Source organism: Lycium ferocissimum, chromosome 6 (assembly GCF_029784015.1).
Source record: "Lycium ferocissimum isolate CSIRO_LF1 chromosome 6, AGI_CSIRO_Lferr_CH_V1, whole genome shotgun sequence".
Taxonomy (NCBI): Eukaryota; Viridiplantae; Streptophyta; class Magnoliopsida; order Solanales; family Solanaceae; genus Lycium; species Lycium ferocissimum.
The window spans coordinates 66,972,861-67,044,949 of record NC_081347.1 but is presented as its reverse complement, the minus strand read 5'-3'; the positions used below and the strand labels follow the sequence as shown (position 1 = coordinate 67,044,949).

Genomic DNA, 72,089 nt, shown 5'->3' with positions numbered 1-72,089 from the left:
AACACAATACGATACATTATGAAACAATACATAACAATCATCCAAACAAAGTGTTAACAAAACAATAATTCATTACCAATCAACTTCTTTCAATTCATAAACAATATTTAACAACTAATTAATTCATAATCAATATTTAACAAATAATCAATTAACAAAATAATAATTCATTAACAATTAACAAATTAACAACTCATAAACATATAACAAATTAACAATTCATAAACATTTAACAAATTAACAATTCACAAACATTTAACAAATAATGAATTAAACAGAAAAAAAAAATCGGAACAGTGGCAAAACCCACTGCCCAGTCCGAACAAGAACAAAAAAAAATGATTTTTTTTTTTTGGAAAATAGCAAGGATTAAATATTAAGCATGCTTAGAATATAATGTCTATAACAAAATAATAACAAAAGTTCATAGTAGAAAACCTTAATCGAAATTTTTTTATAGAGTTATTTTAATCGAGTTGTATGCCGCTTTTTCCCAAAATTCAAACTTAGAATCTTTCTCTTTGACTTGAATATACCGAAAATCTAAACTTTCCCGACGAAATTTAATAGAAAATGACGTTTTTGGATGTGGGGACCACCTCGGTTTCGCCTCCAATGGCATTTTTCAATTTTTTTTTTTTGCCACTGGAGGGACCAGTGGTGGAACCCGACGGGATTTATGTTGGGTCCTATAACGCAGTATTTTACTGCGCTATAGGTGAGAGAAAAATTCCTTTAGCGCAGTAAAATACTGCGCTAAAGCACTTAACGGGGCCGTTACGGTTAAGTGCTTTAGCGCAGTATTTTACTGCGCTAAAGGTAGTTTTGTAACATTTTTTTTTGTTGGGGTATTTTGGTTCAAAATGTTTTTTTTTTGGGTCATTTTGGTTCCGGACTCCCCACCCACCAACCCTTCATCTAAAATCCATTTTCCCCTGCTCTCTGGGCCAGCTGGAGGGGAAAGCAACTAAAGTTGTGGCTTTAGCCCCTCCACCACGCACCCACCCACCCCCCACCCCCTCGCCCGCCCCCAAAAAAAAAAAATGAAGGCCCCAAATTTTTTTATTTTATATACTTATATATTATAAAACTATAAATAAAAGGGACTAGATTTTATACTACTTTTCTTGAAATGTGATATATGTAATTGAAATAAATAATTCTAATTTTATACTTTTTCCGTCCCATTTATATGACATTCTTTCTTTTTTAGTTAGTCCAAAAAACAATGGCATCTCATTTTACCCTTTATGAGATGATTTATAGCCACAAAATTTCTTTGGCGTATTTTAAACCAAAAGTTTCAAAAATCTTTCTTTTTCTCTTATACTTCGTGTCCAATCAAACGCTTTCACATAAATTAGAGAGTAATAAATATTATGCAATATATAAAAGTGAACAAATTGATGACTACTATTTGATACTATTAAAAAGATGAAGTCTCTTGTAGAGTTGATTGTTTTTTATAAATACTTGATTAAGCCATTTTTTTTACTTCAAAATAGACTTGAATTGTTCGAAATGTATGAAATTATTTTGGCATCTACATAGTGTTACGAAATTGAGATTATTAGATTATGAGAAGTAAGAAAATATTATCGTAACCATCTATGTATGTTTCTTAGACAAATGTTTATTTAAACTTTAGTGAATAGAGTTATTAAATATCTCTAACAGTGAAGCTAACATGTAACCGTGAATAAACAAGATATACAAGATGAACTATATATCATCTTCACGAAAAAAGAAAAAAAAAGAATTAGAATAAAATATGTAAAATTTTATTAGATATTTTTAAGGCCTCTTTAGAGGTTTGACTTTAGGCCACCGATTTCGTTGAGCCGCCCCTGCCTGTTCTCTCTACACTTCCTCTCCTTGTTTCTTTATTTCCCCAAATATTCATTCTTGCTTTTTTGGATATAGAGTAAGACTATACTAATGTTTGGGTAAAAATATTTTCATTCACTTATTAGTTTACAATATGTATTACTAATGTAGCGTTTTAGTCCTTAAACCCAGGTTCACCATGGCCCTCGCCGACCTTATAGCTAATTCAATTCTCTCCCTACACTTTCTGCTAATCATCATTTAACCCTACTGCTTCTCCACTAGTGTGCCTTTCTATTTTGCTTCTGTACTTGTTTCAAACAAAACTCCTTTTCTCTTCTCTAATTATCTGATAATTTAAGTTTCTGTGGAGAAACCCACCAAATAACGAATAAATTGACTAGGACATCTCTACTAGAGATCTTCTGAAGCCCTTTACAAATAAAAAAAAAAAATAAAAAAGGAAAAAAACAAGGAGAGGAAGCGTAGAGAGAATAGGGAAAAATGGGTTTTAGGTGAAGGGTTGGTGGGTGGGTGTTGGGATATTAAGATATGGATTTATTTTATTTTATTTTATTTTATTTTATTTGTGGTGTTCATGTCTACATGACATAAAAAAATTAATTAATATTGTCATGTCAAATTTTTTGATTGATTCATCTAGTTGAGTGATTTTATGAGAGTAAATCCAATATTGAGTGATTTTATTAATATATAGCAAAATTTAATAACTTTGTTACATAATTTTTCAAAGGTAAGCGATCGTTTGAGATATTTACTCCGTCTATTGGTCAACTGGCCCGTTGGAAAGAAGTGAACATGTGAACGTTATAAAATATAGCACGCCATCGCAAGTCTAAAAAAATGCTAACCACATGGTCCTCAACTCTCTTTAGATACAAATAATAATCATCAAAAATTTGTCTTCTATAAACCTCAATTGAGCCTTGTGGCAAAAAAAAAAAAAAAAAAAAAACCTGGAAGAAACAGATGGCTGAAGAAATGAAGAACGAGATTCAAGATCTATCAACTAAACCCCTCACTACTCCAAGTGAAGAGCCTGCTAAAGGTAACACTTGAAAACTATCTTGTGTCTATAAATGTTCAACACTACATTAGAGATTTTGTGTTCGAGTCCAAGAGTAAAAAAATTCCTATTAGTAAATAGCATCTCTTCCTTAAATAAACCTTACAAGACGCACATTGAACTAATCGAATCAGTGGATTCTGGATAGTAGAAAATATACGGGCTAACCACTTTCCGGATCGGTTTTGAAATTAGCCGGTGCTTGAAAATTCATTGAAAATATCTACTTTTGATGCAGATCCATGAATTTCAAACTTAAACAAGTAAAAATTCAGAATATTATCTTGTGTCTATAAATATGTTAAACACTAGTACTATTCCTCTGTCCCAAAGTATCTATTGTTTTTTTGCTTCTTGAGATTCAACTGATATGAACTTTTACCAACATTTGGAAGAAATTACAATTTATAATGATTTTCATACAGTTCTTGAATATCTGAATTTTAATTTTACAATATTGAGATGATCTAATTCACTTTAGCTTCAAAGATTAGTCGAATTGACTCTCGAAAACGGAAAAATAACTCCTATTTTTGGACGGAGGGAGTATGTGTCTTGATTTTCATCATATTATTAATGAATCATGTTAGCACTAATGGGTACTGTGGAATGTATATAATCTCCCTATTCTAATTAGTCAGACATCTCATGTTTGAATCCGAGAATGAAAAAAATCACGGTAAATAATACTACTTCTCCCTAAAATGGGCTCTACAAAGCGCGTATTTGAGTAATCAGATTAGCGAATTTCGGATATCAGATGATTACGAAACTTGGTTTTTCGCGAAATAATATGGAAATATATGTTGTCATTTTTTTTTTTTTTGTCAGAATCAGAAAATGCACAAGGAGTAGTAGAGAAAGATGAGGCAGGAAAAGCAGAAGATGAGGGGTTGGTGCACGTAGTTGCAAAAGCAAAAATGCCAACACCTCCTGGCAAACGACCTGGTCCTACCACTGGTTGAAATAAATATAAATATTAATACAATAAGCTTGGGAAATTCCAATATTGTTGTTCATGTCTTGGTTCCTTTTTAGTTTCTTTGTGTGTGTTTGTTGATCTTACTTTTAGTTTGAGTTTACTTTATCACTATGATGGAGGAAAATGTGTGATAATACAATTTGTGTGTTTAAGCATGGCGATTATTACCAAACTAATGAATTTGGCTGCATTTCGCGCGGTCAAAAAAAATATTATTGAAATGATCAATAAGAAAACACTATAATGATTCAAATTATATATAAAAAGAAAACATTTACAGAACAACGTATAATCAAGATGATTAACGAGTTTTAAAATTCTACAACTCTACTTTAATAATATTCGGATTCGCGTCGCGTAGGGTCCATTTGGGGAAAAGTGCTTCCTACCAAGGATTTTTCATACCCAGGGCTAGAATCCGAGACCTCTGGTTAATGGAGGAGCGGCCCCATCCACTGCACCACATCCTTTAGTGGTTGGAGTTAATGATTTAAAAGATGTATAAGAAAAAGCAAAACTCTGGTTTGCGGTGTGCCGGGGGTAGAAATTCAAATATGCTTTGGTCTAATGCAGTAACCTTCATTTTTTATTTTATTTAAAAAAAAAAAAAAACAAAAAAAAAAAAAAGTTAAAGCCACCTTCATGGTGGGGGTTAGGCAAAAAGAGATCCTTTAAAGAATTGGGAATAACGCAATCAAACAATGTATTTGTGTTAAAAGTTCATTTAGTATGTACACATATTAAACTTAAAATCCAATTATTAGCACATGAAGTCGTCGTTCTAAAATTTAAAACTCATATAGTTGATATCCTGACTCCGCCATTTGCACTATCACGCGGATTCTCAACCGTATGATTAATAATACATGGAAAAAGGGTCAAACATATCTTTGAACTTTTCGAAAATGTCTAGATATACCCTCAATTACAGGTTTGGCTCATTTGTGCCTTTGTACACATATATACCCCGAAAGTCGTTAGTTGCATTGCTGGATTTTCCTAATCCTTAAAAAAAAAAAAAAAAATCTGATATCGCCACATGGCATATAAATTTGAAAGATCCTTCCATTATAACCCACCCCCTCCAATACCCGACCCACAAAATCTCAATCCCTTTTTCATTTTTTTCATTTTTCTTCTCCATCCCACCTCCACCTAACCTTGAGCCACCACTACTGCCAACACCCCCCACCCAATGGGCAAGACCACCTTCATCTAGCAAAAGAGACCATTAATACATCATATTCTCTCATCATCAACAACACCAAATTTTCTTTCTAAAAAGTGGGTATTCATTGAAGTATCGATTTGAACCTTTGGATCGCCATTACTAGTAGAAGATTTCTTACTTGCAGTTTTAGCTGAAAAATTGAAACTTTCAATATTTTCTATCCATTTACATAGAAAAAAGATGAATCCGAGTCTCAAACCTATCGAAGTGTAAAAAATCTAGGGCTTCAATACTTGCACTTTCTCGGCCTTTCTCTGTAATTCTTTGCTCTTTGGGACAAGAAGGGGAAAAAAAAAACCTTGGTGGGTTTGTTTTCTTCTTATTTTCTTTTTTCTTTTCTTTTCTTTTCTAGGGTGTTATCAATATGTTTTGTAAATTAATAAAAGAAAGTCAAGAATGGAGATGTGAAAATTATTAATGAAAGGAAAAAGACGTGTATAGTCTTCTTGGAGTGTTAATTGATGCCGTTAAATATGGATTGTGGCCACTTCCATGAAGCTGCTATTGATAATGGGGTGGCCATAAATTCCACCTCAGTCAATTCATCTTCTAATTTTTAATTAATTATCGTAATTGGTATAGTATTTTTATTTTGTAACTAATGGTGCTTCTTTGGATGAAGATGAAAGGTAAATGGATTAGATGTAGGGTTGGACATAAATATCGAAAACTGAAAAACCGAACCGAAACTTCAACAAACCGAACCGAACTAGTTTGGTTCGGTGTTTGGTGTCCATCGTCAAAAAACCGAAACCGAAATAGCCAAACCGAAGTTTGATAAAACCGAACCGAAAAACCGAACGCGCACCGAAATTTAATACATTATCCAAAAAATTAAAATAGTCCAGGCCCATTAAGTTTAAAGCAAAAAAAACTCAATTGTAATAAGTCCTCTTTTGCATTTGTATCCCTAATTTTCCACTTCAATTGAAAAAATCAAATATCCTTAACAAAGAAAGGTAAATAGGATGTCTCTTTAGGATTAATGTATGTCCTTTATGTGTTTTTTTAATTATTTTTACAGTATGTATATAACACCTAGTAATCCTATGTCATGATTATAGTTTTCTCGTTTTGTGTATCTGTTTGTTTGATTTTGATTTCAATTTATCAGTTTTATGTTTTATTGCTTTTGAGAATATGAATTAGTGTCAATGGAATCGCTTCTAATATTATATTAAAAAAATTGAATTGAAAAAACCGAAACCGAACCGAACTGAACTTTAAAAAACCGAAACCGAAAGAACCGAACCGAACTAGTTTGGTTCGGTGTTTGGTGTCCACCTTCAAAAAATCGAACCCGAAATAGCCAAACCGAAGTTTAATAAAACCGAACCGAAAAACCGAACGCCCACCCCTAATTAGATGGGTTAAAAGGGAGGGTGGGTCGGATTATTTCGCGGGTCGAGCTATTGGAGGGGTGGATTAGATGGGAGGGGTACATGTGGCAATTTCTGATATTAAAAAAAAAAATTAATGGCCCCTAAAATTCTAGCAATGCAACTAACGTCCTTAGGGGTATATATGTGCTAAAAGTTGAACGGCAGGGGTACAGATGAGCCAAACTTATAACGGAGGGTATATCTAGACATTTTCGAAAAGTTCAGGGATATATTTGATCCTTTTCCCGACGGAAAAGGGCCAAAATTACCCCTGAACTTTCAAAAATAGTTTATTTATGCCCTTCGTTATATTGTTGGGCCAATTGTTCCCTTACCGTTATACTATAGACCAAATATACCCCTGAACTTTCAAAAATAGTTTATTTATACCCTTCGTTATACTATTAGGTCAATTGTGCCCTTACCGTTATACTATGGGCCAAATATACCCTTAAGTTACACGGTCTGCACGTGTCACAATCACAATGGCCCAACCCACTTCCCCCTATAATTACACCCAGATTAAATTAAGGGTCTTTGACATATATATACATCTTAAGGAGAAATATTTACGAAACGTGACGATAGTTTTATATTTACAAAACATAACATTACAAATCCTATACAAAACATGCTTTATATTTAAAAAAAATATATATATTTTTAAATTATTTTTTATTTTTTAAAAATCATTTTTTTAAAAAATATTTTTTTATTTTTTAAAAAGAAATATATTTTTAAATTTTTTTTTTTTTTTTTTTAAATTAATATTTTTTTTTTTGCTCAAAAACTTATGTATGAAAGTTGTATGAAATGTGTATATCTCGCTCAAGACTTAAAAAGTTTGCTCAAAATTTAGTGTATGAAAAATGTATGAAATGTGTATATCTCGTTCAAGGCTTAAAAATCCGCTCAAAATTGTGTGTATGAAAACAATATGAAATTTGTATCTTGCTCATGTCTTAAAATTTCGCTCACATTTTCATGTATAAAGTTCATGTTAGATTTATAAAATTAATACAACTACAACAACATTGTATATAACTTTGATACAACATTCAAGACTTAAAATAATCGTCAAATTTTTGTGTATGAAATGTGTATATTTTGCTCATCCTTCTTAAAAAGTTTTCAAATTTTATGTATGAAGAACGTATGAAATGTGTATATCTTGATCAAGGCTTAAACATTATGCTTAAAATTTTATGCATGAGAATGGTATGAAATGTGTATATCTTCCTCAAGACTTAGAATTTCATTCACATTGTTTGTATATAAATTTCATTTTAGGTTTTTCGAAAATTAATACAACTACAACAACATTGTAACAATTTTCATACAATATTCAAGGCTTAAAGTTTTCGCTCAAAATTTTGTATATGAAAATTATATTAAAAATTTTGCTCACACATACACATTTCATACAACTTTCATACACAGAAATATGAGGTAATTTTTTAAGCCATTGAGCAAAAAAAAATAAAAAAATTAATATTTAAAAAAATATATATAAAAATTATTTTTTTTAAAAATAAAAATATTTTTTTAAAAAAAATATTTTTTTTATAAAAAATATATATATTTTCTGAAAAAAAATAAAAAAATGAAAAATATATGAAAATCCGTCATGTTTTGTAATATATCGTTATGTTTTGTAAATAAGGAAAACTATCGTATATTTATATAAATATTTCTCCCAATATGTATATATACGTAGTTTATAATAAATTAATCACCGAATCCGACCCCTCACTTTATTTCACCCAACCCGTTTTGTTTATTTCAAACCAAATAAAATACTTTGTATTTTGTTTATTTCATTACGGAGCTATTCACATAAGTATGAAAACTCAAATAAAAAAATTTCACCATTAATAGATCGAAGGTTAAAAATAAATTTATTCTTTCTCCATAGAAATGAAAACAATGCAAAGAAATCATGTAGAAGAGGAAAAAAAACAAAAAAACCATTCTATCCGGAAATCCATTATGGAATAGTTGAGTCTGTTCCTCTGACTAATTCATGAATGGACCACCAACAAGTATTTGAAAATAGAACACATACTAGCCATCATAATCACAAGAATCACAATTTATGTAATAAAACCAAAAAGTCATCGTGTTATCCATAATTTTATGATCCTTCATTTTGGGTTTTCATTTTGTATACCACCATGTTTTATAGAAACGAAACCTGTAATGAAATAAACAAAACGGGTACGGGTACTTTATTTGATTTGAAATAAACAAAACGGATTAGGTGAAATTAAATGACGGGTAAAAAGAATTTAATCTTTGTAATTAAAACAAATGAGTCTAATTGTCATTATATATAGCAACATGTAACAAAATATATTTTATGTAATCAATTTAGTTAATAATTAGAAAATGGATAAATAAACTATTTTTGAAAGTTCAGGGGTATATTTGGCCCATAGTATAACGGTAAGGGCCCAATTGGCCTAATAATATAACGAAGGGTATAAATAAACTATTTCTGAAAGTTCAGGGGTAATTTTGGCCCTTTTCCGTACATTGTATTATAGGAAATCTCAGAGAAATTCGTTGAGTTTCAAGCTATTCACTAAGATGACTATCATATTGAGATCGAAGGTTGGATACCTTTATATTACTGCAATAAAGGCATAAAAAAATATGTGCATAAAAATTTATCCGCATATTTTTTGCTTGTATTATCACAAGTATTTGTATGATTGAATAATCACATGCCATAGTAATAAACTAGCATAAGAACCATTTTTGTATATATTGAATTTTTTTGAAAGCAAAACTAATAAAATATTTTTATTAAATTAATTTAAAAAATATATTATAATTTTTTTCTTAACAATTATAGATAAAAATAATTGTTACAAAGAAATCAAAATTAGAAAGATATATTCTCTCTGTTTCAATTTATGTGAACCTATTTTCTTTTTAGTCCGTGCCAAAATGAATGACCTCTTTCCTAATTTGGAAACAAATTCACTTTATGAAATGATTTACAGCCACACAAATATTCAAGACTTATTTTGAACCATAAGTTTCAAAAGTCTTCACTCTTTCTTAAATGTCGTGCCCTGTCAAATGGGTTCACATAAATTGAAACGGAGGGAGTATGTTATATTGTAAATCACCAAATTACGAAATGAAAATATAAAGGAATACATTTTATAAATGTAAAGAAATAATAATCACAGAATGCAAAGGAGAGTAAAATAAGTAAAGTATTGACAAAGGAGGAAAATGGGGATAAAAATCACTCCCTCCCTTCACTTTTACTCGTCCACGTTGACATATCAGGAGAAAGAAATTTTTCTTCTTCTTATTTTACCCTTCACATTAATTACTCATTTTTAAATCATTTTGTAATGCTATTGAGACTATACGCCAATAAATATGGATATTATGATAAGATATATACTTCATTTATTAATTTTTAAAGAACGTGAAAAGTCAAAAGTGGAAAACTAAAAGTGCACATAGGGAATAAATATATGTAGGAGAATTAAATTTGAAGTGCATATGTGTATACATAAGAAGAGAATAAATACTCAGTACTATGACATATGTCCAAGTGGAATAAAAAAGTAGTTGGTTAAAGTGTACAATGTATATAACTTTTGGTACAAATTTGCATTGCTATTGTTCGTCCTCTCTTCACGTTTAAAGTATTGACAAAGAAGGAAAACGGGGATAAAAGTCACTCACTCCGTTCACTTTTACTTGTCCATATTAACATATCGAGAGAAAGAAATTTTTGTTCTAATTATTAATTTTACCCTTCACGTTAATTACTCATTTTCAAATCATTTTTCAAGGCTATTGAGACTTACACCAATAAATATGAATATTATGATAAAACATATACTTCTTTCGTTCCATATTACTTGCCATTTTCTCTTTTGCACACCCCTTAAGAAATCATAAATAAAAGATGTATTTTACTATTTTACTCCTATCTCTCTCCAATAAATACATTCTAATCAAAATTGACTATTTTCAAGAACATTTATTACTAAGGGTAAGATGGAAAAGATTTAGTTAATTTTATCTTGGTTTTGTAAATGAACAAGTAATTTGGATATATATATTTTTAGTAATGTGGCCAAGTAATATGGGAGACGGAGAGGGTAAGATGAGAAAGATTTAATTAATTTTATCTTGATTTTGTAAGCGAACAAGTAATTTGGACATATATTTTTAGTAACGTGGCCAAGTAATATGGGACGGAGGGAGTACTTCATTTATTAGTTTTTAAAGAACGTGAAAAGTCAAAAGTGAATAAGTAAAAGTGCACGTAGAAAATAAATATGTGTCGGAAAATTAAAATTGAAGTGCATACGTGCATACATGAGAAGAGAATAAATATTCAGTACTATGACATATGTCCACTTGGGATAAAAAAGTAGTTCGAGAATGTGGTCAAGTAATATGGGACGGAGGGAGTACTTCATTTATTAATTCTTAAAGAACTTGAAAAGTCAAAAGTGAACAAGTAAAAGTACACGGAGAAAATAAATGTGTCGGAGAATTAAAATTGAAGTGCATACGTATATACATGAGAAGGGAATAAATATTCAGTACTATAACATATGTTCAGGTGAGATAAAAAATTAGTTGGGTAAAGTGTACAATTTATATAGCTTTTAGTACAAGCATTTATTGCGGTGTTAATCCCTATTAGATACTTATATATAATAGAAAAACGTTTACTACTTCTAATGATTTGATCATTTGATATGACCAGTTGCGTCATTCCAGTTGGGTTGAGTGGGGGTTTGTGGACGCGTTACATATAAAGAATAACATAAATTAGTCAAATTTGTATCAATTGGTGGTCCCTAATATCTACTTTCAAATAAAAAAGTAAAAGAAAAAAAAATTAAGGTGTATATCCTCATTACCAACTTGGCCCATTGGAAAAGAAAAACGAATCAAGTAAACATTTTAAAATAGGCCGCCTGGTATAAAATAATGATTTACGAATGAATGAACGTGCCTGGTTCTATATTTTATTATAAACAGAAAGTAAGTAATGAATCCTTCAACATTTAATCTTCTATAAAGCTCATTTGATCCATGAGAGACAGACAATAGCTAGAACAAAAAAAAAAGATGGCTGAATTCATCACAGAAACGAAGAACAAGATTCAAGGTATGAGTTAAAAGACTGTCTGAAAATTTTCACTCTTTCTTTCCCCTCTTAATTTTCATTATAGAAACACTATTTTGTTGAAATTATCCATCTCATCTAAAAGTTTAAACGGGTAGGAGTACACTTTTATTCCTTAAATATATTTTCAATACGCCCCTTCACGTGGCTCTGATAGCATGTTAAAATGTGTAACCATTTCATCTGTTGTTTGTGTCTTGAATTCTGTGAATCCTAAAATTATATCAAATTTCATAATCGGTTTGGGAAGTTCCTTGTCCGAATAAGATTAGGAATTACTTGAGATCTATATAAAATGGTTGTAATTGAGGATCTTTGTACAATTCTTCTCGTTCATAGTGGAAAACTTTCTCTACTGCTGCTTCGAGCACGTAGGCTTGTCCGATCCTCGTTAATTCCTTATGTTTCTTCTTCTATATTTGATATATGTGTTACTATACGATTTTCTGCAGCATCATTTAAAGGCTTAAACTGTTAAAGATTTATTTGTTTAATTATATTTTTAATATTTAAAAAAAAAAAAATTGGATACATGTGTTCAATTTTGTCAGAACCAGGAAATGACCAAGGATCAAGATCAATAGATGTCCCACCAGAAGAAAACCAAGAACCAGCAAGTGATGTACCAACAGGAAATGCACAAGGCCAAGGACCAATAGTAGTAATAGGACCAGGAGATGATGCAAAAGGCCAAGGACTTGTAATAATTGATGAATCTGTAGGAAATTTAAAAGAACAAGAACCAGAAGAAGAAGAAGAGGAGGAGGACAGTGATTATAACCCTGAAGAGAGAGCAAATTTTTCAAGACCTCCAGGCAAAAGATCAGCTCCTAAACCTAAGACTGGTTGAAATAATCAATACAAACCTTGGGAAATTCCAAATTGTGATTATAATTTCAAGAAATTCAGTTATTTTGTCAGTTGTTTTGTTTGTTCTGTTCATTTTTAATATTGTAGTTCTTAATCTATCCCGAAAAGAATGTTATAGGATATACTCCCTCCGTTTTAATTTATGTGAACCCATTTGATAAAGACGACATTTAAAAAAGAGTGAAAGACTTTTTAAAACTTGTGGTTCAAAATAAGTCTTGAATATTTGTGTAGGCGTAAATCACTTCATAAAGTGAATTTGTTTCTAAATTAGGAAAGGAATCATTCATTTTGGCATGGACTAAAAAGGAAATAGGTTCACATAAATTGAAACAGAGGGAGTATATAATTTCCTCCAATCCAGTTTGACTATGATCAAATACATGTCGATAGTCATAATGTCACGCCCCGAACCTGGACCTGGACGTAACACGGCACCCGGTGCCTGACTGCATGTGACCGAGCGAACCAACTGGCTGGCTGAATCAACATGTGATACCAAAACATAACTGATTTATAAAATAAAACTAACACATGTTGATTATCTGGAAGTCTGACTGAAATATGATAATGCGGAATACTCAGACAATATGAATATATCTGAAAGTAGCCAACATGGCTAAACCAAAACAACTGAGTATAACTGCCAACAAGGCTAAAATAACAAATTTGACCGTCCGGACCGTGTCTGGCGAAGCCTCTAAGAATACCGAATAATATAGTTTCAAAACCGAAATAATGGATCAACGCCCGGGAATGCGGGGCTCACCAATAGCTGATACGTGCACTCCTAAATAGCTGAGTCTTCAACCTGTGTATCGCGGCAGGCCCCAAGCAATAAAAAGAGACATCAGCACATTTGAATTTTATTGGTATGTAAAGCAACTGAAGTAATAAAGTACTGGAACTGAAACTGAAACCCATAACTAATAACTGTAAACTATGATAGCAAATGAAGTAGAGATATGAATACCCATACGCTCCTCCGTATCCGAATCATCCGTTTTATCCGTGTTTGTATATGTGGGGCCTCGCCCAATAATAAATACACGCTATGGCCTCGGCTTAGTAAATACGTACCAATGGCCTTGGCCAAGTATACGTATACATAAGACTGTGCCCTTGGGCAAAATCACATATGTTCAATTATGATTAATTAATAAAGACTGAGACCATAACAAGAATGAACAATACTAAGCTGAAATAGACATGCTGGACTAAACTGAAAACATTGATTGTTTCTGAGCATACTGAATTTCTAGACTGAGACTCATGTGGTAACAATACATAAGTCTATAAAGATTACGTGCTGAGTTCATGATATTCAAATTGACAACCATGAACGAATTCTGTAATTGCAACCCTAGAAGATAACAGTTCTACAACATACCATGAAACTAGGGCTAAAATTCTGAGTCAAATTTTTGAAAAGTATGAAGAATGAGGCATAGGGAAAATCATGAACATTCCCTAACGTAGATAGTTAGCCTCACATACCTGTAATCGCTCCAATCCAACGAATTAAACTGCTTTTCTGACATAGAACATGAAAACTCTAGCTTTGAATCACTTGGGAAGGATTTACCTCAGAAATCCTATGTTTTGGTTGAAGAATCATGTTACTAATCATGAATAATTGTTGGAATTACTTAGGAATCATTAGAGCAATCTTACCTTGACGTGGGAGGATGAGGAGAGGAGGAAAACGGTACGCTTAGGGCTTTAGAACGAAGTTGTAATGTCTAATAACTGAAATTTTGAGTTAAGTGTTGAATTTATAACATGGGTCATTTTGGACCCCCTGGCTCGCCGAGCGCGGTCTATAGCTTGCCCCTGCCTCACTTTGGGCCTCGCTCGGCAAGCTTCCTTGTCCATTTTACACTTGGACAATTTTCTTGACTTTTTCCCACTTTTGGACCCCTACCTCACTGAGCGCGGTCCAAGTCGAGCCCTTGCCTCGCTTTGGGGCGAGCTCGGCGAGCTCCCCTGTCAATTTTACACCAAGTCAATAGCATTTAGTAAAATGGGCATAACTCCTAGCACAGAGCTCCGTTCGGGCTCCACAATATACCGTTGGAAAGCTATTTCAAAGGGCTACAACTTTAATGTTTTACGCTTTCTCAAATTCTTAACATATTTTCACTAAATCTGGATGGAAGGCAGACCTATAGAAAACTTAGCCAATTCTATCGAATCTGAGCACCCCTCTATTAACCATTTTGAGACGATCATAACTCCTTGATCTGGACTCCGATTGGCCTGATCCTTATATGCTTAGAAAGTTATTTCTATGTACTACAACTTTTATTTAGGAACCTTTCCAAATTCCCAACGAATCAAGGTGTTATGGTTGCCCAAAGTAGGCCCCTCAACCACTTTCGCAAAATGTTCAAACCTTCAAATTTCCTCTGAAACTCTAACGATACAAGTCTAACCTTTATTTTAAGATACGGGGCGTTACACATAAGCACCGATGAGGGGAATTGCCGGACTTTATGATATAATACTAGACTAGTTAAATTAACCATTCCAGCCAACAAAAAATGAGCAAGATTCTATATGAAAAGGGACATCCTACTAAGTCAAATGCTTCTCAACTTAAAAAAAAAAGTTAACCATATCATTTCGACTCCTTATATATATACTAGCTCACTAGGTAAGTTGTATCTATTCATTTGGAAAGGACCTTGAGTATTTATAGGAAATTCTTGAAATGAAGTTAAGGTGGATTCTTACATGGAGGCATGTTTGCTAAACAACTTGGTTTTTTTTCCTTAAGCAGTGGGAGATAGTGACATTATATTAATCTCATTCTACTTCTCAAGAGCAGTGTCAATCACTTGATTTAGTTTGTAGTTCTTGTTAGACTTGTTTTGAGGTATCCTAATAATGATTTGTGAGTCTCACTACTAAAAATTACTGTTTTCTCGCTGAATTTTTCACGGAAAAATGTTCAGTGGCTATTTCCATTGAATGTCGATGGAAAAAGCTTAAATAGTAATGTTTTCACATGGAAAAATTATTAAGTTTTCTAGCGTTTCAGTGGGAACTTGTTTCCACCTTGTGTGTTCTCAGTGAGCTGGTTCGATGAGAATGAGATGGAAAAATCATGTTTTACAAAGACAAACAAAACTTCTATTTCTAGTAGTGTCTAGCTCCAACTCCAGGTATGTGACACTAAGGATTATGCATTGGTTCACATTATGTTTGACAGTTAGAGCTTCAGCCATATTGTTACTTTCACACTGTAACAAACTGTCCCATCATTATCATCTCTAACTCACTCTCATTCTTTGTCAGATAGCTCCAATCAGTGTTTACCTTCACTTTTTCATTTGTAGCCTTTTGCCAAGAGGCTAGTTTTTATTTTAAAGTTGGTGTCACTTTGTCAATGGTGTCACAGAACAGGTCCAGGTTACATCTTGGGAAGGTTTTGTGTACCACAGACTTATAGTCCATTCAGTTTGTGTTATCATCTTGAAGGGGATAAAATATTAAATTCTATGATCCACTTTATTTCTCTGCATTCCAGTCTCCAATTGGAGAGACAATCTGCTGCTCTATTGCCTTCCCTGAAACAGTGATCAATCTTCCAGCTTTCAATTTTTTCAAGTAAGTTCTTAATGTTCAACACAATGTCCATAATATTCCATGGTGGATTGCTTTTGTCCATTATCCAATCCACAAGAAGTTTGGAATCACTTTCTAACTCCAGCTTCATGAAGCCTTTCTGTATTCACCACCCAATCCCTATCTCCATAGCTTGAGCTTCTGCCATGTTGTTGGTGTTGATGCCAAAGTTTACTCCAAAAGCAAAGAACCAAATGTCCTTTATTATCTCTATTGAGACCACCTCCTCCACTGTTACCAGGATTACCTTTAGAACACCCATCATTGTTCAATTTCACATAATTTTGAGGTGGAAAGGACCATTTAACTGCAAAGAACTTGAAATAATATCTTGCCTGCTCCATAACTTGTATAAACTAAGACCAATGCATAAAAGGATCAACATGTGGAAATTGTTTATGAATGATCATAACCAGTTGCCATATTCTCAAAGTGATTCTCTGAGTAGACATAGTCCTTTCCTCAAATATAACCTTGCACCTATCTTTCCAAACTTGCCAAATAATGATGCCAGGAAGTATTTGTAAAGCCATATTCGGAATAGGATTTTTCCCTTTAGTAAGCCACCAAGTTATCACTTGATGTCTCAGATTGTTAGTGTTTTGAAAAATCCCAAAAATTTGATTGAAGTGCATCCAAATCTTCTGACTGATCCTGCTCTTGAAAAATAAATGATCCAAATCCTCTTGATCATGAATAACACAGCAAGATCACCTAGAGGGTAAGTGAACATTGAATTTTTTTTAGATTAAGGTCAACAACAACCTTATTTCTGAAAACTTTCCATAAGAAAAAGGAAACTTTAAAAGGAGATTTCTTATGCCACATCATTTTGTTGACTAAAGAAGGATTCCGATTATAGATATTCCACTGTGCCAAATTCCTTAAAGTAGAGTTAATTGTAAAATATGATTCACCACATGGTCCCTTTTGGTTAAGCTTATGAGTATTCCACTTGCCTTCCTTAAAGTACTCAAAAATAGTGCCCCTTCCAGAGGTGTTAGCAATACCATACTTTGCTAACTCTCCCAACCCAGACCAATTATCCCTCCAAAAGCTAGCATTTCCTTTATTCACCCTCCATAAAATAAGATGATCTAATTTTCTTTTGATATTCATCCTCCTCCTCCAATTATAGGATTGATCATAATTCCATTTTCTTGCCACAGGGTGGATTCTTCTAGAATATTTAGCTTTAAAAAAACTTGCCCACAAGGATTCTTTAGTTCTAAACTGCCACCACAACTTGGAAGCAAATGAATCAGAGATTTCATGCAATGCTCTAATGCTAATGCCACCTTCCCCTGTAGGCAAACATAGACTAGGTCATTTTTCCCAGTGATATTTATGCTTGCCCTCATTATTTCCCCACAAGAAATTGGCAAAAATTTGCTCCATTTGCTTCAAAATAGTTTTTGGTGGTTGACATATGGCTAGTAGATGTACTGGCATTGCAAATAACACATCCTTAATCAAGATTACCTTCCCACCAATTGAGAGTCTTCCATAGTTTCAAGAATTCAGCTTCTTGAGAATCTTTGTTGCCATATCAGCAGAATAGCAAATTAATTTCTTGCCTTGAAACAGAGGACATCCCAAGTATGTTATAGGAAACTCTTGTCTTTGAACTTGCAAAATGTTGGCAACTATACTGCTCCTTTTCTCTGAAATCTTCTTGTCCATCAAGAAACAGCTCTTGTTCCTATTTATGATCTGTCCAGAGTTGATTGAATAATCCTCCAACACTTTCATGACCAGCTTCAAAGATTTAGATTTTCCCTATTTAAAATTATTAAGTCATCAGCATAAGCAAGGTGATTAATCCTAGGTCGTTCAGCTTGTATAGTGAAGCTACTGAACCTAGGATTATTATTCAGGTTATTCAACATACATGATAGTGCCTCAAAGAGCTATTATGAACAAAGCAGGGGAGATTGGATCTCCTTGCTTTACTCTTCTTTGAGATTTAAAAAAGCCATGTCTCTTTCCATTAATAACTACTGAGTACCAATTATTAGACAAAACATTCCATATGATAAATATCCAGTTTTCATCAAAACCCATTTTTCTCATTACAAAGACACAAAAAATACCAGGATAATCTATCATATGCTTTGTTCTATCTATTTCAAAAATCACATTACCACCTTTGTTATCTTGTTTAATCTCATGAATGATTCTTGTGTTAGTAGAACATTTTTCCCTATAGATCTACCTTTAACAAAACCACTTTGGTTGACAGAAATTATCTTAGGGATAATGTTAGATAGCCTATCAGACATGACTTTTGAAATAACTTTTTGAGTCACAGTACTGAGACTTATTGGTCTAAATTTAGAAAAAGTTTGAGGAGAATCTACTTTAGGAAGTAGAATTAAACAAGTATTTGTAAAGTATCTTGGGATTTGTTTACCATTAAAAACAGTTCTAACAAAGTTTACGATGTCTGGTCCAACAATATCCCAAAATTCTTGAAAAAACAAACCACTAAACCCATCAGGTCCAGTAGAACTGTTGGGATTTATATTAAAAACATCATTTTTCACCTCCTCTTCAGAAGAGTTTTTTTAAAAGGTTTTCATTATCAACAAATTCAATGCATTTAGGAACATGCTTAAGGATATCAATATCAATGGTGTTGTCTAGTTGTGAGAAAAGATTCTGATAGAATTGAGCAGCAGCATTGCCAATCTCCTCTTCACCCTCTATCCATGCTCCATTTTCATAGATTCTCTTTATGTGCGGAAATTTCCTTCTACCCTTAGCCACTGAATGGAAAAACTTCGTATTCTCATCCCTTTCCAAATTCCATTTCAGGTTAGCTTTTTGCCTCCAAAAATTGTCAACATATTTATGTTGAACTGTCAATTCAGCTTTGGCCTTGTTCATAAACATCCTATCATTCTAATTGTTGGATTTTATCAAAGATGTTCCCAACCTTAGATCTGGACCATTCTCCCAGAGCCTTACTAGTATTCTTGAGCTTTTGTTGAATTTCCCAGAAAACATTTCCTTTAGTGTAAGTTACCCACTTAGCTTTCACCACATCTTGGTATCCTTCAATCTCAGTCCAAAAGTTCAAAAATCTGAAATACTTAACAAATGATTGCTGATTGTTTTTGCATTAAGAGTGGACAATGATCAAAGCTTATTCTTGAAAGATGAATGTTATCAGATGTATCAAAATAATCAGCCCATCTCTCATTACTTATCATTCTGTCTAGCCTTTTCCAGATTACTTCCTCCTCTTTTCTTTCATTGGACCAAGTGTATGGACTCCCTGAATAACCAATGTCTTCCAGCCCATAGTCTTGTAAACACTCTATAAAAGGGATACTTTTATTTAAACTGTGAGGATTATCCCCTTTCTTCTCCTCCATGGACAAAATTCAGTTAAAATCACCACATACTGCCTAAGGATCATCTATAATGGAAGCAAACACCCTCATATATCTCCACAAATCCTCCCTACCTACTGATCTTGACTTTGCATACACTACTGAAATATAGATTTGTTGAGAAGATTGCAAGATAATTCTGCAAGTCACCATCTGGTCTTCTGAGCAATAAACTGTACAATCCAAATTACTTCCCTAAAAAATCCAGATTTTATTGTTTATATTAGCATAGGCACCTTGCATACCAAGATTATATTTGTATGAATCAATCTTTGACTCATTAATAAAAGGTACTTGAAGAGCAACAAAGGAAATTTTATGCTCTTTTATCATATATCGTAGTCTCTCAGTTGTAGTTTGAGACTTCATCCCCCTAATATTCCAAGCCACTTAATCATTAATATGGGGATTGATGGTTTTTTGTGTATTTTTCTTTTGGTTTCTTGTAATAGGTGTGTCTCTAACTTGTCTTTCCACTTTCTCTTTTTTCATTTTCCTGGGGGATTTCACCTCTTGAGAATTTATGTCTGTTACGATCCTTTTTTACACTTGCGTATAAAAGCGTACCAATAACTTGGCTATTTGTGTGAAAACAGAGTCACCACCTAATTTTTATGGAATTAGAAAACCGTTTTGGAAAAAAGATTTATTTACAGAAAAGAAACCTTTTAGTACCAAAGAAAGGGTAAAGGTTCTGATGATTTCCCGAGGAAGGTGTTAGGCATCTAGGGAAATCCGCACCGGCAGATTTTAAATGTTTGGCTAAAAAGAATATATCGTGTTTAAAGAAAGCAATTTAGGGAGGAAAAGTTATTAACTTAAAGAAATATTTTATTTAGAAGAGATTGGCTAAATATAACTCGTTTAGAAAGTGATTTAGAAAAGAAAGGTCATTAATTTAAAGAAATATTGTTTTTTAAGAAAGGTTCTAAAAGAAACGATAGAAAATTACTTAATACTCAGACACTTATATTACTTCCACTTAGTGAAATAATGTAAACATTAAATATTTCATGTAAACGTAAAACCTTATAATTATCCGGGTTTCGGTCTTGAACAAATTCAGTTCCGGAAGCTAGACAAATACAACTAATTTAAGACCATTCATATTCTGAAAATCTCTTTTCGTTAATAACCTAAAATTTACCTATGGCAAAGAAGTACCCCTTTTTTGTATAGATATTAAAATCGTCTTAGAAAAAAAAAAAAAGACAGAACTGATCTAATAATTTTTTATTTAAAAAAAAAAGGGAACTAATCTGATTTTTTTTTTAACAAACCGACTAAAGAAGAACAGAAATTTCAGATTTTAACAACTGGAAGTCAAATTAAAACAATTGATGCTGATCAGAAAATGAAAACATTAGGGGAAAAAAATGATTTTTTCTTATATGCTGAAAAATAGCAACTCAAGTATTCCAAAACCTGCTGGGATTTCATTTAGTTCTCAAAAGGGGTTTGCACAGAAATACTAATAATATCAGAAGTTAAAGGAGAAAGAGTTAAAGAGACTTGGACTTTTGGCTCAATCCAAGCTATTATAATACTTGGGCTTAGTCCGAGATAGTCTAAAAAGCCCTGTCCTAGGTTCTCTCATACTTCCGCCCGAGATTTGCAATATTTTTGTCCCTGCGAGGCTGCTACTACTGCATCTGCTTTTGGGCTGCTACTGTTTAGACTTGAGAGAGGATGCAAGGATTTTATGTCAGGCCCGAGTAACAGGCCCAACTCACGATGAAAATAATCCAGTAGACTCCCAATGATATGTGCACAAAAGGAAAAGTGAAGGAATTAGCAAGTGTAATAATAACTCATTAGTGCTAATCCTAATTCTTCATTAAGTAAGTACTTAATAAAGGAAACCAGCGTGATCAAATGAAATTTGACTTGGCACCATTTAAAACAATAATCTTTTAAATCTTGGACACAACAGCCCTCTAATCAGAGCAAACCTTTACAAAATAGTAGATGTTTTTAGATGGGCCTAAACTTCAAGTAACATAGCTGACACGTTAACTTAGCAAACAAAGAGTAATTATCCCTTTTTTTTTTTTTTAATTAACCTCTTCTTCAATTGATCATTGATGAGCAAAAATGTAAAGAGTAATTATCCTTGACCGAAATTCTGGAAAAAAAATCTAGTGGATTAGGAAAAATTAACTTGGAGAAATCAAGTGTTTCAAAATTGTTTTAGCAAAAAAAAAAAGGGAGGAATCATATTAATCTGAAAAGCAATTCTCTTGGAAACTGAAATACCAAAGAATCTTTCGTGAGTAAAACACCATGCAAGGATATGGTTTCAAGATACTTAACATACTTAGAATGAGTAGAACATCCTCTCTATTATCAAATAATGTTTCTCAATTACTGGACAATAAAAAAAACAAAATCTTGGGAGTAACTAGTTTTCAGATAGAAGAAATTAACTTCTAACTTTAACAAATCCATACGTAAACAAGGATTAAAATAGTAGCACTAATGTTGACAGAACCATAAAACAGAGCTAGAGTAATCACATAATAAAGCTAAAATAAAGGGGGTGGACAGAAAGTAAAAGAAACAGAAGTTAGAACTTTTAAACTTAGGCAAGTTACACACAAAAAAAAAAAAGATAGAACCGAAGTTAAGCAAGCTCAAGAATAGAGGATTAAGGCCGTGGATCCAAGGGTAAGGAATGAGAGGTTTAAAATGTCAAACGCACTTAACTCTTCTCAATCTAAGTCAAATAACCAAGCAGCCTTTAATCACATAAATAAGACAAAGATTCAAACAAAAGAACGACTGAAAAGGAAATTTCAATGCCTTATCAAACATAGAACTTAATGTAGGTGGAGGATGGGATATTTAAAGTATAGGCCATCACCAAAAAATGACGTAAGTCATTCCCGTTGGCACCCAAGCTAATCCCATGTCCCTCCAACAAAACATAAGATAAACAACTTCTTAAGGAAAGTAGAGTAAAACTAACTAACTAACCAAGAATCTAAACTTATTAGAAATAAACTAAAAAAAACAAACTGGACAGCCCTTGGATGATAAAGAGAGGAAGAATTTGGGAATTCAAGCTAGCCAAGAAGGGAAGAAATTAACTTCACCTATGGCTAGTAATCAACCAAATTAGTTTCTTCCTTTCTTAAGAACTACAACAGAAAAAGAGGCAAATAAATGATGACATAGAGACTAAAATAACATCTCATAATCTTAAACAAGCCGAAATAACAAACTGAACAGATTTTTAGATAAGCTTTAAGGATAAGGAAAGAAGTATTCGGGAGTCTTTAAAATAGTCGCAGGGGGAAGAAATTAACTCCTCTCTTACTTTTAAAACATGCCGAAAGTAGAAACTGTGCAGAATTTAAAGAAAGCCGATTCAAAGCTAATAGAAAAAATATTTTGGGAGTTAAACTAGTTACGAGGAGGAGAGATTAACTTCACCCTTTCTTAGGGCTCAGCCAAATTTTACTCTCTCCTTTATATGCTAATAGTTCTACATACATGAACAAAGAATAAAACCAGTAACAAACCAAACTGAAAAAGTAACACAAAGCTAAGTTCATGTAGTTAAAATAGATATAGCATGAACTCTGGAAAGTATGCAGCAAGCAAACAAATCCAAACTTGATCAAAGTACGTGAAAGGAGACTACTGCCTATTCTAAGTTCGAAATCGCACTCGTAATCTCAATTAACAAACTCACTCTATAACTGAAACTCTGCTTCTTCCTCAAACAGAATCTCAGAACAAAAAGAACCAAATTGATATTCAACTTAGAATTCTCTAAACTCTTGATAGTTATCAACCTTAATCGAGCATCTCTAAATCAAAACCAGAGACAAGCAGCTAAACAACTTAAATTAAGGTCAAATTAATTAATTAATCAATTGTTTTAAACCCAAGCCAAAAATCAGCCAAACCGACATCACATAATAAAGATATCATAGCAGCAACTCAAATCACATTTTTCAGTCATGATTTCAACCAAACTAGTAAATAACACATATTTCAGTCGGAATTTCAACTGTATAAAACAACAAAAATAAGAACGACGACAAATAACATTTTTTAGGCTAAAAACAGTAAAAAAAAAAAAAAAAAAAAAAAAGTCGAAGAGAAATGGGAAGTGATTTTACCTGATTTTGAGCAACGAAATGGGTCCAGGAGTGTCTGAATCGATTTCAACTTTGATTCCCTAGATTCGAAACTCAAACGAGAAATGAAAGGAACTCAGAAGAGAGACATTTTGGCTAAAACTTGCTTCGAAAAAAAAAAAAAGCTTTCAGATTTTACTACTTTTTTAGAACTTCCAAGACTGAAAAAACTTAGACTCCAAAAAACCTCCTTCCTAAAGGGCATCAAAGCCCTCTATTTATACACGAAAAATAGAGGGTCAAGGTTCAATTTCCAAAGAGGGGGGAGGGATTCGGCTCGAAGTGACAGAAAGGAAAAAAGAGAGGGGATGGAGTTCTTACACTGTTGCAACGATGAAATTCGTACAAATCCCATGGCTCGAGGTGCAGGTGATGGAGAAGAAAAGGACAAGGGGTGTGGGCTTCGTCTGCCATGGCGTTCTGGCCGTTGCAAAAGGTGGAGAAAGAGAAGAGTGATGGGATTTGTCCCTTCCATGGTTGTCTTCAACATGGGGAAGGAGGAAGAGAGAAGAGATGAAGAGGGAGAAGGCGGCGATGGGAGAGGTCTGTAGGTGTAAGGTCTAGGGTTTGACATCTGATGGTTTAGAAGGATGAGGGATTTAATATGGACCGTTGATCGGTTTTGATCAACGGTCCATATTAAAAAGATGATTAATAAGGAAAGAAAATATATATAACCATATATAGATATATATCTGTATATAATAAAAAAAAATTAATGGAAGAGGGAAGGCCGTTGGATTTCCAAATAAAGAGCAGTTGAGATCAAAATTTATGGGCTTGATCCGGGTGATGCCCGCGTGGCGCGCACGGATTGGCCAAACTTAAATCCAGGGAATACTTAAAAATCTGCTAAGTGTTACATATTTTGCAAACGTGACCCCGAATCATTTACGAGCTAGCCAAATTGATTTAAATTGTAATCAAAATTTTTTAATTGAAGCCATAAAATACAGAACTGAACAAAATTAAACATAAATCAGAAATTAACTAGTTTAAAACAAAATTGAGGTAAACTATTATCCAATTAATTAATTAAGCTTCTTGAACTTAACAAAGTTAAATAACTATTTACAAACACGGACTAGTTATCAAAATTAAATAGCAAATGACTCAAAATTGGCGATTCCAAATATGTACAAAGTAAAAATGAATATTTTTTTAAGATGAAATTTGGTTTCTCCATTTAATAACATACTTTAAAATTACGAAAACAATATAGAGATATGTATAATATATATTGTGATATTTTGCCACATGAGATGTCAAATAACACTGAAATTAGTTAAAAGAGTATTTTTTTCCTGTTGAATATTGGGTGTCAGCTTTAATCGTGTGTCAACTTGCCCACATCCTTCCACTTTCCTTTTGCTGGTATTGTCAATATTAGTATCCTCTTTATGATCCTCATCTTCTTCCTCAGAGCTTCCAGATTCATCATATTCTTCAGGTGTTTTCTTCCTCAGATGATGTCACCTCTGCCCACTCATCTTCTTTTTCCTACTCTTTCCAATTGTTATCTTCCTGCTGATTCCTTTTTGTGGCCTCTGCAATTGTATCAGAATTATCTTTGTGATTAATCTCCTCTTGAAGCAATTCATCAAAGCTGCTTTGAGTAATGGTCATATCCTGCCCCTTCTTCTTTTGATTGCTTTTTGATTGACCACTGTCTTTTGTCTTTTTGCTGACAGTGTTTTTGCTTTCTTACTTACAGCAGGTTCCCAACCTTCTTCAAATAGAACTACTTCAAGTTCCTTGTCATCATTAATCATGGAGGTTTTAATACCACTAGGATTGGTTGCTATACTTTCCATGTTCTTTTCCTTGGCACTGTTCTTCTGTGATATGCTATCACCTTTCAAAGGACTAATGATACTTTGATTCTCTTTGCTAATACTTCTCTGATCTTCCTTGTTCTATGCATTAGCACTGCTTTGTTGTTTTTCCTCACTTTTTTGTTCCTCCGTCTTGTCCTCCATGTTCTGAATCCTCATCTCTGATTTTCCTTTCTGTTCCTCCACTGCTAGGCTTAGTTCATCATTCTTCCCAATTTGGACAACCTTTTTATTATTATTGTTATCAGCAACTGGCCATGGTTTATCAAATCCCAAATAAAGCTCCAGTAGGTTTGAACATTTTTGGAGGTTCACTCCTACCCCTTGTTCTTGTTCTCACTTGGTCTTGTTGAGACCTCAGTTTCCTTCCTCTAATTTAATTCTCTTGATTTTCTTGAGGTCCACGTTTATCATTTGGAACAGTCTCTCTCTCTGGTTTTTTAGGCACATCATCTTTTGGAGTATATGTTGCCTAATTCTTTCAGCCTCCTTTTTCTCATTTTCTTTCTTCTTCTCCAACACACGACATTCTATCAAAGCATGTCCCAACTTCTTACAGTGTCTGCAGTATTTGGGGATATTTTCATATTCAACTTTTTGTGCATATCCTTTCAAAGGATCATTTTCATCTTTAGTCCCAATCCAAATACTATGTATAAGAGGTTTCATCAAATCAATTTCTACACGAATCTTAGCCATACTTGGCCTACTCATCGATTTAGGTGCCATTTGGCCATAAATATCAAAACAAAATTCATTTTTTTTTTTGGAATTTTGAAATTGGAGTTGCAGTTGTGTTTTGGCCATAGTTTTGAAATTGTAGTTTTTGGTGAAATGTAGTGGTAAAAAAGTGATTTTTTTTTTAAAAAATAAGTTTTTTAAGTTTTTGGTATTCCGGAAATTTTCATGGCCAAACGCTGATTCCGAAAAAAAAGTGAAAAAATTTTCCGGAAAAAAGTGAACAATTTTTATGGCCAAGCAGCACCTTAGTGGCAGCATCTAGCTCAATAGGATTACCTATTACATCTACTATTTGTTTAGCATAGTTCCATGTGTGTACATGAAATGGCAAACGTGGTAATAGGACCCACACCGGCACGATTGGGATATCCTCCTCCGGCTTGAAGTTAGGAGACCATTTTTGCAGCCAAATTTGGAATCCTTCAATTTCTTGTTGGAAATTTTACGGAAAATACTTCATCACGAACACTTGTAGGGATTTCTCTTCATCACGAACAATTGTAAGGACTTCTCTTCAACACGAACACTTGTAAAACTTCTTCTAAGCTTGAGAAAAATACTTGATCACGAACAATTGTAGAGAATTCTTCGTAGCTTGAGGCATGCCAATGGCAAGGATATTTCACCCTATGGGTGTATCCCCCAGATTCAACAAGCTCTTCTAGTATAAACTAGGAGATTAATCTAACAAAACTTCACAAAAGTAGATAACCCAAAGAAAAGAAAATAAGTAGTAAAAAGAGTTTGACTCTTAGGTTATTTCACCATCAAGAAATGAGCACATGAAAGAATATATATAGGCAAAGAACTTGTTCACCGATCATCTGAAAACATATCTGCATTATATTGCTATAAAAGCCATTAAGGCCATTAAAATAATTGTTTCAAGATTAAAGACTTAGTCAACTATTGAAAAAGACGTTAGGTAACCGAACAAAATTTATTCATATTGAATGCTATTAAAGCACTCCAAATTTGTCTCAATTGCCTGTTGAAATTATAAATGGAGGCATTAAAAAAATAATAATTCTTTTTGAGATATTAAAATAATTATTTATTCAACAATCCCCCACTATCTCAAAAAGAATAATAATAAATAGAATGAAATAAAAAAGTTTTGGAATAGAATAAAATGAGAAGTTTTGCTGGGTCTTCACATATGAGTATAATGCGTCGAATCAGGTGTCGCGTAGACTATGAACCAGACCTAGATAAAATAAGATTAAACTTACAGAATAATTGGTGAAGTTTAGAACTTCTATGAACCAAAAATTCTTTTGTAAGCCCAGCGTCTTATTTTATCACATTATACTCGCACAATCTTTGTCGTTATTGCGGTTTTGCGCTAAGAGGCCATGCGCGTGTCCCGGTATTCATGAGTGCTCTAGAAATCCGCCACAATTTCATAGAAGCGGCACCGCTCCACACTCATATAGTCCACCTATCAAGTGTACTCTGCAGAAATACACCACCTATAAAGGATATGGTAATGGATTAAGAGTTAATAACTCACCCTCACTTTGCCTTGAATCGCACTATATTCACACACCATAGGAAGAGATATAATTTTATAGTGCACACTTGATCAACTAATGACTTGTTATTACCCATATGAACCTAATTCATGGGATCTCCAATCACATAGGTTGGGTTACCATCATTGTTGATCTTCTCATTGACTAAAAAAATCTCATTCCCCTCGATGTTTCGTATAGTCCGTGAATTGATCAAGTTCACCTCTGACTTCGCATACTTTATTTACGTAAATAATTCCATCTCACAACAGCTGTCTTATCACTTTATTTCTCAACCGAATGTGTCTAGTTTTGCCAATGAAACTTTATTTTTCACTACGTCATGCCTAACACCGTTGACAACCGCAATATATAGACACGTTGATTTTATTTCAACCTCAATAGTCACTAAGAAGTATCTTAGCCTCATTACCAGCCAACTCCAAAGCACAAACTCAAATTTCATTATGCTCTATTTAGCTGATTTTCATATCATTACACCCCCGCAAAGGGTTAAGAAATAACCACAAGTGGATTTGGAAACGCACATTAGCATCATTGTACCCCTCTATACAACAAATACTGATTCACTATTTAGTAATATAACACTTTATCATCAGTGGCTTCTTCCAAAATAATGCATCACGAGAAGAAGTAAAATCATAATATATTATCACAAGATAAGTATAAAAGTAAAATATTTTTCTATCCTTGTCATAACCTTGGCAAGAACACAACCCCCACACTTTCAAACATTACAGTCAAAGGAATAATATTTCCAAAATTCATAGAGCATTTTCCAATCTTTGTAAGGTATTCTATTTTGTATGTCGACATACAAATTTATACACCACAACATAACAATGATAAGATAAAGAATTTCTATTGGTATATCCTATAGACTCCAAAAGCAAAGATCCAACAAAATGGGTAAGACTCCTTGGCAACGTATATCTGAAAACATCTAGATCGCCAATATTATGATAGTTTGACGAACCCATTTATTAAAACAATGTAAAGGCCATTCAAGACAGTGATAGTCACAATTTAATTCAAAGACTAATAAATGGTTTGTTATTGTTTTCAAAAGCAACGTTGGAATTCTAATAGAATATTACCATATTAAGACTCATTAATATAATATTAAGCTATAAATCTAGATATCCATTTGAGATATCAACTTTTTCTTTTCTAACATAGGAAAAACTTAAACTTGCATATTTTTAATATAAGAGGAAACTAACATATCCAAGTCTAACAGGCCATAAATCATAATCAGTCAAGTAATCAAAATCTTAACCTTTTCATCTATAACTTAAAACTATTAAGCACAAATAAATCATGTTTACAATAATCATCGCCCACAAAAACGTTATGAAAACTTTATCAAATTCAAATGAAACTTTCATCTTCACTTTTCCTAATAATCTCACAAAAATCAAATTGGTTCAACTATTAAGAAAATGTACCACCTCAGGCTAATAATTTTCAAATGTGAGTTTAAGAAGAACTTTTTCATTCTAAGAACTTGAGTAGTTCTAGAATCACCAACATAGATAAATCATTCTTCTTCAACTTGGGTGTAGCACACAAAAATAATTTTGTTAGCATAAATTGCTTAGTAGTTCCAAAATTTAACACCCAATCTCTCACATCAGCCACAAGATTTGCTTGAGAAAATGACCACAATAATTTATATCATCCGCTTAGTCAATAGTATTTTTTTACTTAGCGGGATTGTCATTTCTCCGAATCTTCTCAATATTGGTGGACATGATTGACTTGGTTCATCACACACAAAATAATTTATATTTCATTAAAGGTTTGATAATTAGTTTCGCAGAATCTCAACGCCATATTGTTTGACGCATAAAATCGACTTTGTCAAACTCCCATCTCACGATAAAATGCTTTCGTTAGTGTCAATTTTCATTTCCATACCAAAATAACCTTTTCTCAATATAAAAGCTACAAAGCTAAAAGCTTGACTTGCACATAAATATATCATATTTATTTAATAATAAAACTGGCGTAATTCAACTATTATGTTACCCAAATGATTTGGAAAAACTTTTCAGAGCCTAAAGTAAATTTACCAAAAGTACATATTATTTTGTTCTGCCAATATAATTTTCGCCACAAAAAATCTCAATTTTGTAAAGCTTTATGCTAAACTCTTTTGGCATCTTCCATATTCAAACACCAAAGTAAATTTCTTAAATAAATAAATTTTTATACCCCATATGCTAAACAACACAAAATCTAAAGTTAAATATAATCTTAGGCGCATTCCAGTATAAGCAAAAACATACCTGAAACTTAGACAGATTGTACTAAGTTATTCTCTTTCAATTTTCCGTAAGAATAGAGTGAGAAATATCCTTAAGATTGTTGGAAATTTTACGGAAAATACTTCATCACGAACACTTGTAGGGACTTCTCTTCATCACGAACAATTGTAGGGACTTCTCTTCAACACGAACATTTGTAGAAACTTCTTCTAAGCTTGAGAAAAAATACTTGATCACGAACAATCAGTAGAATTCTTCGTAGCTTGAGGCATGCCAATGGCACTGTCCTTAAGGATATTTCACCCGGTATGGGTGTATCCCCCAGGATTCAACAAGCTCTTCTAGTATAAACTAGGAGCCAGAATCTAACAAAGACTTCACAAAAGTAGATAACCCAGCAAAAGAAAATAAGTAGTAAAAAGAGTTTGACTCTTAGGTTATTTCACCATCGAGAAATGAGCACACGAAAGAATATATATAGGCAAAGAACTTGTCCACCGATCATCTGAAAACATATCTGCATTATATTGCTATAAAAGCCATTAAGGCCATTAAAATAATTGTTTCAAGATTAAAGACTTAGTCAACTATTGAAAAAGACGTTAGGTAACTGAACAAAATTTATTCATATTGAATGCTATTAAAGCACTCCAAATTTGTCTCAATTGCCTGTTGAAATTATAAATGGAGGCATTAAAAAAATAATAATTCTTTTTGAGATATTAAAATAATTATTTATTCAACATTTCTATCACCCTCCTGTATAGTATCATGTTGTAGTCTTCATCGTTGTTGAATGTTAAGAAAATGTTGAAATTGTCAAAACCCCAATTTTGACGGTCCCTTTCAAAGCGAATTTTTCGTCGAATTTTGATATAATAATGTCAATTTGTGGTCTTGATTTCAGAAATCGACCATCAATGGTTCGCCTGCAAGGATTTGTCACCATTCCGTAGCAAGCACGGCTTTTGAAAATCAACGTCGGCATGCCGTTGTGCACAGTTTGTCTAGCTATAGCTTGAGTTTGATCATTTCGATTTGTTTGTTTTGGGAGCTCTGATAGAGTGGTAGCATAAGAACTACCTGCCACAGGCTCTGATGTTGGGTTAGGATCTGAATTAGAAGGGGGTTGTAAGTTTATTTAATTTAGAGAGAAGGAGGACCTTCTCTTTCTAAAAAGTTATATACGGGAATGAGAAAGCTTTGTTATGGGTAATAATGTGAATAACATAAATAAAAAAACAAAACCCAAGAAGAAACAGTGAATTTCAAAAGAACCCAATATTTTGAATTCAAATACATTGATCTTTCTTTTCCTTCTTCCCAATTCTAACACCCCTCCCCAAATTCCAGTCACAACCAAACTGCAAACTACAACATAGTCCAGGAGCATTTAGGATGATTTCTGAGTGCAAAATTATATAAATTGTGACGGGAAAAATATTACTTTAAGAGCTTCGCTCGGTTGGCCTTCTAACTCTGACCAATGTCTCTTCTCTCTTCTTTGAAGTCTACAAAAACCAGAAGAGAATAAGATACTATACACGTACATGGAATTATATAAATAACTCAAATTTTCATTAGGTAGTTAACAACATTTTAAGTATCATGAATAATATACAATTAAAATGAAGATGTATCCTCAATATTTCCAAACTGGCCCATTGGAAGACAGAAGGAATCATGCGAACTTATACAATAGGCATGTACAAAATAATAATTTATCTAGTACGAATGCACATGCATGGTTCTCAACTTGATTTTAAATAAAGAGAGAATACATAAAAATCCCCCGGTACTTTGCATTTTTTTTAATAAGACATGTACTTTTGAAAGGTCCTATTACCCCCTGTACCACTTATATATATGTAATAAATACACACTTCTGACCTGGTTTAGCAAAACGTGTGTGTGCACGCTCTGTCGGAGCGTGAAGAAAAAATTTGGGCTTCAAAGAAGCCAATCATATTTTGCCACGTGGCTGGCCAAACTTAAAAAAAAAGAACGTTAAGTTTTTATGTTCTTCTTCAACGTTACCCGATGGGTGGTATTTTTTTAATTTTAAATTATTTTTAGTAGAGAGTGATAGACACGCGTGCCTCACAAACTGGTCAAATGGCTAAGAAGTGTGTATTTATTACATATATAAGTGGTACAGGGGGTGATAGGATCTTTCGAAAGTACATGTGTCTTTTTGAAAAAAAATGCAAAGTACAGGGGGTACTTTTCATGTATTCTCTCTTAAATAAAGAAGTAATTAAGTAATGAACTATGAACACACTGAATTCCTATAAATTAAGCTCATTTGACCCTTGTGGAAAAAATACCTTGGAAAACAATAAAGATGGCAAAATTCATCGCAGATACGAAGAGCAAGTTTCAAGATCTGTTTGAATACCTTGTTTCATGTGGAAAATCTTCTAAAGGTAAGAGTTGAAACTTCCTTGTTTACATAATTATCCATCTCATTGAAAGTTTAAGGGGGTAGAAAGAGTATATTTTTACTACTTAAATATGTTTTCATCAGGACACCCCTTCACGTACGACGCTCTGATTGTTTTTTGAGAGTCAATGCATTGTGATTTGTGAGAATCGAACCCAAGATATATGTCCTCTCTGATACCATGTTAAAATGTGTGACTATTTCATCTGTTGTTTGTGTCTTGAATTATGTGAATCCTAAAATTATATCGAATTTCTTAGTTGGTTTGGGAAATTCCTTGTCCGTATCAGTTTAAGAATTACTTGAAATATATATAAAAGGATTGTAATTGAAGATCTTTGTTCAATTCTTCTCATCCTAGTGAAAACTCTATCTGATTATGCCCCGGGAATGGAGGGTTTGCCGAACTTCTTTATCTCTTCTTCTCTTGGTTAACCCACTATCTTCCGATCCGCAATATCATCTACAAAGTTAAGCTGTTCAAGACAACTCATTTTTATTCACTTTATTATATTTCCTCGAAATAATTTGTGTATATATATGTGTGTCAGAACCATCAGGAAATGACCAAGGGCCAGCAAGAGATGTACAAGGAGATGACTTAGGACTAACAATATATATGCCAAAAGAAGACCAAGCTGGGCCAGCAAGTGATGTACCACCAAGAAATGCACAAGACCAAGGACATATAGTAGTAATTGGACCAGGAAATAATACACAGAACCAAGGACAGCCAACAAATATACCACCAGTAGATGATGCTCAACAAGGCCAAGGACTTGTAATAATTGATGAATCTACAGGAATTAATGCACAAGAACAAGAACAAGATGATGATATTGATTTTGAACCTCTAGCAGATGGATTTGTACCTGAAGAGAGAGCAAATTTTTCAAGACCTCCAGGGAAAAAATCAGCTCCTATTCCCAAGACTGGTTGAAAATTATATAGGAGTTAGTACAAGTCTTGGGAATTTTAATATTGTGATTATTTCAAGAACCCAGCTGTTGTCTTGGAATTTTAAGATTGTAATTTTTCGTCTCTCAAAGGAAATGTCATAGGAAATAATCTAATTTTAATTTAAGAATACGAGTAAGATTCAAAAGTCTCTGTTACTTTCTTAAATTCAAAAGTCTCTGTTACTTTCTTAAATTAATTGTTAGTCTAATCAAATTTTTAAAATCTGCTTATTTTTAAATTTATTTTTTGAAAAAATATGTTTGGAGAGTAACAAATCTTCTACTTGCTTCACGGAAGTGGATCTAGATGCAAGCTTCGCCATATAATCTTTCATATAATCTCATCTTCTGAGTTCCCTCATTTGAAGGACGATGAGTTATTTGATCTCTTATATGGTCTTGGGGAATTTTCACCTCATGAACTAGTTTTTGAGGTTGAGTTAAATCCAAGATGGATCGATTTTCTTATCAAATGAAGGCTTAACTATTGGGGCGCAAGTTCAGATTGATTCCATATACTAGAGCATTGGTATTGGCCTGGGGGATTTGAGAGCTCAACTCGGCATTTTCTCAAGCAGCAAGCGCATTTGCTTGAGATAACTATCAAATGAGAAGTTTAAAGTTAAATTGTGTTTCTAGATATAAAAATATATCATTTCCCTTTTCTGAATACACTATAAAAAAAAAGTGCATCACATAAATTGCGATTAAGAAATATTATTTTGGGTGGGAGGAGCCAGAGAGAGAATAACGTACTATACGCCTACACAGAATTACATAAATTAGACAAAATTACATGAGGTGTTAACAACATTAAGTTCACATGAATAATATCCCTAATATTTAGAAGCCACAGTTGGGGAGGACGAACATGGACGAACAACGGTAGTTTGGTAATTACGTGTTCATATTGTACAAAAAGCCACAGAAACACTTACAATTCTCATCTCCCTCACTAATTCTCTTTCTCCTTCACAATTCTCTACAAATTTCTCTATCCTCTTCCGCTTCATCTATTTTTGGGTGAGTTTAATATGCTTTTTTTTTTTAGATAACGGTCAAAAACACACCCCAACTATCACTGTTTTTTGAGTTTCATACCTAAACTATCAGAAGGTTGAGAAAACTACCTAAACTATCATTATCTAGTACAATAATATAAAGGGGTATCCCGGTTTCCAAGTGGCCCAGTGGATCATTTATTGATCCACAAGAATATTAGACCAGCGTATAAATAAGGGAAAATATCACTGCATATCACTTTAGGTAAATTAATTACCCGTTGTAGCCAAAAAAAAATTGACATGCTTTAGCCACTTTTTCTTAGTTTGGTGCCACTGTTGGATTTCTATGTTTGAATTTTATGTTTTTGCTTTTGTTTATTATTAATAAATAAATATCCCACAAAATTTCTTAGTGGTTGCTAAAAAAAAGGTTTAAAATATCTATAAACATTTTTATACATTATTCTACACTTTTATACAGTGTAGAAATGTGTATAAACACCTCTTATACATTATGTATAAACACCTCTTGTATGAGTTTGTATAATATTGTATACTAGTTGAAAGTGTTATAAACCTCTTGCATAAATTTGTATAATCATGTATATCCAGTGTAAAAGTGTGTATGAACATCTCTTATACATTATTATACGCTTTTATACATGGTTGATACATTGCCTACTCCAGGTGTTTAAAGTTGTATATTGTTGAATAAAGTTGAATATTCAAGTTGGGCCATAAAATGTTGGGCTGTAGGTTTGTAATTTAAAATATGGGCTAGGAATATGTAATTTTGACCCATAAATTGTGTATAAGTGAAATTTCCCCTACAAATAACCCGACCTTTTCGGATTAACAAAAACTAACACTCTTTATCTTAAGGCTACCTCGCGTTGTCCTCTCAGGCGTGGTAAATATTTATCCACACCGGATGTTTACACCAACTTAATGTAACTTACCGTGATTAAGTGATTTAATGAAGTGAATACATGTATTAACTAATTTTGGTTAAGTGATAGTTGTATTTATCTAACACATGTTATGCATGTATGGATTTGGTGTAACCACCTGGTGCTGATAAGTTTTTGCCCTCATACGTGGGTGTGTTTACTTTACCGAGAGAAAAAACCAACAGAAGGCCATCAATTATCGAGGGATTACCAACCAAAATTGACGGACCACATTTTCCTCCACTATCACTACTAAAATAAGAGTCCAGAGCCTAAAGGGAATTAACTTGCCCAAATAAAACCAAATGGAGTTGCCCTTTCCATGATATACCAAAAGGGGTTTATCGTGGATGGGGCTACGATATACCCCAAATTTTTTTCAAACCTGTCGGACAAATTAAAAAAAAAAAAATGTAAAACGTTGGGTGACCAAAGTTTTGCAAAATCTTATTTTGTAAAACGATGGCTGGCCAACGTTTTACATTGTAAATTTTTTTATTTATTTAATTGGTGAATAAGATTTCGTAAAATAATTAACTCAAACATACGTAATTAAAAATATTCTAACTCAAACAAAGTCATACAATAATTAACTCAAACAAATATTCTAACTCAAATAAAGTCATACAATAATTAAAAATGTGTGATATATGTGAACATAAAAAAAATACTAAAATATAAGTTAAATAACGTCACACATTATCTGAATAGTAAATGTTAAATTAAATACGTAATTAAACAACACAAGACATAGTATATATTCTTGGAAGATTACATAAGAAAACAACGATCGTACAACTTAGAAAAAAACATAAAAACCAACAAGCAACAACAACTACTAATTTCTGTCGGGGCAGCGATTCTCGTGTAGTTGTTGTTGCTTGTTGGTTTTTATGTTTTTTCCTAAGTTGTACGATCGTTGTTTCCTTATGTAATCTTCTAAGAATATATAATATGTCTTGTGCTGTTTAATTACGTATTTAATTTAACATTTACTATTCAGATAATGTGTGACGTTTATTTAACTTATATTTTAGTATTTTTTTTTATGTTCACATATATCACACATTTTTAATTATTGTATGACTTTGTTTGAGTTGGAATATTTGTTCGAGTTAATTATTGTATGACTTTGTTTGAGTTAGAATATTTTTAATTACCTATGTTTGAGTTAATTATTTTACAAAATCTTATTCAGACAGACAAATTAAAAAAAAAAAAACTTTACAATGTAAAACATTGGGTGACCAACGTTTTGCAAAATCTGATTTTGTAAAACTTGTAAAGTTTTTTTTTTTTTTTAATTCGTCTGACAGGTTTGAAAAAAAAATTGGGGTATATCGTAGCCCCATCCACGATAAACCCCTTTTGGTATATCATGAAAAGGGCAACCCCATTTGGTTTTATTTGGGCAAATTAATGCCCTTTAGGCTCCGAACTCACGTTTTACCGAGGAAAAAAAACTAATAGAACACCATTGGTTATCAGTGATTATTGACCAAAAACCGACGGATCACGTTCCATTAGAGATAATAACGTCAGTAAAAATAAAAGTTAATGGTAAAAAGCACACCTGAACTATCGTTTTTAAGCGTGAGTTTCCTACTTGAACTATCAAGTGTGCGATTTTTCTACTTGAACTATCACCAACTATTTAGCAAAATACACATCAACTATTAGTTGTTCTCTTTTCCTACCTTAATAGTTGAGTGGAAAAGAGAACAACTGATAGTTGAGGTATGTTTTGATAAATAGTTAGTGATAGTTCCCGTAGGAAACTCACAAACCTATTATTTCATATAAAAACTCACAAAAAAGAGATAGTTCACATGTGTTTTGACCATTATCTCTTAAAATAACTGACGGGCACATCCAAAAATACCGATAGACACCATCATTAATTAAATTAAACATACATACACCATCATGCAGTGGCGGAGCCAGGATTTTAACTAAGGGGGTTCAAAAATATAAAGAAGTAGACAAACGAAGAAGCCAAGGGGGTTCAACATCTACTATATACACATAAAAAATAATTTTCACTTTGTATATATAGTGTAATTTTTTGCCCCCTCGGCCCCTACTGGCTCCGCCCCTGCCATCTTGTAACTAAATTAAACATACAACGATAGTTCTGATAACCCAAAGGAAAAAATCATTTTTGGTCCCTGTATTATTGCTTAATTCCGATTTTAGTCCTTATGTTATTCAACTTAGCAATTTAACCTTCAATTAGTGTACTCGTGTGATTTTAGTCCTTCAAGCTAACAGGCGTTAACTTTATGTATTGTAATTACGAAAATAACCAAATCACTCATTATCTTTTTGGAGTCTAAAGTAGCCCAAAGAACACATTCACAGGAGCAAAGAGAGGCTCAATAAGATCAATGGATTTTGTTCAGAAAAAAAAATAAGAATTTTGTTTTCATCGCCGTGTTACCATTTTTTATATAATTTTCAGATTACTACTTTCATTATTTTTCAAACTTGTATCTAATTAGACTGCTTTGGTTTAGAGAGTAGAGTCAAACGAAATCCATTGTTACCATGTCCATGAAAACGTAAATCGGAAAAAAAAGACAACAAATTTATAGAGACTGGAAGCAATGGCATATGCCGTTGTGATGTAGATTCCTAACTCTCAACATATACCTTAAGGGGTCATTTGGTGTGAACGATAAGCAAAATTAGTCCCGGGATAAAATTTTAGTGTCTCCTTATCCCATGTTTGGTTGGAATAAAAATCCGGGATAACTAATCCCGGGGTTAGTTATTCCGGGATTGTAGCCTTATTTTATTCCACCTTGAGGGTGGAATAACTTATCCCGGGATAAGTTGTTTCCCAACCAAACGAGCCCTAAGATAATCTACCCACCTAAAGAACTTTAAGTCTACTTTGAAGAGGAGTAAGAGGATATGTAATGTAAAAAATCAGATTTGCCCTTTTCTGAACTAACACCGTTAAGCTTCTGTCAGTATAGGGACTAAAATCACACAAGTATACTAATTGAAGGTTAAAATTGCTAAGTTGAATAACATAAGGACTAAAACCTGAATTAAGCAATAACACAGGGACCAAAAATGCTATTTTCCCAAAAAAATTATAAATCGACCGAATCCATCGATTTTATCAAATAGAAAAACCAATATTTCAGTTAATTAACCGTTGGTTAATTATTCCAATTAATTATATCCAATTGGAAAATGTAAATCTAATTCCAATTCATGAAGAGAAGATATTTGGAGGAAGAAAATCTCTTGATAGATCTCTCTCTGTTCTTCGTGGAAAAAATTTATTTCTTGTTTCTTGGTAACTTCTTTCTGCCCTAGTTAGCAAATAGTACTGAAGAATAATTGGTAGACAACAATATCTGCAAATATATGTTCACGTGAATTAGATCCATTTTAATTGAATAATAATTAAAAGAAAAATCAATTACGGAACTCCATTTAAAGTCAAAGTCAATAGTCCAACTTAGTCAATTGTCTTATTCAGAAGAGATGCACTTACTTGACTATTTTAATACTCACACGCTGCCACATGGTTCTGAAGCTCTATTTTAAAATAAAACAAGAAGTAATAAATGAACCTTCCAACAATTATTCTCCTATATATATAAAAAGCTTATTGGGCATTAGGAAAACTCACAATACACGAAAAAGGAAAGTTAGCTAATTAAGTTCAGTGCAGAGATATGAAGAGCAATATTAGAGTTCTGTTTGAATCTCTCATATCATGTGGAAAACCCTCTAAAGGTACGTAGTAGTTCAAGAATTATAATCTTGTCTATAAAAATCAATGTTCTACTCTCTTAATTTCGTAGTTTTTTCTTTAACTTATAGAAACATTGGAGTATATTATTTTGAAAAGGCAAAAGTTCAAATATATCCTAAATGTATTCTATTTCTCTTACATTTGTCCTCTGTTTACCTTTTCGTCCATGAATGCCGAGCACCTCTAATTTCTTCACATATTTGCCCTCCTGAAAACGGTTGTCCAGCTTAATTAGCTCAGATAATTGTCGTCGTAGACCGATAAAAGATCACAATTAACTTGTAAATTACTATCAAATATTGGTTTGTGTATAATGTAAATGTTTTGAAATATTTTAATTAGGGTTGGGCATAAATACCGAAAACCGAAAAATCGGACCGAACCGAACTAGTTTGGTTCGGTGTTCGGTGTCCACCTTTAAAAAACCAAAACCGAAATAGCCGAACCGAAGTTTGATAAAACTGAACCGAACGCCACCGAAATTTAATACATTACACAAAAAAATTAAAATAGTCCAGGCCCATTAAGTTTAAGCAAAAAAAAAAACCCAATTGTAACAAGTCCTCTTTTGCTTTTGTATCCCTAATTTTCCACTTCAGTTGGGAAAATCAAATATCCTTAATAAAGAAAAGTGACTAGGATGTGTCTTTAGAATTAATGTATAAAGATTGCGGCACAGTAGTAAGTATTGAGAACTAATTTGGGTATACATCTTCAGTTTTGTCTGAACCAGGAAATGACAAAGACCAAGGACCAGTTGTAATAGATGAACCTGAAACTATTGCACAAGGACAAAAGCATCAAGATGAACCAAAACATGCACAATTAGGACAAGACCAAATGGTGAAACATGAACCAGAAAATGCACAAGGCCAAATGGTGAAACATGAAACAGAAAATGGACAAGGACAAATGGTGATAGATGAACCAAAAAAAGCAAAAGAACAAGTACAAGAGACATTTGTATATCGAGCACATATAAAAACATATCGTAGAATAGCAATAACTTCACGACAATCAAGACCTCCACGCAAACGACCACCTCCTCCTCCTCAGACTGGCAAAGCTCCTAACAAATAGCGTTTGTCATTTTCTATTTGTTCGGTAATTGCTTTGACTTTTTTAAATCATATTTGGATATTTTATTTTATTTTTGAGAAGGAAGGGCAGAACATTTACCATATAATTGGTTTTTTACTTTCCCTAAAAGGAATGCTATGCCTTTTCTTGGAGGGAAAAAATGTTTTGGACTTCTATAATTGAGAGTCCTTATTTATCTACTATATCCACGATGTAATCTTTAAGAGAGTCTTGTTTAAGGATAAGTATTCTCTTGATATTTTTGTACTCTCTTTTAAATTAGTGATGAATATATTGCCTTTATGTAGGTCAATTGACCAAATAATGATAAGTTAGTAAACACCGCTCTTTTAGTGTTATATCTTTTGATGCCTGATTTATTATTGGTTAAATTGTGCTTTGTCAGCTTTCGCATGACGCCTAATTATTTTGATCACAACATTATTTCCTCAACTTTAGTAGTTCTAGCTCATCAACATGAGATGTTTAAATTACGAGTTATCTTGATATTTTGGTTCTTTAAGGAAACAGTGACAATGGATCTCTACAATCAGCATGGTCATATGTGGTAAAATCAACCAAATTATACAAAATCGCCTAAAGCGTTGACTATGAAATGTTTGTCTAGAAACTATACGTTTGGTGCGTAGGAGAGAGAGAGAGAGAAATAGAGCAGTTAAACTCAAAGATGGTTACTATTACATATTACCAACCACAAAGATGGACTACATTGTGAGAACTAGTGCCTCAGAGAGTTGATCCACGCGACATATGTGGTGAGGCGGCCTTGGAGATATCAGGTATTGTTCATTGGTCAAGATACATTAAATTAATTTTAAAAGCACCGCAAATTGAAACACAAACCACCGCTATTGTATTTTTAATTTTATAGGTTAAACTGTTGTAAAATGAACCTAAACCGCCGCTAAACAAGTAATGTTCGATGGGGTAAAAGCGTCGCTAAAAGAAATAAAACACTGGTAGAGTGGATTCTTGGTCAGAGCTTTACGAAACTTTACGTCAATTACAAACCGCCGCTTAACAAAATTGAACCGTCGTTGTATAGTAATTTGCAGTGGTTATTCCAGCGGTTCATCTAAACTACTGGAAAGGGTTTTACAACAGCTTATCATACGACGACAGTTCTAAACCATCGTTATATTTATTCTCCGGCTGTCTAAACCGCCGCAAAATAAAGGAACAAACTATTGGGATCGAAATAACAGGGCGTCATGCGGAAGCTAATAATTGCAAACCTTGAATACGATAAATCAGACGAAAAAGAAAACCTACCAAAAAGACATAATATTATAATATGGTTTGGTCAAGTGATCTACATATTTGAAAACTAATATGAAAGACATAAAAACTATTGACGGATAAATCTCCCCCTAAACAAGACTGACACACTAAGGACTACATTGTGGATGCTATTGTGTTATGAATGAGAAGAACACAATCTTCTACTACAAGGAATAAATTTGGTAGAATCCTTTTCACAAAGAAAACCTTTTCTACCAAGAAATCCTTTTCGAAATAAAACACAATTATAGTAAAATTCAAATAAGGTAGGAAATTCAGGGCAAACCCTAACAAAACTCTCCTTGGCCTAAATTTTCTGGCAAAATAATCTTGATTCATCTTCTTCACATAATCTTCATCACTGCTGCTTGTCATGATTAAGAATATTATGGTTAAAAATTATTAAAAAAATATTTTGCTTTACTTTTAAAGATACAACAGCAGGGATATGGAAAATATGATTGAAAATTTATCTCCACATGTAGTACAATGGACAAAATCTTCATTATCGTGAAATTAGTTGCAACTTGATTTGAATCGGCCTTGAACCCGTCTTCTACCCCGTTGAGCCATTGGGTCTAATACCACTTGTTGGGTTCTAAATAACAGGGCATCATGCGGAAGCTAATAATTGCAAACCTTGAACAGGATAAATCAGACGACAAAGAAAATCTACCAAAAAGCCATAATATTATAATATGATTTGATCAAGTGACCTACATATTTGAAAACTAATATAAAAGACATAAAAACTATTGAGAGATAAATCTCCCCTTAAACGAGACTCTCTAAGGACTACATTGTGGATGCTATTGTGTTATAAATAAGAAGAACAAATCTTCTATTTATAGAAGTCTAAATCTTCTCCTACAAGAAAATGAATAATTATGGTAAAATATTTTTCACAAAGAAAACTTTTTCTACCAAGAAATCCTTTTTGAAGTAAAACACAATTATGGTAAAATTCAAATAAGATAGAAAATTTTGGGCAAACCCTAACACAAACTGCCACAAAGAAGCATTTTTTCTGTAGTGATATATATTCCATGACCCAGTTATGAGAGGATGATGATGTCAGTTCTTATAGAGGAACTTCCTCACTTACAATTTATTAATGTTTAGTTATACTATGTTTTAGGCCTAAGAGCACATTTACAGTTTTAGTTTAAAGGTATGATATTTCATAAATAATCTTCATGATTTCGATGACTTATATCATCATTGCATTATGTTTTTCTAAAGTCTCGTCCCACTTTTTAGTACGAGTTTATGATGCTCGTTGAATACCAATCATGTACATAGGCTCCCCTTGCCATGATTCCGTGTGTAAGAACATTAGACAATTTTGTCGTGAGTTTAGTGATTCGCGCATTCCATTCTACACTTGCTAAGCCCAATATGAGGCTTATACCGACCTCATGAGGTCGGTCTTTTGAGGTCGGTAAATGCAGTTATTTTAGTAGTGTCCAGAGGATTCCATTTGGTACATCGCCTTTCTGTTGTATGGTAGGGATACATCCCATGCCAGCTGTGTTCATATGTTTGATAGCAGAGGTTCCAAGATACATCGTGGGAGGGTTAGCTTATCTCCATGAGTCGTCATATTATTCTGCAGACATGTTGTAAGAATAATACTTTAAAGTACAATATTATGATTTGGCTAATGAGCCACTTGATACAATTATTGTAAATACGAATATTTTTCTGAATTTTGACATGCATTTTCATGGGTGGCTAGCTATGTTTAGTTAGTTCGTTCGATCAAAGTCAGAGACATTGGGTACTACTGTGTCATTCCTCACTCTAGGATTTGGAGCGTGACAAATTAAGCCTGTTAAGTGGGCCGGGTCGGGCCATAGTTAGTGAGCCGGGTTGGAGGAGGGAAAGGAGTGTCCGGCCCAGCCCCCTATCTGGGTAGGGGTACATAGTGGGCTAAGTGGGCCGGGCCGGGACGGATTTTGATTATTTTTTTTTTTAAAAAAAATCTAATACTAAAATTTATTAAGTTTGATGCTTTAAAATCTAGTTGTTGTCAACTTTATTTTAACCATCAAGTTCCTTAAATTATACTTTAGCCCTATTTTCAATCTATAAATACCATTCATTCTTCTTCATATTGTCTCACAATTCCCTACTCTCCTCTTTCCCTAAATTTCCTACTCATCTAAATCTCTCTCTCTCTCTCTCTCTTCCAACTTCCAAGTTCAAATTTCAAAATTTAAATTTAATGGATAATGATAATCCTCCACCTCCTCCTCCAAATCAAAGATCAATTTCAAGTCCGGTGTGGGCATTTTGAGCGAGTAGACGAGGAACATGTTAAATGTCAACATTGTGGTCAAATATATCTCCATAAGTCCGAACCAATTTTTGGGGGTACCGGTCCGTTACATAGGCACTTGGACAAAAGACACAAAATTGAACTTTGAAGTTTATCTCTTCTTTAAATTTCTCCATCGATGCTAGCGTTTTGAACTTTTCATTTGTAATAAGTTAACCATTCAAGTTTGTATGTTTTGAATTTGCAATGTTATCAATTTAAGTTTGAAGTTTTATTTTAAATTACTTATGTAGTCTTGTATCACATTCTCAACTTTTTATAATTTTAAGCACTTAAATAGCCGTTGGGAGTCTTCATTCCAATAACATATTCAAGATATACACAAATATACCATTAACGTATACAAGATGTACACAAATATACCACTTAAATAATTATTTTTTTTAAAAAAAAATTAATTCGAAGTGGGCCTGGCCGGGCCCCCGGTGGGCCAGAACTCGGGTTGTTGGTGGGCCGGGCTACCGGGCTAAATGGCATGTCCGGCCCAACCCCCTATTTTTTTCCACTAGCCCAGCCCACCCCCTCTTACCGGGTTGGGGGCCGGGCCGGTTATGGGCCGGGTTAGGTGGGCCGATCCCGGGCCGACCCGGCCCAATTGACAGGCTTATGACAAATACATTATGGCTTTTTATCTTCATGTTTTCTCTATCTTATTTTTTTTCTATGCAAAAATATTATACTCCCTCTGTTTCAATTTATGTGAACCTATTTCTTTTTTAGTCCGTGCCAAAATGAATGACCTCTTTCCTAATTTGGAAACAAATTCACTTTATGAAATGATTACAGCCACAAAAATATTCAAGACTTATTTTGTATCACAAGTTTCAAAAGTCTTCACTCTTTCTTAAATGTCATGCTCAGTCAAATGGGTTCACATAAATTGAAAGGAGGGAGTACAAGTCTTTTGGGAGGATTGTTTTCATTCAAACTATCATTTTTTCTAGATAACTTCATTTCCCATGGTACGCTAATATTTCGTGTAAACATTAATTGGTCCAAATTGCTTTATTATCAGTAGACAACAATATCTATATAGATGTTCCCATGGATTATGTCCAATTAAATACAAGAATAATTAAAAGAAAAATCGATTAGGTGGAGACCGCCATTTCCAGTCAACATACCAACTTTGAAGTCCAGCTAAGTCAACTGTCTTATTCACAAGAATTAGTCTTATTTGAATATTTTAGTACTAACACGCTGCCACATGGTTCTTATGCTCTATAACAATAAGAAGTACTAATAATAAATGAGCCTTCCAACAATTATTCTCCTATATATATAAAGCTTGATGAGCCTAGGAAATTCACAATACACAGAAAGAGAAAGTCAGCTAATTAAGTTCACTGCAGAGTCATGAAGAGCAAGATCAGAGTTCTGTTTGAATCTCTCATATCATGTGGAAAACCTGCTAAAGGTACGTTTGAGTTGAAGACTATAATCATGTCTAGAAAGTAAATATCAATGTTCTACTCTGTTAATTTCATAGTTTCGCTTTTTACTTATAGAAACATTTATATTATTTTGAAAAGGGAAAAGGTTCATAATTACTCTGAAGTACTTGATTTGTCTTAAATTTATCCTCTGTTTACCTTTTTGTGTGTCGTTCCACTAATAGTTTTCCAGCTTAGCTCTGACAACTGCTACGTGCAGCTATATAGGCAACAAAATATAAAAATTTACTTCTAAACTATCAAATTGGTTTTATATATGTATTGCATTAATTTGATGAAGAGGTCTGAATATACTCTGAGCAACGAAAAAGGTCCAAATATACCCTTACGTGCTTCCATCTATCAGCCAAATTATACCAATTTCCTACAGTGTGAAACCATAATTAGTTGGAGGGGCATATTTTAAAGAGAAAGATAAAAGGTGGACTTCCATGGACCGGAAGGTAAACTGAAGACAAACGTAAGACATATTAAATAAAAAATGTTAAGGATATATTTTAATCCTTTCCCTTTTGAAAATTATTTTGAACTGATTTCAGTACAAATTCATATATATATATATATATATATAGTCGATCCCAACGTGCTTGATATCGAACAGTTCTAGTGATAGTTGTTGACTTGTTATTACAGTATAGTGGAAGTATCTAGTATTGTGAAATGTGAACTCATTTGGGTATACTTCTTCCGTTTTGTCTGAACCAGGAGATGACAAAGACCAAGGATCCATAGTAACAGATGACTCAAAACATGCACAACAAGAACAAGAACATCAAAAAGTGATAAAAGATGAACAAAAACATGCACAAGGCCATGGACTAATAGTGAAACATGAACCAAAAATTGCACAAGGACAGGTGAAAGATGAAACAACAAAAGCAAAAGAACAAGTACAAGGGGCTTTTGTATATAGAGCACGTATAACAGCATATCGAAAAATAACACTATCTTCACGACAAGCAAGATCTCCACCCAGACGAATGCCTCGTTCTCCTCCAACTGGCTGAACTAATACAATCCTTGGATATTATATTAGTACTTTTTTTACTTTGGAAAAGCCAATGGGTGGTTTTTTTCAAATTTTTAGTTTTAGTCTTGATCTTTTTATCATATTTGTATTTCTTTCCTTTCTTTGGGAAGGAAGGGCAGAACATTTACCATATAATTGGTTTTTTACTTTTCCTACAAGGAAGGCTATGCCTTTTTTTTGGAGGAAAAAATGTTTTGAACTTCTATAATTGAGAATCCTTCCTTATCAGCTGAATATCCACGATATTATTTTTAAGAGAGTCTTGTTTAGGAGAAGAAGTATTCTCTTAATATTAATTTTACACTCTATTTTATATTAATGAATTGCTTTTATGTAGGTTAATTGACCAAATAATGTTAAATTATTAGGCATCTTTTTGTATACTTCTCTTTTATTGTCTGATTTATTATTTTTTAAAGATGTATTGTGTTAATCTATACAGGATACCTAATTATTTTGATGCCAACACTACCTTCTCAATTTTAGTAGTTCCGGTTTATCAAATATGGGATGGGTAAATTAATGACATGTACAACTTTTTGTAGTTTCTTTTATAGACAATCTAAGGACACATAACATCGGTTCTTTTACCACCAAAAGATGTGATGCAGTGGATCGGACTGTTCCTTCCTTAACCAGAGATCTCGGGTTCGAGCCCTGGATATGAAAATATCCTTGGTAGGGAGCGCTACCTCAAGAAATGGGCCTTACTCGGCACGAATTAGAATATAGTCGGGCTCCAATGTGAATACCGAATACCGAGTGGGAAACAAAAAAAAATAGCGGTTCTTTGTATTTCTGGAGTCAGCATGGTCACACGTGGCAAACTAACCGTAGAAGTGCTCAAATAGCCTATTTCAAGACCTCCATTTAAGTACTGAAAAAAAAGACCTCCATTTAAGTTATAGAATATTAGGAGTTCCTAAACTTTTGCAAGTTTATCCACTTAAAACACAACGGGTAATTAATTTCAAACATGCGATATTTGAAATTCTGGTATTCACGCTTGAAGTTGGGTTTGCCAAAGTCTAACTTCTAACAATTCTAAAGCAAAGAGAACTTTAAGCACATTTGTTTGAAGTTTAGCCATTTTTTGCTAACTTGAGGCACATAAACGTGAAGTTTAGTCATTTTTTCCTAAACTTTAGCACATATGACTAAAGTTCAGTCATTTTTTGCCCGAATTTTCAGCCATATTTGCCTCAATGAAATTTTGCCCAAAACAACTTTTTTATTTCTTCGAATTTGAACTATCCAAAACACGATTCAACACACAAATCTACTCTAAATGAGCTCAAATTTGAAACAAAAATTCCAAATATAGTAAAATATACTTAAAGAACAAATTAACCACAATCATCAATTTGTCAAAACAACAACAAATCCAACAAACTCATACTTTCAACAATGCTAATTTTGCAATATTTTCAAACTTTTCTAATAACACCCACGTAATTTGAACTTACTTTTTATATTCAAAATTCAAGATCTTTCTTTCTTCTTTAAAGTATTATACTTTAATTGGTCTAGATCGAAAAAAACACTATTGTACAACAACTAAGAAAGAAGAAGAACTATATTTCAGCGTGTTTTGGTAAGATGTTTGCTAAAATTGGATACAAGTTAAATAATTTTAAAAATCGGCTACAACGTAAATGACAACTATCAAATGGGACGCCCCATGAAATTAGGGCAATTTGCACGATTGCTCTTATTCGGGAGTGATTTTTAATTTTTGCTCTTCGCCTAAAATAGCCCTAGGTTCTAAGTTCAAATTCCGGCTCAATCAAAAAAAAATTCGCAAGGCAGTGTTTCGTAGCAAAATTAATGCCTAACTTTTGTAGAATTCCTGCAGAGTAAAATTAGGCAAAATTTTAAGGCACATTCTGCCTTATAAGACAAACTTTTCGCGAAGCCTTGCCTTGCGAATTTTTTTTTTTTTTGAGCGGGGATTCGAATCCAAAATCTCGAGGTATTTTTAGCCATATTTTTAAGCGAAGGGAAAAATGAAAGACTAGCAATTTGAGGGGCAAAAATTAAAGACCAGCACCTTTGAAGGAAAATTCGTGCAATTACAGGGTTACTTTTTAGTTTGTTTATTTTTTGTTTATTTTAATTTCTTTTTATTTTTATTTATTTTTAATTTCTTTTTATTTTTAATTTCTTTTTTATTTCTATTATTTTAATTAATTTATTTTTTAAATGTATTTTTCTTTTTATATTATTTATTTTTCATTTCTTTTTTTTTCTCATTCCCGACATTTACTTCTTGTGGTTCCATGTAATTGCTCGTATTTTTTATTTTTTATTTTATTCATTTAGCATAACCGTGTTATATTCTAATTTTTGAAACTACACCTCTTAATATTGGAAAGAATGAGTCATTAACAAACTTGACATATAACGAGGAACGTTCTTAAAGTAGAATGTCGTTGTGAATGAGGTTATAGACTTATATTTTTCCTTTCTTTTGAATTATTTACTTAAGTTACGTTGGACTTACTTATGTAATGTTGGAATTTGACATAAGAGTATTATGTTAAACTTTTTCTTTTATATTTTGAATTTAGGTTATATTTTCAATTTTAAGTTATTTGCTTTCACATTGCATGTTGCTTATTTTTCACTTACATTTGATGGATTTTTGTGTCAAACATTTGAATAATGTTATGACATTTTTTTTTGTCAAACATCCAATCCATGACGTTCTCACAAAAAGTCTTCTTTTAAGTTTTATAATTAATTGAAATTAAATATTATTAATTTGAAAATTATATAGTATCAATTATTTTTTACAATATTAGTTACAAATATATGATTAATAATTAATATATTTTCAAGAAACAATGAGTTATTAAATAACTAATTTAATATCATTTATAAAGGCAAATATTTTTTAAATATTAATTTTAATTTTTTTATAATTAAAGTTATTTTAAAATTAAACTAACTGTGTAATTACACTTGTGCAATCAAACAACACACTTGTAATTACACTGTAATTACATTATGACAAACAAACAAGTCGCTGTAATTACTAGAAGCGTGTAATTACCACCTTAGTAATTACGCCAATTCCAATTACCAAGTGGCTTTCCAAACAGGCCCTTAATGTGTTGGATCCAAAAATGACTAATCAAATTATCCGGTCAACGCACGGTAAAATAGTGCAATGTAACAAGTTAAAATGCAACCCAAACTTCAAATATACAAAATCATTTTTTTTTTTTTTGGAAATTGAAAATTACGTCGATTTAGAAGAACTGAAACTAATTATTTAAGAAAAGCACATTAGATTTCACTTTTTATCCACGCATTATACTCTTGGACTTTGGAATAGATAGCTAGAATCCAAATAATCAGGCTAAATTTCATTGGTAGTCAACTAACATTTAAATAGTAGTTTAAAATTATTTGATTAGCTAGGAAAGTTAATTTTCTAGTGATAGTCGAACTGGCCCACTGGATTTGTAATCATATATGAATATTATAGTAATATAGCAATAACACGCTATCGCGTGTCTGAATTAATATTCACAAATATGGTTTCCAAGCTCTATCTTTCTTAACTGTCATTATAAAAGCTTTATTATTTTGAAATTTTTTGAGAGATAATATAGGTATATGTCTTCCATGGTGAGAACATGACGAATTCATCGATCCAAATCGTAGCAACATTCTTATTATAAATATTTGCTCTTCAAAAATCAAATATAAGCAACTATTGTTGCAGGTTGTTTCTTGTTCAAACTGCATTTTTTCTTGATAAATAAAGAAAAAGTTTCCCTTAAAAACTAGTAATACTACAATTTATTGTCTAGTAAATACTTACCCGCACCTAGCACTTATAGTAAATTAAATTAACTTAATTATCATGGCTAAATATTTAAATAAGGTGAAAATGTATATTATTTAGTTATGATTAAATGATTAAAAAAACTATGCAAAAAGTTGATATGCATCTATTTGTTTGGTATAAATATCGTATGTGGGTAAATTTTTGTTCGTATTGCCGAGTATATAGATTCCAATTAATTATTCTAAGTTGCATCCTTTAGCAGACAACAATATCTACGTTCACATGGATAATTTCCAATTGAATTGAAAAAGAATCGATTAGGTATGAAATAATGAAACTCCATTTCCCATCAACAGTCCAATCTTAAGAAAACTAAGTAGTCAACTAATCTCGTATTGGAAAGAGAGATATAATTATGTGAATATTATAGACAACAACTAGCTAAGCACGTCTCGAAATTAATAATTTCTCACATGGTTCTCAAGCTCTAATTTAATAACAAGTACAATTAATTAATGAACCTTTCAACATTAAATCAACTATAAAGCTCATTCTGATCTGTTGGAACTTGGAAACAGCACCTCAGAAAAGAAAGAAAATGGCTAAATTCATCACAGATACGTGTTGGAAAGAAACAAGCAATAACCAAATTGCACGACGAGGTAACAGCGGAAGAAATACCCAAGTCGAAACTTCTCACACTATTTGAACCAAGAGAAGACAATAAACACTAGCATAGATGGAAATCCGGGCAGCAGCTATACCAACAATAAAATAGCAAAGCAAGCAAAAATAAATCGAATGCAAGAGACACCAAATTGACGTGGTAAAACCCCTTCAAGGTGAAGAGGAAACATCCACGGGACCTCCGGTCCACAAAAGCTCCACTATAATCAACAAGAGTTACAACAATGTTCTCCAAATGGCTACAACAACAAAGCCAAGCACGGAGCAACAATACATAAAAGATAGCACCAAAACTAGCGAAGAAAAGAGAGAAATCACCCCAAAAAATGAGCTACTGTTCGTACTTGAAAACTGGAGATACAATGAACAAAATCCGATCTGCACCGTTGAAATCGAAGAACCAGATGTTGAGAACCCCCAGTTCAAATTTCAGCACGATCCAACGGTTAACGAATCAGGAAACTCAATTTAAAGCGGACTGCTGTAGCAGAAAATTTCTGGACGAAAATCTGCTTTCTCTCTCAAATTTTTCTCTCTATATGGATGCTATGAATTCACTCTCGTGTTCTGAAAATAAGACCTAAATTGATCCTATATATAGAGGAAATTTTGGGCAAAATTGGCCTGGTCCAAATTGGATTGGGTTTTATTAATCTAATTTCACATAGAAAGGGAAAACCCAAAAACCTAATTGGATTGGGTTTTATTAATCCATTTCCACATAGGAAGGGAAAACCCAAAAACCTAACAATACGAAGAACAAGATTCACGATCTATTCGGATACGTTGTTTCATGTGGAAAATCTTCTAAAGGTAAGAGTTGAAAACTATATATCTTTTCTAGAAAACTTTTGACTCTCTTTCTTACTAATAATACATGTTAGAAACTCTTCCTTTTGTTGTTGTTGCTCTAAGTGTTTTAGTTACCATTTGGCCATAGATTTTGGATATTTATCTCCAAATATCTGTTTGGCCATAAAAATTACTTTCTTAAAGGTGTAATGTTAAAATCAGACATATAAATTAAAACGGAGGAAGTACTTATTAAGAGATCTACTTAAAATCACTTAAGAATTTAAGTTATACATGCTCACAATGTAATAAATTGTTAGATTATCAGCGTGATTTAAAATGTTAACAAGTTGCTTATCATTTATTATATATTACAAATCAATACACTTGGAATCAGGGAAGGATGCCCAATATGAGATATGGGTTATTCGAATCCAGTAATTTTAGCTCAAATTCAATATGTGTTAAGATATCTATTACTCGCTCCAGATAAAAAAGAGTATTCACTTAGTCTTTTTTTTTTTTAATCAAAAAGATTGTGCACTCATCAAATCAAGAAAGAATTAAACTTATCTTTCTAGATTTGCCTACTATTAAGTGCTATGTGATCAAATCCACCTATTTAATTAGGGACAATTTAGTCAAATTACCTATTTTTGTCTAGGAGTTAGTATTTTTCTAAAGAATGTGCAAATGGCTAAATGAGCACTTTTTTTTTTGTTCCGGAGGGATTAAAATGTAAAACTATTAAATTATGAATCCGATAACTCAAATTGTCAGTGGGTTCATGTCATCCCAAACACAAAATTCTAAATTCTTATTCCGCTTCTACTTATAATTATCTCTTAAATGATCTGATTGTGTGTAATTTTTTTTATTTTTTTATTTTTTTTTTATACATATTTAAGCCGAGCATTAAGCTCTTATTCAACAAGTGACTTGATTGAATTAATATTTTATCCCTGTCAATGCATAAAATTTAAGCTCGTGTTCAATTTTGTCAGAACCAGGAACTGATCAGCAAGGGCTAGCACAGGACCATGGACTAGTAATAATACCAGGAAATGCACAAGATGGCTATGCACCAATAGTACCAATAATAATAGGTGATGAACCAAGAAATGAACAAGGCAATAATGGACCAATAGTACCAATTGGTGAACAACAAGACTTTGCAATTTTTCCACCAGGAGATGAAAGGAATAATTTTATTGATTTACCAGAAGATACACAAGAAAAGGACAAGGAAAATAATAATAATAATGAAGAATATCATGGAGGTCCTGTACACCCTGATGGTAAAGCATATATTTCAAGACCTCCAGGCAAAAGATCAGCTCCTGATCCTAAAACTGGTTCATATAATAAATAAACACAAAAAATGTATAAATCCTATTAATGTTGTTCATTTGACCAATATGTATCCTGCACGTGAGCCTGTGGGGTTGTGTTTTTTATTTTTGTCTTTTTGTTATTTACTTTGTATTATTTGTTATGTTCATCTTTCTCATATTTCCTGTGTTTAATCAGTACTGGTTTATTATCAATGAGGAGTGTTATTTTAGAATATCACCTAAGATATAAGAAGGAGAGTGGGCGAGTGGATAAACCATATCCTGCTACTTACATCAATAATGAAGAGATTTCCAATAAACAGTCTCAAAGTCAGGATGAGACATCTGGAATTGAACAAGCCTCTACCATGATTTCTCCTGATCAGAATGTGATAGAAACTAATGGGGAAGGCAAACAAATGATCTGCAATGAAACTGATATTCTAGAGCATGTTAAAGTGGAGGATAAAGAGCAAGAAGAACTAGTTGGAGTCAATGAAGCTAGTGGGACACCTTGTGGTAAACAGATGGTGATAACTGATGAGACAAATACCCCTAATAATGCTCCCTAAATAGTGTATTTTACTATCAAAAACCCCCATGATCTACAAGTTGTGTTACAACAAGAAGAATGGCAGAAAATTAGTAGGAGGCGCAAGAGGAACTCTCAAAAACATGAAAGGAAGATGAATGAGACAGGGGAGGCCAGAGGGAAGCAAAGATAAAGATCATAGCACTGGAGCAGAGGAATTCTAGGACCCAATCTCAAATAACATTTTTAATGCTCTTGACAACATTGAACCACTCCAAACCACAGAAGAAGCAAAAATTGTCAAAGGAGATCCACGTAATGAATGGGCAGAAGGAGAATCCACGGAAGAAAAAACCACAGATGAATCTTCAGAAGGATCCATGGAAGTGGAGGAAGATGATCAAGACAATGATACAAACACAAAGGGAAATGAAAACAGCATTATTGACAGAGGTGACCTTGGCACTAAAAAAGATCCTGACTTTGTGGCACCTAGCAAGTATCAAAGAAGAAAGCATGCGCAAAAGGCTCCTACTACCAGGAGCCAAAGAAAGTTATCTAAAAATTCCTCCAACAAGAACCTTAAATGATTAAGGTCCTTAGTTGGAATAGGGCATGAAGTCTCAAGTTGCAACTAAAATATTGAAGAATATAATAAATCAGCACAACATTTATTTAGTTGTTATACAGGAACCTTTCATCACATAGGAGAAAATTGAATTCTATAAACAAAAATTGGGTATACATGGGTGCTTTGTGAATTCTAGCAGTAAAATTTGGGTCTTTTGGAGCCATGATCTGAAATGTGATATCTATGCTAATGATAACCAAATGCTTACCTGTAAAATCCTGCATAACAAGGTCAATATGGAAATTTACATATCAGTGGTGTATGCAAGGACCAGATCTGCTGGTAGGGTCAATTTGTGGGAACATATGAGGGACTTTACATCCACTAGCAATCATCCTTGGATGGTATGTGGTGATTTTAACTGCAGACTTGACCCTGAAGAAAAATTAGGTGGGACCCCTCATAATTTGAGCAAAAATATTGATTTTTTGGAGTGTTTAACTGAATGTGGACTCTCAGACATGGGATACACTGGTAATCCTTTCACCTGGTGTAATGAAAGGAAGGAAGAGGAAATCATTTGGAAAAAATTGGACAGGATGGTGGCTAATGATGACATGGGAGCTAAGTTTACCTCTATCTCTGTCCAACATTTAGCAAAAGTGAGTTCAAATCACTGTCTTCTTTTCATTATCCTACAAGATTAGACTTCTAACCCCATAAGATATTTCAAATTTTTGAATTTTTTGGGTTGAACAAGAAGGATTCCAAGATATTGTGAAAGAGCAGTGGAACCAACATGTGGAAGGGAATTCTTTTTGGATCATTCAACAAAAATTAAAAAGGGTGAGCAAAGCCTTGAGTGAGTGGTCCAAAACTAAAATAGGTGATATTTTATTAAGACAAATCAATTAGAGGAGTAGGTGAAGATTTGTGAGGAAAAATATATGAACACTTTGGATCAAGCAGACAGAATGACCTTAAGGGCTTGTTTGGAAAGCCACCTGGTAATTGGAATTGGTGTAATTTTTCTAGGGTAGTAATTACACAGCTTAGTAATTACACCTGTTTGTTCGTCATAATGTAATTACAGTGTAATTACAAGCGTGCTGTTTGATTGCACAAGTATAATTACACAGTTAGTTTAATTTTAAAATAAAATTTAATTATAAAAAAATTAAAATTAATATTTAAAAAATATTTGCCTTTATAAATGATATTAAATTAGTTATTTAATAATAAATTTTTGCTTCAAAATATATTAATTAATAATCATATATTTGTAACTAATATTGTAAAAAATAATTGATATATATATATATATATATCAAGTATAATTACACAAATTAGTTTAATTTTAAAATAAAATTTAATTATAAAAAAATTAAAATTAATATTTAAAAAATATTTGCCTTTATAAATGATATTAAATTAGTTATTTAATAATAATTTTTTTCTTCAAAATATATTAATTAATAATCATATATTTGTAACTAATATTGTAAAAAATAATATATATATATATATATATATATATATATATATATATATATTTCAAATTAATAATATTTAATTTTAATTAATTGTAAAACTTAACAAAAGACTTTTCTTGTGAGAACGTCATGGATTGGATGTTTGACAAAAATTTTTTTTTTTTATAAATATAGTTCCATAACATTATTCAAATGTTTAACACAAAAAATCCAACAAATGTAAGTGAAAAATAAACAACATGCAACGTGAAAGCAAATAACTTAAAATTGAAAATATAACCTAAATTTAAAAGAAAAGAAAAAGTTAAACATAATACTCTTATGTCAAATTCCAATAGTACATAAGTAAGTTTCATCGTAACTTAAGTAAATAATTCAAAAGAAAGGGAAAATATAAGTCTATAACCTCATTCACAACAAAATTCTACTTTAATAACGTCACTCGTTATATGTCAAGTTTGTTAATGACTCATTCTTTCCAATATTAAGAGGTGTAGTTTCAAAAATTAGAATAATAACACGGTTATGCTAAATGAATAAAATAAAAAAATAAAAAAATACGAGCAATTACATGGAACGACAAGACGTAAAGGTTAGGAATGAGAAGAAAGGAAATGAAAAATAAATAATATAAAAAGAAAAATATATTTTAAAAAATAAAAATGTAATGAGCTGCCTGGTTATTATTGGACCTTCTGCAGCCCGTGTATGAAAACCCGAGGTATCGTTATAGGATTAGTCCTCGGGGGAGTTTTAAGTGTTATATTTACTCGTAATTGAAATTAGTTAGGAGTTAAAGAGTTGTGGGCCCGGGGGGTATGCTATCGCTGCAGCGGGTGGGTAACTGACTGCCATAGCAAGCCCGTTGTAGCGGAGGATTAGTCCGCTGCAGCGGTATTTACGGACCAGAACCCGCGTTTAATGACCTTATTTCGGGATTTTATAACTTTTATCCACAAACCCCTCTTCTAAGCCGTCATTAGGGTATTCCCAGAGTAAAACACTTGGTGACTAAGGAAAGGTACGTGGCTCTCCAAAGATCCTTCGGGTTCTCTTCTTTAAAGATTTCTCTATCACGATTTTCGGCTCCAAGACGGGATGGTGGATACTCTATGAACGTTCGTGATAGCTGCTCGGTAACGAGGTAGGTTATGGTTTAGTTGGGTTAGATTTTGATTAGTAAATCGTATATATGTTATAGAATTGACGGGAGAAAGCATGATTAGGTCTTTGGACACGGAGTTCGGACGGACATTGTTTAGGTTAAGATGAATGCTGATTTCTGTGGGCGTCGTGCCATTAAGTAAATAAGTGAAATAAGATGCGTAGTTGATATGCCAAAAGGGGAAGCAAGTAGTGGTTATGGTTTGTTATTGATCCAGTTAGAGGGTAGGTATTTGCGATTACCAAATTGGCCAAAATAGGGTCTTATCGTACCATGGATGGGGGAGACCTATTCCTAAATTCCTCATTGAGTATTCATGTTTTCATTCTTCTATGTATTGAGCATGCGGGGATCTTCAGTATTTACTTCTTGTTTGATTCGGAGTGATTCCTTATTCGTATTATTAACGAGTCGAGTCTGATTCTGGGTATGGCTGTTGCATGATGACGTGTGTTTTTACTATATGCATCTTCGTAGATTGTCCCCATTGTTAGGAGGGTGATTTCTTAAGTCTTGTTGTGACTCGTGATAGGGTGACTTGTAATCTTGATATTGATAAATTAATTCGTGAGTCTTGATATGATTTGTTGCGTGGTGACTTATGTTCACTTTGGCATAGTCTGACCATTTCTGACATTGACAATAACAGTTCTCCTGGACCTGAAGGTTTCTCTAGTTTATTCTTTCAAAACTGTTGGGATATCATTGGAAAAGATCTATGGTGGAAGATGTACTCAAAGGTCAGCCTATGCCAAAGTATTTCACTAGTACCTGCCTAGTTCTTATTCCTAAAGTTCATCACCCTCAAGAATTTCCTGAGTTTAGACCTATCAGCCTTAGTAACGTAACTCATAAGGTGGTGTCTAAAATTCTGAACAATAGGCTATCCAGGATCCGTCCCAACATTATCTCTCAAAATCAGAGTAGGTTTATGAAAGGTAGAGCAATTGGTGAAAATGTATTGCTGGCACAAGAAATTATGCATGGGATTAGGAAACCAAACAAGGGAGGTAATCTGGTTATAGAACTTGACATGAACAAAGCATATTATAGAATCTCTTGGAACTTTATATGTGCAGTGATGAGGAAAATGGGCTTCTATGAGCATTGGATTTTCATCATTTGGAATTTGATGTCAAATGCTTGCGGAATGATTTTTTCAAATCTCAAAGAGGAGTCAAGCAAGGTGACCCTTTGTCACCATCTTTGTTCATCATAGCAGCAGAAGTGCTATCAAGGAAGTTAAACAAGTTATATGAGGATCACAGATTCAATGGGTTTATTATGCAGCCTAATGGTCCTGCTATTAATCATCTATCATATGCAGATGACATAATAATATTTTCCTCTGGGAAAAGTTATACTCTTACCAAGATCATGAACTGCTTAAAAGAGTATCAATAGAATTCTGGGCTAATGATAAGTGTGAACAAAAGTTGCTTCCTGATGGACAACTCTATTTTTACTAAGAGAATCAACATTGTTGCTGGAATTCTTAGCTTTCAAAGAGCAGAGTGTCCTATCACCTACCTGGGCTACCCAATTTTTATGGGAAGAAAGAAGATTGAGTACTTTAGCTTTATGGCAACCAAAATCCTTCAAAAATTAGACTCTTGGCAGTGCAAGGCTTTGTCAAGTGGTGGAAAAATGATTTTGATCAAACATGTTTTATCGGTTATTCTTGTTCACTTACTTTCTATATGTATGCCACCTAAAATCATTTTTAAACAAATTGAAAGCATCTTTGCTAACTTTTTCTGGGGGCAATGTCATGGAAAGTATAAATATCATTGGTCTATTGGTCTAGCTTTTGTTATCCTACAGATGAAGGAGGCCTTGGAGTAAGATATGTACAAGAGGTTGCAAACACATTTTCAGCAAAATTATAGTGGACTTTAAGAACTTCAGGCTTTGTATGGACAAGATTCATGATGGCAAATTACTCTATGAGAATTCATGTTGTGGCTAGGAAATGGAATTACTCCCACTCACATACTTGGAAGAGGCTCATGAAAGTCAGAGAGAAAGTGGATCATTTGATCCACTGAAAAATCAATAGAGGCAATTCCAATATATGGTGGGACAATTAGTTGGGAACTAGAAAACTTGCTCAACTCATAGGCACCAATACATCAATCAACAGCCCTATATATAACTACTTTCAAAATGGTGAATGAGATATATACAAGTTGAGCAAGATACTACCAGTGAGTGTTGTGAACAAGATCCAAGAAGTAAAAAATCCACAACATGAAAATCAATGACACTCCTATATGGAGTGCCACCAGTGATAGCACCTTCAGCTGCAAATCTGCTTGGTAATCTATCAAGTAGTACCATCATATATCTCTCACTAACAAAAAGATGTGGCATAAGAAAATGTCTTTTAAAGTTTCTTTCTTCATATGGAGATTGTTTAGAGACAAAGTTGTTGTTGATGACAATCTTAAAAGAATCAAAATCCAACTAAATTCTAAATGTTCTTGTTGCAGGAATGGAAATCAAGAAACTCAAGAACACCTTCAACAACATGATTAGCAATAATGTATAGAAGCATTTCACTCAGATGTTTGTCATCAAGGAAGGATCTGGAAATATCAGAAAACAAGTTTTATCATGGTGGATCACAAAGGAGAAAAATCCTATTCAAGGCATGATATTACAAGTGATGCCATGCATTCTAATTTGGCAAATCTGGAAGGAAAGGTGCAAAAGCAGATTTGAGAATCTCAACGTGTCCAGATCCAGAGTGATCAACAATACTTACCAGCAAATAATTTTGATACTCCAGATTTGAGAAACAATTTACCCCTCGGGGATTTAGTTTATCAAACATGGCCGAAGTATATACTTCTTATACACTTCAGCTGTATAGATAGATTATAGGTATGTATATTATATGTATAGCTATGTATAATATACATATTTAGTATACTTTATATACATACTATATAAACTAGATGACCGAATGGTATTTGGCTGTAATTTTCCTTCTACACATCTCTTGCTGGTTATTCATTGTTCAGACTGTCGGGGACACATATTCCAATTAGTCCATTTAATTTCACATGAATAATTTCCAATTGAATTGGAAAAGAAGTTAAAAGAATGGGATAATAGCATTTTCGGTCCCTCATTTCTTGGTAAACTTTGATTTTGATCTTTTTGATATATGTATGACTCAACACAATTAACCTTCAATTAATTAAAATATATTTTTTGATCCATTTATATAGAAATATTATGTTATTTTTGGATTGTTTTTAAAAGTATATCATCCCCGGACATGAAGTAACAATACAAGTTAAAGATAATACATAGATAATTAAATGGTGGAACAATTAATAATTCTGAAAATTTGTGAATATTCACAAGCAAAGAGATAAAAAAATATACATCATTTAAAGTAATTAAAGATCTGATGTAGTTTGTCTTATATAACAAAAACTAAAAATGAAAATTATATTTTTAAGAAAATCAATAGTCAACTATATACTAGTATCTTATTACAAAGAGAGACGTAGCTACCACGTCTCGGAATTAATAATTTCTCACATGGTTCTCAAGCTCTTTTTTATTTTTAATAAATAAGCAGATAATGAACCTTTCAACATTTAATCTCCTATAAAGCTTATTGGATCCATGTAAGACAATAGCTAGAAAAATTAAAGATGGCTAATTTCATCGCAGATACGAAGAACAAGATTCAAGATCTATTCGTATACCTTGTTTCTTGTGGAAAATCTTCTAAAGGTAAGATTTGAAAACTATCTTTAATTTCTGGAAAATTTTGACAATCTTTCTTAATTTTGATGTTAAAAACTCTTAATTTGGGTTGATATTTTTGGCAAGTGATTTGGGTGCAAGTTGTGTTTAACGGATTTATGTTATAGATACTGATAGCTAGTGTGACACATAAAATGGTACAAAAGGAGTAATACTTATCAGCAGATTTACATATCTACTCTTCCTGTCCTATATAAGTATTTTTTAGCTTTTTGAATTTAGTTCAAAATCAGTAATCTCTTAAAAATCAAGAAGGTATTAACTTTTCTTTTTTTCCAAAAAATTTCGTTTCTAATAAATGATTAAACAAATTTCTAGGAAGTCTTTCAACTCTTCTTTACATTGTAAATGATCTTTTAGTCAAATAACCCTCTTAATTGATGTTATTAAGTGACTTTCTTAATAAATGCGACAAATTCTTAAAAGTAACTTGTATAATATCAGAGAAAGTAATTACTTAATAAATGACCTAATTATATTTTATAACGTCTACATAAAACTTATACTTGTATATTGAATTTTGTCAGAACCAGGAAATGAGCAAGGGCTAGCAATAGATGTGCCAGGAAATGCACAAGACCATGGACTGGTAATAATAGATATATCAGGAAATGCTGAAGGCCAAGAACCAATAGTACCAACAAGTAGTGAGCCAGAAAATTCAAAGGAACAAGAGAAGGAAAATAATGAAATGTTTTATGGGAAGACTGTAAAGCCTGATAATAAAGCTTATATTGATTTTCTATTGTTCATATTACTCTCTCCTTGGACTTGGATTAGATTATTAATCCAGTTTTTTGTTAAATATATCAATAAGAGTAAATGCAAGGTTGTGTAAATTCTTAATAAAGCATTTTGCAAAGAGCTAAAATTATAGAAATCTCTCTAAAGAATCTATACAAAATTGCACATATTTACCGTCCCTTTATGTTAAAATAAGGTAAATGGTGCAAAGATGGCCACTAACGTTTTTTTAAAAGGTTTTGGCCCTAACGTTTTTAGCTATATATGCCCTTGAGTTAACGGAAAATATTAGAACATATTTGTTCGATTTTCGCATAGTATAGGGGCATATTTGATCCATTGAAATTCCTGAATATTGTAACAAGGAAAATATCATTACATTCCAAAACATAAAAAAACATTTGTAATTACAATCCATCCACCATTGCATTACATCAAAATTATACAACTAAAAGAGCGAGATGCAATTACAACCATCTTTTAAAAATTTTCACAAACAAGAGCACCATTTCCCCTTTTCAAAAGATTTTTTTTTACTAATGATAATACCATTTTTATTTTTCAATTTGTTGATGATCTGGATAGTTCTTTCTGGATATTTTTCGTCTTTTCAGTCCTAATATCTACACGATAATGGATACAACAATTGCCGCAATAAAACATAAATATAAAAAAGGAGATAACTTGCATTAGACTTATGACACATGAAAAAATGTCTTCCGCAGTGCTCAAAATTTTGATAATAATAATAGAAAGAGTATCACATTTTAAGCATTTATACGGTTTCTTACATAACATTCAATGTGGTTTGGCCCTTTCGCGAATTTCACGCATAACCAAAATTTAGTAGAATTATTTGAAGTCCATGTGAGATGGAGTGCGGTAACTCACGTCACACAAACCCTTCCACAACTCCACGTCCACAAACCCTTCCACGGCTATTTGAAGAACTAGAAACTTGACATTTCATAAACAAGTGAAAGAATAAGAAAAAGTGAAGGGTTGTACGATAAGTGTGGAGTTTCAAAATGCGGTTCTGATAAATCATTGGCTAGCATAAAGTGCACTATAAAAAAAGCTGAGAACTATTTGTGCCATAATATTGAAATTTCAATGGATCAAATATGCTTTTTTATCTATACTATCTAATGAACATATATGTCACATTTTAGTTAACTCAAGGGCATATATAGCCAAAAAAAAAAAAACGTTGGGGGCATCTTTGCACCAACCTTTTAACGACAGGCAAATATGTGCAATTTCGTATAGTTCAGGGGCATATTTGAGCATTTGCCGTTCTTAATATTCTCTCATAAGTTGTATGAGTAAAAAGAATAATTGTTAATTATACATGAGTTGTATAGTTCAACATGATGAGTAAATCATGATATGCAACTTGTGCTTGTTTTAATTAGTTATGAATTGGAAAAAAGAAAGAAAAGATCAGCGTGAATGTTAAAAAATTTAGCATCAAATTTCCCCATAGCTTGCACGCTAGAGGTCTTTGAGTTGACTTCAATATGAAAGATGGTAGACTTTTAGATTGACAAGATCTCTCAAAAGGAACAGTTTAGGCAAATTGCACATTAAAAACGCAGCAGAAAGTGAAAGTTTTATAGGACAAATTATAAATTCATATAATACGTGATGCACGCTCGATGCCAACATATTTCAAGGATAAATCCAACTAAATATATAAATTCATATAATACGCGATACACACTTCTGAACTCATCTGAACTCAATGATAACTTAGTTCAAGAACAAATCCAACTAAATCTAGGAGTGGCTGAAATTAAAGATGAATGTAGCCCTATCGCTGAATTGTCAGGATTAGTTACGATTATTTTTCCAGGATCAAACAAACCTATACCTTCACAGGGGAGCTGGAAACAAGAAAAGCAAATTTAAATAACAAAATCAGTAAATTGGGAAGCGAGTAATGATGGACTGATAGATAAATTAATTCTTCTTGTTTTTGCTTCATTAAATGAAGAAGTTATAATGGCTATATATAGGTGTATGAAGGTGGCCACTGGTCCAGGACGCAATTGTTATCCAAACTGTGCTCAAAACAATAATCATCATTAGCAAAATAATATGTCCTTAAGGAATTTAATCCCCCAAATATCTGAAGTTATGGATTGCTTCCTCCCAGAATAAAACGGATAAACTTGTCAAAGGAGTAGCGGGAATCACAAGACGCTGACTCAGTTTTTTTCTTTGATTTTGTAAAAGTACGCAGAATGCAGATGGTATGCAGAATTTTTCGATGCAAAAAGGGTGAGGGAATGACCCTCTATTTAAAGCCAAAAATCTGGTGCAAAATGGTGAGACCTTTTGCATACCATCGGGAACATATTTGTGTCTGCTCAGAAAGACACCTTCGTGAATGGTTGGTTCCGCGAACGGGAAAATAATTTAAATTATTTCGCGCGGAAATAATATCATAAATTGGAAAATGAAGTAAAGGGAATGGAAAATAAATTTGGTAAATGAAAAATAAATTTTGTCCAAAATATTTATCAATTAATCACATCCAGATCTAAAGCGGAGCGGTGACAGCGTGAGGGATGGCTCTCTTCTTAACTCTTTAAGAGCTAGAAGAAGTGGAATTTATGACCGAAGTAAGCCATTATTTAAACCAATTCAACAAAATAATACATTTTTCTGAAAATTTACAGAACTAGATTAAACGTATTCCGCAGTAACATATTAGGCATTATTTTATTCAAAAAATCTAACGGGCAAAAAAATTAGTGGTTGACGGTGTTAAAGGATAATACGTACTTGTGAATTAACGTTTTACCCATTAATGCGTAAGCGGAAATGTGACTCTAAAATTCGAGTCCGGACAACTTTTGTACGAAATCTGACAATGATTGATTTTAAAGTCGTAAACCAGAGTAACGACTTCGGGCTAAAACGTAACTGACAGTAATGCTTCTACAGTGAGCTGAGTTTAATATTTTGATTTCGAAAGAATGAGATAGATCATTGTCATCCCGTGAACTTATGACAGTGCAGGCTAAAAGTTATAAAAAAGATAAATACGTCATATTTCGTTTTATTTGTATTAATTTAATTGGATACGAAATTTAAGAAAATAAAAAAAACTTATAAATTTTGTGGTTTTAATAAATATATTATAATATTTCTTATATAACTTTAAACCTATTATGTTATATGTCGAAATAAAAAAATAGCATTAAATATAAAAAGTGAATTTAAAGAAAATACATAAATTGAATCGAAATGAATCTTAAAAGACCCACATTATAATACTCATAAGTACAAATTAGATATATTTCATGGCTTAAACATGACATATCAATTGTCATCATAATTTTAAAGTGACTTACAATTCAACGATAAAATATGTACTGTTAATGTACATGCGGTTTCTACAATGTATATAAGCGTGATATCATACGTATAAAACCAATAAAAATTCATATGCGAAAATTTGAGTTTTTGTCTACATCTATAATTGATTGGACAAATTTTCTTAAATATGATCTATAACTAAGACCAAGTTCAATGTAAATTTTTTTCTAAAGTATATAAACTTTCCAAATTAAGGAACATTCTCAAACACCATATACATAATATGTTCTAAACATAGGCGGAGCTATGATTTAAAATTTCGGTGTTATGAACCCATCATCAAATGGACAGCTCGTTTCTTGATTCGTGTGCAATTAAAATAGCTATAATAAAGTGATCTATCACATTCTTTCAAAACCAAATTATTAAACTCGCTCACTGGATCACTATAGAAACGACACTGTCAGTTACGTTTTAGCCTAAAGTCGTTACTCTGGGTTATGACTTTAAAATCAATCAATGTCAGATTTCGTACAAAAGTTGTCTGTGCACAGTCTTAGAGTCGTTACTTTTAGTTACGTATTAGTGATAAAACATTACTAACAAGTATGTATTATCCTTTAACACCGTCAACCATTAGCTTTTTTGCCCGTTAGTTTTTTTAATAAAATAATGCCTAATACGTTATTGCGGAATACGTTTATTCTAGTTCTGCAAAAAAATTTTAAAAATTTATTGTTTTGATAAATTGGTTTATATAATGGTTTTCTTTGGTCAAAAATTCGAAGAAATGCTTCTTTCTTTAAGCACACTTATTTTTCTTTCCACTACCTATGTCATATGTGGGACAAAACTCCTTCCCAAAAAGGACTTTGCTTTAAATTTCATTTTTCCTCCATTTCTCATTCACACCCACTTAGCTAGCTTCGTTCATTAGCTAGCTCCAACAACAACACGTGTCCAGTGACTAATTACAAAAATTACATGGACGTGTCACATTTTAGCCGAGGTTAAGGATACCCGCAAAACGCGTCTTCTCGCTAATCAGGCATAGTGCACTACTAAAAACTGGCAAAAACCGATGGATTCCATCGATTTTTAGAGCGAAAAAACAGTATAAATTAAATCAATGTAAGTATATGGACAAAAAAAAATCAGTGGTCTAGTGGTAAAGCCCTTTAATGCCAAGGAACATACCCGGGTTCGTTTCCAAGTTCCTACATTTCATTCTTTAATTTTCAAAAAAAAAAAAAAAAAAAAGACGGAATCTGGTTTTTTTAAATTTTTTTTTATTTTACCAAACCGACGGACTCCGTCGGTTTTAACCGACGCAGTCCTTCGGTTTCGAAAAGCGACGTAACGTAAACCGACGGACCGTGTTGGGTCGATTTTTCGTCGGTTTTCACTAAAAAACTGATGCAGTCCGTCGTTTTTGGCCGTCGATAATTTTGCCTCTTTTTTAGTAGTGGTGACACGTGCCTTATGTTGTTGCGAGTAGGATGATGTGACACGTGTCCTGCTACAACTAACCTTCAAATTTGCCAATAAAATCTTTTCAAGTATCATATATTGTAGAGATAGTAACATAGAAGGTCACCCAACCATGGGTAATGGTCTCTCAAAGTCACGTTTCTTTGTTTTGTAACAAGGCCACTCAACTTTTCCTATATCACATCAAAAGTCACCCAATAAAAATTTGGCAAATAAAATACGACATGACTTTTAATCTAGTCTACATGAATTTTACCTTCTTCTTTTTTTCTTAGTCCACGTGGCAAAAAGACCCGACCCGACCCAAATCCAAATTAACCCTATTCTTTCTTAATTAAAATAGAATTTCTCTCTCTGAAAAAAAATTGGCCCATCATTTTATTTAAATCGTGTCTCTTCTTTTTCCTTCTCTCATTTGGCTTGACTAACGACCAAGTTGACGTTACAGAAGGTTTTGAAGGTGTCAATAACGAAAAAGTAAAAGTCGCGGAGAGTGTGAATGATGAACAAATTGCATTTTCTGGTGTTATGTGTGCGCCAAGTGATGTAGGTGTTTCAAAAGGAGGCAGGCTTTTTAAGAAAAGAGTCATGAAGGACTGTGTTCAAGAAGTCACAAAGAAGTCTAAGAAGAATTAAAGAAGGAAAAAGAAGACGACACGATTTTAATAAAATGATGGGCCAATTTTTTTCAGAGAGAGAGAAACTCTATTTTAATTAGGGGAAAGATCACGGATGCCCACTCAAACCAAAAAAAATTACCAGCCCATACCACCATTACCTTCGTGCCCCCAGAAAAAATTAAAAGTATTTACTCGAGATGCCCCCCCAACTATGATATCAAAATGGTATATAAATATACTGAGATGGTATCATGGAAGATGCTTCAGTCCTTCTCTTAGTCCTCCATGATACCGTCATGATAGATCAATATACTAAGATGGTATCACATAAGATGCTTCAGTCCTTCTCTTAATCCTCCATCATCATAGTATATAAATATACTGAGATGGTATTATGAATGATCAATATTCATTTATTAAAAATAACACACTTTTCTCGAAAAAAACCCTCTATGATACCATCGTCTTATATACATATACTGTGATGGTATCATGGAGGACTGCTTCAGTCCTTCAACGAGACACTCCTCAGGACCATGGTGTCATCGTGGTATATAAATATAATGAACAGTATCATATAGGACCGTTTCAGTCGTTCTCTTAGTCCTCCATTATACCATCATGATATATAAATATACTGCGATGATATCATGAAGGAAGGGGTTTAGGCGAGGCAGGCACATCGGGTAAATAATTTTGGACAGGGGGGTACGGCAGGTAATTAGTTTAGAAGGGGCATGGGGCGTGTAATTATTTTCTTTTTAGGGGTATTTCAGTTAGTTTTCCTTTTACTTAAGGGAGAATAGGGTTAATTTGGGTTTGGGTCAGGTCGGGTCGGGTTTTTTTGCCACGTGGACTGACGAAAAAAAAAAGTTCATGTGGACTAAATGCCATGTCATATTTTATTTGTCAAATTTTTATTGGGTGACTTTTGATGTGATATAGAAAAAGTTGGATGACCTTGTTGTTACAAAACAAAAAAACATGATCTTAAGAGATTATTACCCATAGTTGGGTGACCTTCTGTGTTACTACCTCTATATTGTCAAAACTTATCCCTTTGGAAATTAAGACGGATTCCATAGAGTTTACTATCTTTTTTTTTTTTTTTTTTTTTTTTTTTGCCCGGATTGCCCTTCATTTGGGATGGTCTTTAATTTTTGCCCTTCGACTAATACCCGAGGTTGTGGGTTCGAACCCCAACTCAGTAAAAACAAAAAAAATCGCATGCAAATTCTGCCTTAAGGACAAAAGTTAAAGACCACTATTTTGAGGGACAAAAATTAAAGACCACCCCCGCGAAGGCCAATCATGCAAATTGCTTATTATCAATGTATTAAAAAGGGGATTTTACATAAATGACTACATTTTGGGGGTCTAAAATTTGCCATAGCTACATTTTCAATATTTACAGGGCATAGCTACTTTTTTTTTCCGGCTGTATTCATGAATACAACAATTTTTTTCTTCTTTTTTTACTGTATTCATGAAATGACTATTTGTATTCATAAAGGGGCTCGTTGTATTCATGAATACAACGCGTAAAAAGCGAATACATAAAAACATATATACTCCAAAAATTAACAAAAACACCCTAAAAAAATGAATACAATCTAAAATATTAATAAAAAAAAACTCAAAAAGGTGAATACAATCGTCTTATTCATGAATACAACAACACCAACCACTAGTTCCGGCCAGATCTGATGGAAATTTCACAACAACAACAACAACAAACAACAGTTCTGCTAACAAATACACTCTAAAAAAATGAATACAATCGAAAAATTAAATAAAAAAAGCTCAAAAAAGTGAATACAATCGCCGTATTCGTGAATACAACAACTTCCGGCCAGATCTGACACCGACGCCACCAAATCTACGAAAACATCGCCGTCACCAACAACCGCCACTGTTATCCTTCATCGTCATCGTCACCAACAACTCTGTCATTAAAACGAAATCGAAGATTGTTCAATAACCTAACAATGTCAGAAACGTTTTTTGTTAAAATAAAAAAAATGGAAGAAGATATTCAACAAAGTACACATAAAAAAACAACTAAAAACAAAAGAATTGTTTTGTGTGTTTTTAGAGAGAGAAAGAAAATGGGTGTGTGTTTCTAGAGAGAGAAAGGAAATGGAGATTTTTCGAGAGAGAAGATAGTTGAAGAAAAAGCAGGTGGGTAAGTATAGAGAAAGAAAATGGAGATTTTTAGAGAGAGAAGATAGTTGAAGAAGAAGAAGAAGAAGGCGGGTAAGTAGATAGAGAGAGAGTCAACGAACTGACATTTCCAATGTTTTTTTTCTTTCTTCCCTTTTTCTTTTTTACTTTATTTTATTTTAATAGTTATTAAGTGTCATTAAGATACAACTATTAGCTATGGAATGTAATTAATTGAAATTGTAGCTACTAAAAATAATTAGATAATAGTAGTTAGTTACGTCCGTAATTATTCCTGTTAAAAACCATCCTACTTTATGCGATTAGTACCTGTAATGCTTTGGCCCATCTGTGTAACATAGTGCTTTACAGAGCACCACTCTATCTTGTAACTATGTTGAATATTAATGTAGAAACAAATAGCTAGACCGTCTCTCAAATTAATAATTCACACACTATTCTCAAGCTATAATATTTAATATAAAGTAATTATTAACACTTAAGACAATTGATCATATCTACTATATATAAAGCTCATTTTGATCCTGGGAAATACCTAGAAATTAAAGAAAAAAAAAAAAGATGGCTAATAAGTTCATTGCAGATACGAAGAACAAGATTCAAGATCTGTTCGTTTACGTTGTCTCTTGTGGAAAATCTTCTAATGGTAAGAGTTGAAAACTATTTGTTTACTCATCTGCTTCAATTTACGTATTTTTTTTAAAAATTTGTTTAAAAAGGAATATCACATTTATATTTAGTAATAATTTTCATAAATTTAAACATCCCTATATGACATATTTAGACCACAAGATTCAAAAGGCATTTTGATATGTTACATAGTTCATCTTTAGTTTAAGATCACAAAATTAAAAAATCTCCTATATTTCTTAATAAATGGAACAGATGGAGCATAAAAGTCTCACTCTTTTTTAATTTTCATTTTAGAAACTTTATGTTATTTTGGATGTCTTCGAGAAGTGATTTTGGTATTCAGTTTAGATTTTATGCATTGATGATGTAAAAGATATTTAATTTACCCAATTAGATCACATACTAAGTAATTATAGGTAATTATCTCAATTAAATATTACTTTAATAATCTGATAAAAATGATAAATAATTTGCTATCACATGTTAAAATTCACTTATATTACAAATGTAATTTTGCACAGCCAGTTTATATAATTTATGTATGCTTTCAAATTTTTTCAGATGACTCAGATATTCCACAAGGCCAAGGACAAATAATACCAACATGTGAACCAGAAAATGCACAAGGACAAGGACTAGTAATTATACCAGATAATGTACAAGGCCAAGGGCTAGTAATAATAGAGATATGGGAGCAGAAAATTCACAAGAACAAGAAAATGAAAATGATGAATTAGCAGGAAATTATGAAGAATATCGTGGTCAGATTAAACCTGAAGGTAAAGCAAAATTTTCAAAACCTCCAGGCAGACGACCGCCTCCTTCTCCTAAGACTGGTTGAAATAATACATACTCCCTCCGTCTTATAATAAATGTCACCTTAGCCAAAAACATGCATATTAAGAAATCAATCATGCAATGTAAATTTTACTAAACTACCCCTATATAACAAAAATGTTAGCGGAAACGTAAAAGAAAGAACACAAGATTTAACGTGGTTCGGATCAAAATGATCCTACGTCCACCAGAGAACAATTGCCTTTTTATTATTAACAAAGAAAGGGGAGATTTCCCAATTACATTTAAGAGAATTACTCTCTCAACTCTCTACTCACTACAAAGGATTGTATGAATTTTGGGATGATGAACAAAGAAGAATTGCCTCTCATTTTATAGGCATAAAATGATTTGGGCTCCAAGTGTGCTACATGGCATTTCAATTCTCCTCCACATCTTTGGCTCCAAGCAATGCATCTTTGGCTCCAAGTAAATCATCCTTTGGCTCCAAGTAATAGAAATCATCCAACTAAAATTGTCACATGGATTTTTCTATCACATGACAAAAAATCAACTGTTTCAATCTCCACCTTGGTTTGCATCACGAGCATGCATATGAACAACTCCGGCCAAAACTTCTAAGCTTCTTTCAAACAACCCATTTTGTAAGAAACAAGAAGAATCAAACCATTGTTGAACATACCACCTCTGCCTAACAACTATTCTCTCGGAGTTGCATCAGTTGATGCGTACTCCCGCTAAGTCCTTGCAATGTGCAAACTCAGCGAGGGGGACTATCTTGGTCAACATGTCTGCAGCGTTATCGTTTGTGATAACCTTCACGACCTTGATAGTTCCCTCTTCAACAACATCTCGAATAAAATGAAATCTGACATCAATGTGTTTAGTGCGCCCATGAAATCTCTGATTTTTAATCAAATGAATAGTACTCTGACTATCACATCTAAGGGTTGATTCCTGCTGAACCAAACTCAATTCTGCCACCATACCTTTCAACCAGATAGCTTCTTTCACCGCCTCCATTGCTTCCATATATTCTGTTTCCCACGTAGACAAAGCAACAATGTTGCAAAGTCGATTTCCAACTAACGACGCGCCAACAAGAGTAAAGATGTATCCGGTTGTGGACCTCCTTACGTCAAGATCCTGCGCATAGTCGAAATCCATGCAGAATTGAAATACCTTCGCCACCTTTTTGAAAGGTCGGACCAACATCGAAGCTCCTTAAGATATCTCGATATCCACTTGTGACTTCCCAATGCCTCTTTCTGGGTTGGACATGTATCTCTACACGGCTTCTGTTGAGCAATATACGGACGTGTGCATACCATAAAGATACATAATGCTACCAACTATGCTGGCATAAGGAACCTTTGACATATGCTCCACCTCATCTTCGAACCGAGGCATTCGTAACTCTGAAAGTTTAAAATGAGGAGCTAACGGTGTACTTATAGGCTTGCACGTATGCATATTGAATCTCTCGAGAACCCTTTCAATGTACCTCTTCTGAGAAAGATGTACAACACCGTCTTCTCTTGAAATCTCCATACCAAGAATTTTCTTTGCAGCTCCCAGATCTTTCATGTCAAATTCCTTACTTAACAGTTTCTTTAAAGCATTTATCTCTGTAATGTTGTTAGCAACAATAAGCATATCATCAACATACAACAGTAAATAAAT

The 72,089-nt window shown here is 32.9% G+C and overlaps 5 protein-coding genes and 2 long non-coding RNA genes across 10 annotated transcripts; 6 read left to right on the top strand and 1 right to left on the bottom strand.

Annotated features, from left to right (window-relative positions):
- Window positions 1–2,435: 2,435 nt before the first annotated feature.
- LOC132060133 (uncharacterized) lies at window positions 2,436–4,051 on the top strand. The gene is made up of 2 exons (XR_009415888.1): window positions 2,436–2,896; window positions 3,746–4,051. It is a non-coding gene; the product is annotated as an uncharacterized LOC132060133 (long non-coding RNA).
- Window positions 4,052–11,518: 7,467 nt separating this feature from the next.
- LOC132060939 (uncharacterized) lies at window positions 11,519–12,653 on the top strand. Its single transcript, XM_059453829.1, has 2 exons — window positions 11,519–11,667; window positions 12,237–12,653. Exons 1-2 carry the CDS (start codon window positions 11,628–11,630, stop codon window positions 12,533–12,535), a joined length of 339 nt encoding a protein of 112 aa, XP_059309812.1. The 5' UTR covers window positions 11,519–11,627; the 3' UTR covers window positions 12,536–12,653.
- Window positions 12,654–20,999: 8,346 nt separating this feature from the next.
- Window positions 21,000–23,908, bottom strand: LOC132060938 (uncharacterized). Its single transcript, XR_009416067.1, has 2 exons — window positions 23,714–23,908; window positions 21,000–21,261 (listed from the first exon to the last, which is right to left on the bottom strand). It is a non-coding gene; the product is annotated as an uncharacterized LOC132060938 (long non-coding RNA).
- An 8,471-nt stretch (window positions 23,909–32,379) lies between these two features.
- LOC132060132 (uncharacterized) lies at window positions 32,380–53,240 on the top strand. Of its 3 annotated transcripts, none has more exons than XM_059453030.1 (2): window positions 32,380–32,538; window positions 52,733–53,240. In XM_059453030.1, exons 1-2 carry the CDS (start codon window positions 32,457–32,459, stop codon window positions 53,098–53,100), a joined length of 450 nt encoding a protein of 149 aa, XP_059309013.1. In that variant the 5' UTR covers window positions 32,380–32,456; the 3' UTR covers window positions 53,101–53,240. The 3 variants fall into 3 exon arrangements, 2 of the variants coding, with proteins under 2 accessions (XP_059309013.1, XP_059309011.1); XM_059453028.1 differs by lacking the exon at window positions 52,733–53,240 and adding an exon at window positions 33,116–33,581 and having other exon boundaries at window positions 32,387–32,538; XR_009415887.1 differs by lacking the exon at window positions 32,380–32,538 and adding an exon at window positions 51,687–51,749.
- LOC132060130 (uncharacterized) lies at window positions 39,107–40,655 on the top strand. Of its 2 annotated transcripts, none has more exons than XM_059453025.1 (2): window positions 39,107–39,224; window positions 39,962–40,655. In XM_059453025.1, the coding sequence occupies exons 1-2, from the start codon at window positions 39,164–39,166 to the stop codon at window positions 40,321–40,323; spliced, it is 423 nt and encodes a 140-aa protein (XP_059309008.1). In that variant the 5' UTR covers window positions 39,107–39,163; the 3' UTR covers window positions 40,324–40,655. The 2 variants fall into 2 exon arrangements, with proteins under 2 accessions (XP_059309008.1, XP_059309009.1); XM_059453026.1 differs by having other exon boundaries at window positions 39,124–39,224; window positions 39,977–40,655.
- LOC132060131 (uncharacterized) lies at window positions 45,227–46,792 on the top strand. Its single transcript, XM_059453027.1, has 2 exons — window positions 45,227–45,383; window positions 46,126–46,792. Exons 1-2 carry the CDS (start codon window positions 45,323–45,325, stop codon window positions 46,425–46,427), a joined length of 363 nt encoding a protein of 120 aa, XP_059309010.1. The 5' UTR covers window positions 45,227–45,322; the 3' UTR covers window positions 46,428–46,792.
- A 7,216-nt stretch (window positions 53,241–60,456) lies between the features above and the next one.
- On the top strand, window positions 60,457–61,447 carry LOC132061568 (uncharacterized). The gene is made up of 2 exons (XM_059454352.1): window positions 60,457–60,576; window positions 61,137–61,447. The coding sequence occupies exons 1-2, from the start codon at window positions 60,495–60,497 to the stop codon at window positions 61,445–61,447; spliced, it is 393 nt and encodes a 130-aa protein (XP_059310335.1). The 5' UTR covers window positions 60,457–60,494.
- Window positions 61,448–72,089: the final 10,642 nt, after the last annotated feature.

Coding starts and splice junctions, on each gene's coding strand:
- LOC132060939 (XM_059453829.1), top strand. CDS start 11,628: ATGGCTGAATTCATCACAGAAACGAAGAACAAGATTCAAG. Junction 11,668..12,236: donor AACGAAGAACAAGATTCAAG/GTATGAGTTAAA, acceptor CAATTTTGTCAG/AACCAGGAAATGACCAAGGA.
- LOC132060132 (XM_059453028.1), top strand. CDS start 32,457: ATGGCAAAATTCATCGCAGATACGAAGAGCAAGTTTCAAGATCTGTTT. Junction 32,539..33,115: donor ATGTGGAAAATCTTCTAAAG/GTAAGAGTTGAA, acceptor CAGAACCATCAG/GAAATGACCAAGGGCCAGCA.
- LOC132060130 (XM_059453025.1), top strand. CDS start 39,164: ATGAAGAGCAATATTAGAGTTCTGTTTGAATCTCTCATATCATGTGGA. Junction 39,225..39,961: donor ATGTGGAAAACCCTCTAAAG/GTACGTAGTAGT, acceptor ATACATCTTCAG/TTTTGTCTGAACCAGGAAAT.
- LOC132060131 (XM_059453027.1), top strand. CDS start 45,323: ATGAAGAGCAAGATCAGAGTTCTGTTTGAATCTCTCATATCATGTGGA. Junction 45,384..46,125: donor ATGTGGAAAACCTGCTAAAG/GTACGTTTGAGT, acceptor TGTCTGAACCAG/GAGATGACAAAGACCAAGGA.
- LOC132061568 (XM_059454352.1), top strand. CDS start 60,495: ATGGCTAATTTCATCGCAGATACGAAGAACAAGATTCAAGATCTATTC. Junction 60,577..61,136: donor TTGTGGAAAATCTTCTAAAG/GTAAGATTTGAA, acceptor GAATTTTGTCAG/AACCAGGAAATGAGCAAGGG.